Raw genomic sequence first — 60,948 nt, 5'->3', positions numbered from 1 at the left:
GATGACCCCAGTACCTCAGTTGAAAATGCAGAAATCACTGGTCTTCTGTGTCGCACATGCTGGGAGTTGGAGACTGGAGCTGTTCCTATTCGGCCATCTTGCTCCGCCCCCATGAATCATTTATTCAAACATAAAAAGCTATATAATTTTGGCAGTTTCATTTTTTGAGAGTAAAAACTACAAAATTGAACAGCGAGGAGGAAAAAAATTCTGATAATCTGATTTAACATTAGTCCTTTAAAAATCACTGTAACAAGTTTAAATATAAGTGCTTTATTTTTATGTTCACAAAACTAATTATAATACACCACAATGAATTTTGTTACAGTTTTATGTGTGTGTGATAGAGGGTATACATCTCCATCTACTACCTAATTTGTCTGTTCAAAACAGTTCTTTTTCTTTTTTTTTTTTTTTTTTGAGACAGGGTCTCACTCTCTTGCCCAGGCTATAGCATAAGGGCACCATCACAGCTCACTGCAGCCTCAACCTCCTGGGCTCAACTGATCCTCCTGTCTCAGCCTTCAAGTAGCTTGGTCTACAGGCACACATGCACTATCATACCCCACTATTTTTTTGATCTTGTAGAGACAGGACCTTACCCTGTTGCCCAGGCTGGTCTCAAACTCCTAGCTTCAAGCAATACTCCCACCTCGGCCTCCCAAAGTGCTAAGATTATAGGCATAAGCCACTGCACCCAGCCCAAAAGAGTTATTTTAGATCACCATTAAATTGTAGTGGTCTTTCCCATCAAACATAAGAGGCTTGTAACCCTGTGGTGAACATAGAAGGCATTGATTTCAGGGAAATTAGCATAAAATAATGTAATTCATACCCTTTGGTAGCTAAAAACATTAAAGTGCTTGACAGATGGACTCTACACTGATGTCCAGAGAGAGGATTTATAACCCATGTAAGTACCAACAAAAATACTTAAAAATTAGAGTAAGACTTGCATTGTTAAAATTTATAGATTTGGATTGTTGAGGCTTAAATACTGCATAGTTCTATATTCACTATGTCATAATTTGCATTGCTGCTGCATCAGAGGAGCTTAAAAATATTTCTACTTTCTATGGCAAAATAAATTTAGAGAGCATGATTCCACTAATTTCTACATTTAATAAGTTTTCTTAACTTGTTAAAGGAATGTTAGCAAGTCAACATTCCTTCCCATCTCATATTACCAACTCACTCCCAGCACCCAGTTTAATGATATGTTTTGGTAAGTGCTTAATAGATGATTCATCTCTAAAGATGAGTAGTGTTCATCAGCTGTATCATATCATAAAAAGCACAAAAAGTCAGCTGAACTAGCTTTTCGGCATCAGTCTCGGGACAGGATTTCCAGGCTGAACAGGCCACAACAAACCTGTGAAGCATAAATAATGATTAATGATTACACAAAAGGCTCCAAATAGTGATGGTGAATACAACCAGGACTTTATTTCATCTGGATATTCATACATGAAATGTGAAGTCTTGCTGACATTAGGTAAATGTAACCTGACACAACTGAAGGTAAAGCCATATCTGTAGATAATGCTAAGGAACACCTCATTCATTAGATGACTAGAGCCTAGGGACAAAGGGGAACAAATTAGCTAGAGACCTAGAGTGCTCTGAAGCTAGGTCTTACTACGTTTAAAACAGAACAAAAAACCTCCTTCCTAGAAAATCCTTCCTAAAGTGCTACTGGAATGAGTTGGAATATAAATTCATGCTACAGTTTTTAATGAAATTTAAACTGTTTTTAAAGAGTATAGTACTTGAAGAAAGTTTGAAAAAAAACGGGAGAGAAGAATAATAGGTGAGAAAGGCTATTTCTAGAAAAGTCAAAAAGAGAAATTCTTGGGATCAAGTCATGCCTTCTACCATCTTTCTCGAGATACTCCTAATAGGAAATCCCAGATCTGGGAAGTGAGAAAAGTGGCCCTGGGAAGCTGAAATAAATAGGAGAGAAGCCTGACTTAGAGCTAGTCTTCCATTTTACAGAGAGAAGTTTCCATAGCAAAATATGAATTAGGCTAAAAATTAAAATGTGCAATGTAATGCTTCTGGAAAACTACGCAATTTTCACATCACTTAAAAAAAGAGTAAATTATGTCTTCAACATGTGCTTTAAATTAAACAAAAAGAAATAAAAATAAGAACATGCTGTGGCCCAGTATATAATTATGAAACCACTGTCTGAGTGGATTGTATTTGCAGAAAGATAATACAGAAACCTTTAGGAAGTCCTGCCTTGTTTTCACTTAGTGATTCATGGTCAAGAATCATTCTCCAGCTACACTGAGCATGGAATTCCCAGATATTTAGCAGCATCTAAACATGTTTCTCTCCACAGATGAACTGTTCTTATTCAAGTGTCAATTTTTTAAAACAATTTCAGTTATCTTTCTAAATTATAAAGAAGAGCCTTTCCTACATGTACAGACAATTCATGAAAGGAACACAATGCCAAAAACAATAAAAAAAGTTTTACTTCATAGGTAAACAAATAATTTATGTTATTTTTTGCCTATCAAATGGGTAAAGACTTTCTTTTGAGAAAGACTCTCGCTCTGTTGCCCAGGCTAGAGTGCAGTGGCATGATCTCAGCTCACTGCAACCTCCATCTCCCAGTGTGAAGCAATTCTTGTACCTCAGGTTCCCAAGTAACTTGGACTACAGTTGTGTGCCACCACACCAGCTAATTTTTGTATTTTTAGTAGAGATGGAGTTTCACCACGTTGGCCAGACTGGTCTTGAACTCCTGGCCTCAAGTGATCCACCCACCTTGGCCTCCCAAAGTGCTGGGATTACAGGCATGAGCCACCATGCCTAGCCTAAAGAATTTTTATAATAACTAGAGTTGGCAATGGTGTGATGAAATGAGAAAGGATACATTTATAACCTTATACATTATTTGTAATGATGGAAAAACAAAATAGTAGAGAAGCAGTTAGATAAATCATAGGAATCCTAAGACTGGAAATTATATAATCATCAAAATATCGCAAAGCATACTTAAAGGCATTGCAAACTGCTTGAAATAATAAGAACGAAATTCATAAAAAAGGACACAAATATTTACAGTGTAAATATACAATCTACATACATTATAGGTTGTGAGCATCACATAATATAGTCTTATGCCATGTAATGGAAATGTAGATAACTTTGTTCTTATGTATTTTTTATATTTAACTTTTTTTTTTTTTTTTTTTTACAATCAGTATGTAATACATTTAAAATGCAATGGTCTTATCTTGGGATAGAAGAGATAAAAGGAGAGGCAGGGGAGGCAGGCACACTCAGTGTAACTTTATGTAAATACATTGTAATTTCTATCTTTTTGCTTTTTCATTTTTCTGAAAATGTTTCTATATTGTACCAACCCTTGCCCTACTTGCTTTAGTTTCAATGTTCCTATCATAGAAGGGTCCAGTGCATGTCATAAAAGCCATCAAAAACAGTCTTGAATAATCAGAACGCTTCTGTGAGATTATTTAACAACAGTTCTGGCACTGCTTCTACTATGTCTTCCTCCTCGTCATTTGGCTCTGGTTCAGAAGCACTCATCTCCTTCAAGTCACCTTCTGTTAATTCCTGTGGTGTGGTGACTAATAGTGCTTGATTTTTAAAAATTTTTAATAGAGATGAGGTCTTACTATATTGCTCAGGATGGTCTCAAACTCCTGGTCTCAAGCAATCTTCCCACCTTGGCCTTCCAAACTGCTGGAAATATAGGCATGAGCCACCAAACCTGGCCCAACATCCACACCTTGAAACCCTTCACCTTCCTCCGCCTTTTTTTTTTTTGGCCATATCCACAATCTGTTACATGATTTCCTAGACTGACTCTGTCGTAAATCCTGTGAAATCATGTACATCTGGACATAGTTTTCTCTAGCAGAAATTTATTGTTTTGGGCTTGATTGCTTTCATTACTTCTTCTATAACAACACTGGCATCTTCAGTGGTGTAATCCTTCCAGACTTTCATGATGCTCTCTTCCATTGGGGTAAAAGACAATCCTTGGTGACCATCCTTTCTATTAAGTCCTGCATGTAATGAGCCTAATAGGTCCTTATGACCCCCGATCTAGAGCCTGAATTAGAGACATTTCTGGGGGCAAGTAGACCAAAGACTTTGACACCTTGGGTGTTTAAATCATGGGCGTTCTGGGTGGCCAGGGTCACTGTCCAAAGTCAAAACAACTTTAAAAGGCAGTCCCTGGCCGGGCGTGGTGGCTCACACCTATAATCCCAGCACTTTGGGAGGCCGAGGCGGGTGGATCACGAGGTCAGGAGATCGAGACCATCCTAACACGGTGAAACCCCATCTCTACTAAAAATACAAAAAAATTAGCCGGGCGTGGTGGCGGGCGCCTGTAGTCCCAGCTACTCGGGAGGCTTAGGCAGGAGAACAGCGTGAACCCAGGAGGAGGAGCTTGCAGTGAGCTGAGATCGCGCCACTTCACTCCAGCCTGGGGGCCAGGGCAAGACTCCATCTCAAAAAAAAAAAAAACAAACACGCAGTCCCTTACTGACTAGGTACTTCCTGCCTTCAGTGACAAAGCATCAAAGAAACCAATCCAGAAAAAAAGGTTATCATTGTCCAGGCCTTCTTGTAAACTAGCAGCTGATGTTTATCTTTTCCCTTCAAGGCTCAAAGTTAACAGCTTTACAGACAAAGGCAGTCCTGATCATAAACCCTACTGCATTTGCACAAAACAGTAGTGTTGGCCTATCCCTTTCTGCCTTAAAGCCTGATGCTTGCTTCTTGTGATGGTTAATACTGAGTGTCAACTTGATTTGATTGAAAGATGCAAAGTATTGATCCTGGGTGTGTCTGAGACAGTGTTGTCAAAGGAGATTAACATTTGAGTCAGTGGGCTGGGAAAGGCAGACCCACCCCTAGTCTGGGAGGACATCATCTAATCAGCTGCCAGCGCAGCCAGAATATAAAGCAGGCAGAAAAACGTGAAAAGACTAGACTGGCTTAGCCTCCCAGCCTACATCTTTCTCCTGTGCTAGATGCTTCCTGCCCTTGAACATTAACTCTAACTTCTCCAGCTGTGGGACTCAGACTGACTTCCTTGCTCCTCAGCTTGCAGCTGGCCTATTGTAGGACCTTGTGATCATGTGAGTTAATGCTTCTTATATACTTCTTATATATATCCTATTAGTTCTGTCCCTGTAGAGAACCCTGACTAATATACTTCTCTTCTTTATGAACAAATGTCCTTCATGGCATTTTTTTTTTTCCAGAATAGGGCACATTTGTCTGCATTAAAAACCTGTTCAGGGCCGGGCGCGGTGGCTCAAGCCTGTAATCCCAGCACTTTGGGAGGCCGAGACGGGCGGATCACAAGGTCAGGAGATCGAGACCATCCTGGCTAACACGGTGAAACCCTGTCTCTACTTAAAAATACAAAAAACTAGCCGGGCGACGAGGCGGGCGCCTGTAGTCCCAGCTACTTGGGAGGCTGAGGCAGGAGAATGGCATAAACCCGGGAGGCGGAGCTTGCAGTGAGCTGAGATCCGGCCACTGCACTCCAGCCTGGGTGGCAGAGCAAGACTCCGTCTCCAAAAAAAAAAAAAAAAAAAAAAAAAAAAACTGTTCAGGCAGATATCCTTTCTCCTCAGTGATTTTCTTAATGGTGTCTGGGAACTTGTCTGCTGCCTCTACTTCTCCTGTTATCTTGACATTTTTAAAGCCAAACCTCTTTCTAAAATTATCAAACTATCCTTTGCTGGCTTCTCCAGCTTTAGGTCCTTCACCTTCCTTTAAAGTTGTCATATAGTAACTTTGCTTTTTCTAGAATCATAGTAGAGTCCATAGGTATGGCTTTTTATAGCAATCCTGTACCCACAAAAAAGCTGCATTTTTAATTGGAGATCAAAAAGTCTTTTGCAAAAAGGGCAAAGTTTTAATGCCTGCTGGTGTAGCTGCAGCAACAGCTTCACAAATTTCCTTTTTTTTTTTAATGGTATTCATACTAGATTTATTTATGTTGAAATGATGGGCAAATGCAGCTACAGATCTCAATCTATCATACTTATCAAGCAATCAGCTCTTTATTGTAATGTCATGACTTTTCTCTGCTTCTTGGGAGCACTTCCAGTATTACTAGAAGCACTAGATATGGGTCCCATGGTATTATTCAATGTTTATAATACTGTACTACCCACAATGAAAAATATATGAGAATAGAACCACGAAAGATCACTTTTTGTGATCCACTAAAGAGACAAACTGCTTATGCAGAGATGATTAGCATTATATAACATCTTAAGGAGATACTTGCAATTCTTTAGCTTACCACAATAGCAACATGAGGTGACTACAAAATTATTATAGCAGTGCAGTACATACCACAATTAATTTTATGCAATTATGACTGAAAACTGCATCTTTACATTTGTTTACATTTCTCTCGACTCCAAATGTCCCCACATAAAGTCTGTAAGGGCGTATGTTCATACATTTTGAAAAATTTTAACTTTTTATAGTAGATTTGTGTATATTTTATGGTAGTAAATGATGAAATAGATGAGTATCTGTATATATTTTATGCATGCATATTTTAGTTTTTTGATATTTCTAAGCTACACAGTTTTGAGTTTTTTTCAAATTGTCTCAATCTCTAAAAAATTTTCTCATTTATTTAAAATCTGCATATAAGTGTATCCATGCAGTTCAAACCCATGTTGTTCGAGGGTCAATTGTATGAGAAACTGAAATATGTCATGCATATTACCATTCCAATTTTTCACATTCTATCTGCAGTGCCTCCAAGCCTGCCCTCTCCTTATTCACATAGTGCTAAATGTAGCCACGTTAATTTTTACGAAGCCAACTATGCTTTGAAAGGTCCCCTGTAAAGAGACTGCCAGACTGTAAATAAGGACCTTACAAGCCTTGCTATCACTTTCATTTTATCTTGTTCTCCACCACTCTTTTTTATACTGGGTTTTGATCTTTTCATTCTCATTCTTTCCATAAACATAAGTCAAACTCCACACAGCCCAAATGAACTGCATCTGAATTGGTAAAACATGTTTTAAAAAGTATAATTTACCCAATCTCTTTTCTCTATCTCATTAATATTGTCTATGACTAAATGAACCACTATATATTTAAACATTTTATCTGAGCTTACTATAAAATACCTTGTACAAACCAAATATGTTCACGGGTATACTGATTTTGAGGATGATGATATGATTGCTGAATCGACCTGAAACAGTGTTCTGCATAAAAACACCTAAGGGACTGATCTGACAAGTGTCTCAAAAGCAGGACAGAGAAACATGAATATGCATTAAATGCCTAAGTAGAAAAAACAGATACTTATGTAGCAAGTGACAGATGGCAATACGAGAATCACAGTGTAGGAAAGGCATTTAAATAACAAAAGTAATACCTTTCTTACTCTATAGCACTGTACAAATAAAAAAGAGAAGCCTCACCTGTCATCTCTGATGTGGTAGAAAAATCCATAACCATTGTGTACCATGGGAACTACCACTCCCTGGACTCGTAAATAGCCAACCAGACTTGTTGAGAGAACAAAATTTCCACCTCCTCCGCTGTGTGGCACAATAAAAGGACATTTTACTAGGCCTACAGATGCTTATATTGTTTCTAAAAAGCATTTAACATATAAAAAAAAAGAAGCTAATTGATGAAGTTGTTAAACACTACACTATATTACCTTTTGGAAAAAAGTGGGTCCGTAAAGAGTTCTGGAACAGGAAGACCTTCCTCTTTCGCTATGAGTAAGAGACCTAAAAGGTGACGATCAAATCCTGCAATGAAATCCCAAATCTAAAGTTAGAAAAAAATTTTTCACCATGAGAGATTTTTAAGTCAGAAAAATTTTAACATAAGTACCTTTTCCAGCTGAACAATCTTTCATCATTTTATTATGCTTTGCAAAAGCTTGTAACATCTTTTGCTGCCGCTCATGAAGCTGTATTAAAAATCGAGAGACACTTCAATAACACACTGTGCAAAACCCAAATAGAAAAAAATCCTAAGCTCATTGTAATTAGGATTTGGGTAATTTGGGAGAGGAAAGAAGATTTCTAGGAAGATCTATAATACATACTGCTATATCTTTCCCTCAGTTATTCTATCGCCTATTCTTCCCTGTATGTCCTGCTTCTTATTTCTTTCCTGGAATAGGAAACTATGAACTTGTGGGCAGCACTGAAGTGACATTAACAAGTCACTTGTTATAAAGTGTGTAACATATACACTATAAAGATATAAAGATAGAAGCAAGATTTCAAAAATGAAAGCATAACTAAACAAATGACAATAAAACAGTTCTATAAAATTAAGATACAGGCACTCATATATAACCACATCTAGCAAAACTAAAGAAACAAATATAATACTAAAATAACAGCGAGAAGGAAATTTGCTGTTGTCTAAATGCTTCAAAAAAAGAGTATGAAACAAAGCATACAATTGTCCTGGTTCCAGTATATGAAACAAGAATCTGTGATTTCAAAAACATTCAACCACATCAAGAAAACCTTCCTTTTAATGGCACCCTGGAACTTCTGCACTTTATTAGTGTTGTTCTAAAGGTAGATAAGAAGTCCTGAAATACCTAAAGTACTGAAGACCCTTTGCCTAGAAATTAACACAAATGGGGTCCTTTTCCTGTCTTCCCTGTTTCTTAGTCTTTCCAAGAAGTACACACTTAACTGGTGAATGAACAAATGCTTTAAAAACCTCAAAAAAGATGTCTCAAAGTATTCTAATGATCCAGGAAAACTGAAGCAAAGAAGTTAGTTACTCAAAGACCACAGTTCCTTTAGAACAATTAAACAAATCTTGTGAGTTTTTTCTTTTCCAATACTCACACTGACGGAAGGATCCTGCATGGACTGGCACCACCTGACTGCTTCAACTGTGCATGATCGCATAGTCTCTGTACGGCCATGATAAAAACATCTTGTCATAGCTGTTTCGTAGCAACAACCAGGGCTACAAGAAAAAATTAAAAGAGTGTATCATACGAAATACAATGTTCTAATATCATTACAGATATAGTTGCCTAATAAAGCTAGCTTTGTTCAGAGAGTAAGCCCTTTAACACAGATAGGTTGGAGATTTTCAATAAAAAAGAGCCTATTTTCAATACCAAAGAGCAAAAAGTACTCTGATAATGTGGGCTGTTTCAAAGGCATGGCTGCTGTCAGGTATACATTATAGCCTCTAAGATGGCCCCCTGTCATTCCTGCCTCCTGCTATTTATGCTCTGCTGTAACCCCTCACTTTTGAGCGCAGGCTAGACAGTGATTTGCATCTAATGGAAAGAGTACAGCACAAGAGATGGGATATCACATCTGAAATTAGGTTACAAAGAGAGCTCTCTCTTGTTCTCTTATTTCTCATCTGAAGAAAGTCAGCTGCCATGCTGAGGGCTGCCCGATGGAGAGCCCTAGTGGCAGAAAACTGAGGACGGCCCTCTGGACAACAGCTAGGGAGGAACCAAATCCTATTAGTTCCCGTGGGTGAGGTGAGAAGTGGACCTACCCTCAGGAGAGCAGATGACAACAGCCTTGGCTGATACTGACTATAACCTCATGAAAAACCTTAATTAAGTCAGAGGTACTCAACTAAGCTGCATCACAAAAAAATGACCCACAACATTGTGATATGAAATTACTGATCCATAAAATACGCGATATAAAAAATGTATGTGTTTTTTATTATATTTGATTATTATATATTATATATAAGATCATATATAATCATATATATGATTATTATACATTATAATAAGTCTGGTAATTTATTATACAGAAATAGGTAATACAGAGTCCTTGACCTTTAGTGCCTCCATATAGAACACGAAGGACTAGAATAAAGTAGAAGTATAATTTAAGAAGTTCCCCAAAGTGATACCTGTTTTCCTGGGTTGGAGAATGATATAGCAATTTTAGGTATAAAACTCTCTTACTTTTTTGTTGGTTAGAATTTGGAGTCAAAGAGATCAAATAAAGTGAGAGTGAAAAGTCTCTGATGTGGGTACTAAGAGGACTCAAACAGTTTTCAAGCCTCTTCTGTTCAGTGTTTCTGTCTCTGGAGTGAAATGGTATCCCTTCAAAGTGTGAAGAGAAAATGTGAATAATATTTTTAAATAGCACTAAAATAACATTCTTTCAGGAAAACAAATTAAAAATAAACGCAGTAAAAATGAGTAACAAAATATTACCACTGTAATCTCAAATGAAATAATGCATCTTAGCAATGATCTTCAATGACTACTAAAATGTTAGGTAAAAAAATTCAGGGAGCAAACTTTTTATAATAGATGCTGGCTGACAAGTAAACACACTCTCAATCTTAAACTATGGAGTAGAAAACAAAGAGCATTAACTATTTATTATTGTAAAACATAACCAAAATAAGAACTGATGCTTATTATCAATCCTCTAGCTCTAACTACCAGTTTACAAGACATACAGGAGACTGAGCAACATGTTAAATATCAACATGGGACTACAATCAGGAAAATTCAGAAAACTCTACAAGATAAATGACCCAGTTTCTTCATCAAATCAAATACAATAAGAGAAAGGTAGGAAAAAGATTCCCATATTTAAAAAAGACTTAAGAGGCGTATCAATCGAATGCAATGTGTAAAATTTATTTGGAACCTCATTTGAACATATCTTCTGTATAAAAAAAATACTACGCGAAATTTCCAATGCCAGCTATGATGAGCTAGTTTGCAGCTAGCCAGTCTTAATGCTAGGAACAACAACAAAAACTGGATTTAAAAAACATCTATTTGAAGGCTTTGCAGAATTTTTTTTTATTATACTTTTAAGTTCTGGGATATATGTGCAGAACGTGCAGGTTCATTACATAGGTATACATGTGCCATGGTGGTTTGCTGCACCCATCAACCCATCATCTACATTAGGCATTTCTCCTAATGCCATCCCTCCCCTAGGTCCCCACCCCATGACAGCCCCCAGTGTGTGATGTTCCCCTTCCTATGTCCATGTATTCTCATTGTTCAGCTCCCACTTATGAGTGAGAACATGCGGTGTTTGGTTTTCTGTTCCTGTGTTAGTTTGTTAAGAATGATGGTTTCCAGCTTCATCCATGTCCCTGCAAAGGACATGAACTCATCCTCTTTTATGCTGCATAGTATTCCATGGTGTATATGTGCCACATTTTCTTTATCTAGTCTATCATTGATGGGCACTTGAGTTGGTTCCAAGTCTTTGCTGTTGTGAAAAGTGCTGCAATATACATATGTGTGCATGTATCTTTATAGTAGAATGATTTATAATCCTTTGGGTATACACTGGGATTGCTGGATCAAATGATATTTCTGGTTCCAGATCCTTGAGGAATCACCACACTGTCTTCCACAACGGTTGAACTAATTTACGCTCCCACCAACAGTGTAAAAGTATTCCTATTTCGCCACATGCTCTCCAGCATCTGTTGTTTCCTGACTTTTTAATGGTCGACATTCTAACTGGCATGAGACGGTATCTCATTGTGATTTTGATTTGCATTTCTCTAATGACCAATGATGATCAGCTTTTTTTCATATGTTTGTTGGCTACATAAATGTCTTCTTTTGAGAAGTGTCTGTTCCTATCTTTCACCCACTTTTTGGTAGGGTTGTTTTTTTCTTGTAAATTTGTTTAAGTTCCTTGTAGATTCTGGATATTAGCCCTTTGTCAGGTGGTTAGATTGCAAAATTTTTCTCCCATTCTGTAGGTTGCCTGTTCACTCTGATGGTAGTTTCATTTGTTGTGCAGAAGCTCTTTAGTTTAATTAGACCCCATTTGTCAATTTTGGCCTTTGTTGCCATTGATTTTGGTGTTCTAGTCATGAAGTCTTTGCCCATGCCTATGTCCTGAATGGTATTGCCTAGGTTTTCTTATAGAGTTTTTATGGGTTTAGGTCTTACATTTAAGTGTTTAATCCATCTTGAGTTAATTTTTGTATAAGGTGTAAGGAAGGGGTCCAGTTTCAGTTTTCTGCAATGGATAGCCAGTTTTCCCAACACCATTTATTAAATAGGAAATTCTTTCCCCATTGTTTGTTTTTCTCAGGTTTGTTACAGATCAGATGGTTGTACATGTGTGGCATTATTTCTGAGGCCTCTATTCCGTTCCATTGGTCTATATATCTGTGTTGGTACCAGTACCATGCTGTTTTGGTTACTGTAGCCTTGTAGTATAGTTTGAAGTCAGGCAGCATGATGCCTCCAGCTTTTTTCTTTTTGCTTAGGATTATTTTGGCTATACAGACTCTTTTTTGGTTCTGTATGAAATTTAAAGTAGTTTTTATTTTAATTCTGTGAAGAAAGTCAGTGGTAGATTGATGGAGATAGCATTGAATCTATAAATTACTTTGGGCAACTGTTAAAGCAGCCAGAATATGAGGGCCAAGATCTGGAGAGAAGAGCAGCTCTTTGAAGTGAGGTACTTGGAGTCTTGGCTCCAGGCCCACTTGTCTGTGTAGTCTTGGAGGAAGTCCCATCTGTTTAGGGACCTGGAAGATATCACACCTTCCTGCTCCCCAGGAATAGACCCACCAAAACTGTGCATTTGACTGTGGACACAGAAGCAGCCCTTTAACCCAGCTCCAGTCCTACTCAATGGTGGTCCTAGAGACAGTCCCATCTGTCCAGGGATCAGGCAGGAGCCATGCCAACCTGTATTCTCATAACAGCCTGCTGACTATCTAATACATAAGCAGTCCCATGACCTGGCTGCAGCCCCACTCAACTGTAGCTCTGGAGGCAGTCCTGTCCACCCAGGGACCAGGCAGAAGAAAGTCCTTACCTGCTGAAACAAGTCCATAAAAACTGGAAGTGATTTATTTAAATGCATAGACATCAACACAAGACTACAAGGATAGGCAAGCCTGACTCCACTGAAGAAAACTAATAAAGAAATCAAAATGGCATACTAAAAAATTCAATAAAAAGAGTAGTAATAGAGTAATTAAGGAACAAAAACAATATAAGACCTAAATAAAACATATAACTAAAGTTGTATGTTTTATTATCAGTCATATGTTTTATTATCTTCTTTATCAGTAATTATTTCAAATGTAAATAATTTCAAATGTAACTCTCCAATCAAAGAAAGAGATTGGTAGACTGGACTGAAAAAATCTGAAAAAACATGATCCATCTACAGGCATACCTCACAGATATGGCAGGCTCAGTTCCAGACCATCACAGTAAAGTGAATATTGCAATAAAAAGAGTAACACAAATTTTTTGGTTTCCCAGTATATACAAAAGTTGTATTTACATGATACTGTAGTCTATCAAGTGTAAAATTCAATATGTATAAAAGCCTATTGGTTCTGCTTTTCTGAAGAACTCCAATACAGATCCTTATCTTATACTATATACAAAAATTAACTCAAAAATGGGTCAAAGACCTAAAGTAATAGCTAAAATTATAAAAATATTAGAGGAAAACACAGGGAAAAGACTTCATGATACTGAATTTGGCAATGCTTTCCTGTGTATGACACCAAAAGCACAAGCAACAATAGAAAAAAATAGATGAACTTCATAAAAACTTAAAACTTTGTACATCAAAGGATACTATTATGACAGGAAAAAAGACAACCAGCTACAAGGAGGAGCTGGTACCATTCCTTCTGAAATTATTCCAATCAATAGAAAAAGAGAGAATCCTCCCTCACTGATTTTATGAGGCCAACATCATCCTGATACCAAAGCCTGACAGAGACACAACAAAAAAAGAGAATTTTAGACCAATATCCCTGATGAACATTGATGCAAAAATCCTCAATAAAATACTGGCAAACCGGATTCAGCAGCACATCAAAAAGCTTATCCACCATGATCAAGTGGGCTTCATCCCTGGGATGCAAGGCTGGTTCAACATATGCAAATCAATAAACGTAATCCAGCATATAAACAGAACCAGAGACAAAAACCACATGATTATCTCAATAGATGCAGAAAAGGCCTCTGATAAAATTCAACAGCGCTTCATGCTAAAAACTCTCAATAAATTTGGTATTGATGGAACATAGCTCAAAATAATAAGAGCTATTTATGACAAACCCACAGCCAATATCATACTGAATGGGCAAAAACTGGAATCATTCCCTTTGAAAACGGGCACAAGACAGGGATGCCCTCTCTCACCACTCCTACTCAATATAGTGTTGGAAGTTCTGGCCAGGGCAATCAGGCAGGAGAAAGAAATAAAGGGTATTCAATTAGGAAAAAATAAGTCAAATTGTCCCTGTTTGCAGATGACATGATTGTATATTTAGAAAACCCAATCGTCTCAGCTCAAAGTCTCCTTAAGCTGATAAGCAACTTCAGCAAAGTCTCAGGATACAAAATCAATGTGCAAAAATCACAAGCATTCTTATACACCAATAACAGACAAACAGAGAGCCAAATCATAAGTGAACTCCCATTCACAATTGCTTCAGATAGAATAAAATATCTAGGAATCCAACTTACAAGTGATGTGAAGGACCTCTTCAAGGAGAACTACAAACCACTGTTCAATGAAACAAAAGAGGACACAAACAAATGGAAGAGCATTCCATGCTTATGGATAGGAAGAATCAATATCATGAAAATGGCCATACTGCCCAAGGTAATTTATAGATTCAATGCCATCCCCATTAAGCTACCAATGACTTTCTTCACAGAATTGGAAAAAACGGCTTTAAAGTTCATATGGAACCGAAAAAAAAAAAAAAGCCTGCATAACCAAGACAATCCTAAGCCAAAAGAAAAAAGCTGGAGGCATCATGCTACCTGACTTCAAACTATACTACAAGGCTACAGTAACCAAAACAGCATGGTACTGGTACCAAAACAGAGATATAGACCAATGGAACAGAACAGAGCCCCCAGAAATAATACCACACATCTACAACCATCTGATCTTTGACCAACCTCACAAAAACAAGAAATGAGGAAAGGATTCCCTATTTAATAAATGGTGCTGGGAAAACTGGCTAGCCATAGGTAGAAAGCTGAAACTGGATCCCTTCTTTAGACCTTATAAAAAAATTAATTCAAGATGGATTAGAGACTTAAATGTTAGACCTAAAACCATAAAAACCCTAGAAGATAACCTAGGCAATACCATTCAGGACATAGGCATGGGCAAGGACTTCATGTCTAAAACACCAAAAGCAATGACAACAAAAGCCAGCATTGACAAATGGGATCTAATTAAACTAAAGAGCTTCTGCACAGCAAAAGAAACTACCATCTGAGTGAACAGGCAACCTACAGAATGGGAGAAAATTTTTGCAATCTGCTCATCTGACAAAGGGCTAATATCCAGAACCTACAAAGAACTCAAACAAATTTACAAGAAAAAAACAAACAACCCCATCAAAGAATGGGTGAAGGATATGAACAGACACTTCTCAAAAGAAGACATTTCAAGCCTGTAATCCCAGCACTTTGGGAGGCCGAGACGGGCGGATCACGAGGTTAGGAGTTCGAGACCATCCTGGCTAACACGGTGAAACCCCGTCTCCACTAAAAAATACAAAAAAAAAAAAAAAAAAAAAGAAGACATTTACGCAGCCAACGGACACATGAAAAAATGCTCATCATCACTTGCCATCAAAGAAATGCAAATCAAAACCACAATGAGATACCATCTCACACCAGTTAGAATGGTGATCATTAAAAAGTCAGGAAACAACAGGTGCTGGAGAGGATGTGGAGAAATAGGAATACTTTTATACTTTGGTGGGACTGTAAACTACTTCAACCATTGTGGAAGATAGTGTGGCGATTCCTCAAGGATCTAGAACTAGAAATACTATTTGACCCTGCGATCCCATTACTGGGTATATACCCAAAGGATTATAAATCATGCTGCTATAAAGACACATGCACACATATGTTTACTGCAGCACTATTCACAATAGCAAAGACTTGGAACCAACCCAAATGTCCATCAATGACAGACTGGTTTAAGAAAATATGGTACACATATACCATGGAATACTATGCAGCCATAAAAAAGGATGAGTTCATGTCCTTTGTAGGGATATGGATGCAGCTGGAAACCATCATTTTCAGCAAACTATCACAAGAACAGAAAACCAAACACCGCATGTTCTCACTCATAGAAGGGAACTGAACAATGAGAACACTTGGACATAGGAAGGGGAACATCACACACTGGGGCCTGTCGTGGAGTGTGGGGAGGGGAGAGGAAATAGCATTAGGAGATATATGTAATGTAAATGACAAGTTAATGGGTGCAGCACACCAATATGGCACACGTATACATATGTAACAAACCTGCATGTTGTGCACATGTAACCTAGAACTTAAAGTATAATTAAAAAAAAAAAGAAGACAACTCGCACAATGGGTGAAAATATTTGCAAGTCATATATGTGATGAGGGTTTCATATCTAGAAAATATAAAGAACTTCTACAATTCTCAAACAGAAAGAGAAACAACCCAATTAACAAACATGTGAAAGACTTGAATAGACATTTTGTCAAAGAAGATAAATAAATGACCAATGAAAAAGCATGAAAAGATACTCAACATCATAAGTCGTTACAGAATTATAAATCAAAACCACAAGGAGTTATGCCACTTCACAAATGACTAGGAGAGTTATAATTTTTTTTGAATGGGAAAATAAGTGTTGGCAAGGACATTGAAATGTACAATGTTACAGCTACCATGGAAAAGATTTTGCAGTTCCTCAGTTTCTCAAAAAGTTAAAGAATTATCATACAAACCAGCAATTCCACTCCTCAAAAGACTTGAAAATGGGGACTGAAACAGATACTTGCATATAAATGATCATAGCAGCATTATTCACAATAACCCAAAGGTGGAAACAACATAAGTATCTATCAACAAATGAATGGATAAACAAAATGTGGTATACATCCAATAATGGAATGTTATTCGGCCATAAATAGGAATGATGTTTTGATTCTACAACATGGATGAACCTTGAGAATATTATCATAGGTGAAATAAACCAGACACAAAAGGATAAACTGTAAGATTCCACTTATTCGAAACAAAAGGATAAACTGTAAGATTCCACTTATTCGAAATATCTAGATCAGGCAAATTCATAGAGACAAAGAGATGAGAGGTAACCAGGAATTGAGGAATGGGAAAGTTACTGCTTACGGGGCACAGGGTTTCTGTTTGTGGTGATGAAAAATTTTGAAAATAGTGGTGAAAGCTATAAAACATTATGAATGCAATTAATGCCACTGTATTATATACTTAAAAATGTTTAAAATGGCAAATTTTGTTATATATATTTTATCACATTAAAAATTAATTGTTTAACAAATAAAGGGGATTGTGTTTATAACACATGTAGAAGTACAATGTATGACAGCAGCACAAACAATGGGAGAAGGAAATGGAGGCATTCTATTTTAAGGTTCTTACATCATACTTAAAATGGAAAATATTATTTGACTGTGTAGAGTATGATTTTTAAAAAAGTATTTTGTAAACCCTAGTGCAACAACAGTTGATCTGTGAACAACGAAGGTTAAACTGTGTGGGTCCACTTAAATGGGAATTTTCTTCCACTGCTGCTACCCCTGAGACAGCAAGATCAAACCCTCATCTTCCTACTCCTCCTCTGCCTAACTCAAGGTGAAGATGAGGCTACAGACCTTTATGATGAGCCACTTAATGAACAGTAAATATATTTTCTCCTCCTTATGATTTTCTTTTTCTTTTTTCTTTTTTTTGAGACAAACTCTTCCTCTGTTGCCCAGGCTAAAGTGCAGTGGCATGATCTCGGCTCACTACAACATCTACCTCCTGGGTTCAAACAATTCTCCTGTCTCGGCCTCCCGAGTAGCTGGAATTACAGGTATGTACCACAATACTCAAATTTTTGTATTTTCCATAGAGATGGGGTTTTACCATGTTGGCCAGGCTAGTCTCAAACTCCTGACCTCAAGTGATATGCCTGCCTCAGCCTCCCAAAGTGCTGGGATTACACAGGTGTCAGCCACCACGCCCAGCCTCCTCATGATTTTCTTAACAAAATTTTCCTTTCTCTAGTTTACTTTTTTGTAAGAATACAATATATAATACATACAAAATGTGTGTTAATTGTTTATGTTATTGGTCAATAGTAGGCTATTAGTAATTTTGGGGGAGTCAAAATTCACACTTGGACTTTCTAATGCACTGGCAGCTTGGGGACCCCTAACCTCCATGATGTTGAAGGGTCAATTCTACAAAAAAAAAGAAGTATAGCTGATGTTGGAAATAAAATGAAGCAATTTTTTTAAAGCTCTAAAAATTCAAAAGAGAAAGAAAAAAGAACAGATGGGATAACTAGAAAATAAAGAGCAAGATGGTAGACTTAAACACAAATTTAGATAATTATACTGAATTTAATGATATAAATAACATATTTAAAGACAGATATTCTCAGACTTGATAAAAAAGCAAAACTGAGAGGAGTCATGTTACCACAATGGCAGAGTAGAAGCAATCTGGCTTCACTCTTCCCCACAGAAAACCAAAACAACTATCCAGTACCAATTACCCTCACGAACATCCCAGAAACCAAAACGGAGGCTGTGATGATCCCAGGGGGCCAGAGAGAAGCAAAAAACTTCAAGCAGAAGCTTAGAGAAGTAGACTACTCCATCCACAACACCCCGCCCTCAAGGTGCCGGGCCGCATGTGGAAAAACTCCCATGGACTCACAACACTACACTGAAAGAAGTCAGATAAAGGCAGACAGACACCTTTATCTCCATGTTGGGTTCCTTCACAGAAAAATCATTCCTGCTTCAACCTAAGGGAAGCATCTTTGCCTACAGGGTAAAAAAATCCTAAAGGCAGCCAAAGACAATGGGTAGAGACGGGGTTAGCAATCCCCAATGAACAAAACTCAGTGATCACTCTTCATCTCAGCCAAAAAAGACACCAAATCAGAGAGGTTGTTCAACAGTATCATGGTTTGGAAGCATGCTCCATGAGTCCATGAGGCTATGAAGCCCTAGCCAGCCTTCCCATGCCACCAGGGTATCCTTTTGTTGTAGACACTCCCAGTCCACAACAGTAAGCATTCTGAACTTTTACAAGAGCTGCAAAAGTTAATTTTTTGACAAGATAAACAATATTGACAAACCTGTAGGTAGAATAAAGAAAAAAGAAAAGACTCAAATAATTAATTCAGAGATGAAATGAGATATGGTAACCAATACCACAGAAATATAAAGGATCATTAGACACTGTTATGAATAACTATATACCAACAAATTGGAAAACCTAGAAGGAATGGATAAATTCCTGGACACATACAACCTAAGATTGAAACATAAACACATAGAAAACCTAAACAGACCAATAACAAGTAATGTGATTGAAGCAATAAAAAGTCTCTCATCAAGAAAAAGCTTAGGACCTGATGGCTTCACTGCTGAATTCTAATAAACATTTAAAAAAAGAACTAATACCAATTATACTCAAACTATTCCAAAAACGTGAAGAGGACAGAATATTTTCAATCTCATCCTATGAAGACAGCATTATCCTAATACCAAAACCAGAAAAGGACACAACTAAAGAAGTAAACTACAGAGCAGTATCCCTCCCAGATGAACACAGATGCAGAAATCCTCAACAAAACACTAGCAAACTGAACTTAATAGCACATTAAAAAGATCATTCACAATGATTAGGTGGGATTCAGATGGTTCAACATATGCAAATTAATAAGCATGATACATCACATCAACAGAATAAAGGACAAAAACCATATAATCATTTCAATAGATGCTGAAAAAGCATTTGATAAAATTAAACATACCTTCATGATAAAAAAATTTTCAACAAACTCAGTAAAGAAGAAATATACATCAAAACAATAAAAGCCACATATGACAAATCCAGAGCTAACGTCATACTGAACATGGAAAAACTGCAAGACTTTCCTCTAAGATCTAGAACATGACAAAGATGCCTACTTGCACCACTTTTATGCAACATAGTGTTGGGAGTGCTACCCAAAGCAATTAGAAAAGAGAATGAAATAAAGAGCACTCAAATTACAAAGGAAAAAGTCAAATTGTCCTGTCTGCAGATGACATGATCTAATACTTAAGACACCAACAAGCAGCCATTAGACTGATAAACAAATTCAGTAAAGTTGCAAGATATAAAATCAACATATTAAAATCAGTAGCATTTCTATACGCCAAAAGCAAACAATCTGAAAAGCAAATTAGGAAAGCAATCCCATTTACAACAGCTACAAAGAATATAAAACACCTAGGAATCAACTGAACCAAAAAAGTAAAAAAAAATATACAAGGAAAACTATAAGACATCGATGAAAGAGGGGGGGCACCAAAAAATGGAAAGATAGCCCATGTTCATTACTTAGAAGAATATTGTTAAAATGTCCATCCTACCCAAAGCAATCTACAGATTCAATGCAATTCCTATCAAAATACCAATGATAGTCTTCACAAAAATAGGGGAAAAAAATCCAAAAATTCATATGGAACCACAAAAGACCCAGAATAGCTAATGTAATCTCAGGAAAAAAAAAAAAAAAGCTTGAGGCATCGTATTACCTAACTTCAAAATATACCACAAAAATATAGTAAACAAAACAGCATGTTACTGGCATAAAAACAGACATACAGACCAATGGAACAGAATAGAGAACCCAGAAATAAATCCAAGTATTTACAGGCATCTCCTTTTCAGCAAAGGCACATTAGGTAAAGGACAGGCTCTTCAATAAATGGCTCTGTGAAATCTGGATATCCATATGCAGAAGAAAGAAACTAGACCACTCTCTCTCACCAGGTACAAAATTCAAATCGAAATGGATTAAAGCTTAAATATAAGACCTGAAACTATAAAACTACTAAAAGAAAACATTGGGGAAGCTCTCTAAGACACTGAACTGGGTAAATATTTCTTGAGTAATACCCTACAAGCATGGAAGCTAAAGCACAAATGGACAAATGGGATCATATGAAGTTAAAAAGCTTTTGCACTGCAGAGGAAACAATCAGCAAAATGAAGAGGCAACCCACAAAATGGGAGAAAATATCTGCAAACTATCCATCTCATAAGAAATTAATAATCAGAATATATAAGGAACTTTTATCTGACTTAAAATGGACAAATAATCTTTTGTTGTTATTGTTGTTAGACAGTGTCTTGTTCTGTCACCCAGGCTGAAGTTGCTGTGGTACGATCTCAGCTCACTGTAACCTCCGCCTCCCAGGTTCAATGGATTCTCGTGCCTCAGCCTCCAGAGTAGCTGGAGTTACAGACATGTGCCCCCACATCAGGCTAATTTTTGCATTTTTAGCAGAGACAGGGTTTCGCTATGTTGGCCAGGCTGGTCTCAAACTCCTGACCTCAGGTGATCTGCCCACCTCGGCCTCCCAAATAGCTGGGATTACAGGTGTGAGTCACTGCACCTGGTGACAAATGATCTTAATAGACATTTCTCAAAAGAAGACATACAAACAGCCAACAAGTATATGAAAAATGCTCAACATCACTAATCATCAGGGAAATGCAAATTAAAACTACAATGAGACATCACCTCACCCCAGTTAAAAATGACTTTTATCAAAAAGATAGGCAATAACAGATGCTAGCAAGGATGTGGAGAAAAGGGAACCCTCATACACTATTGGTGGAAAGTAAATTAGTACAGCCACTATGGCGCACAGTCTGAAAGTGCCTCACAAAACTAAAAAAATAGAACTACTCTACAATCTGATGATCCCACTGCTAGGTATATATCCAAGAGAAAGGAAATCAATATATCAAAGAGATATCTGCACTCCAAATGTTTATTGCAGCACTATTTACAATAGTCAAGATATAGAATCAACCTAAGTGTTCATCAATAGATGTATGGATAAATAAAATGTGGGCCGGGAGTGGTGGCTCACACCTCTAATCCCAGCACTTTGGGAGGCTGAGGCACGCAGATCACCTGAGCTCAGGAGTTCGAGACCAGCCTGGCCAACATGGCGAAACTCCATCTCTACTAAAACTATAAAAATTAGCCAGGCATGGTGATGGGCACCTGTAATCCCAGCTACTCAGGCAGGGAGAACTGCTTGAGCCCAGGAGGCGGAGGTTGCAGTAAACCAAGACCATGCCACTGCACTCCAGCCTGGGCAACAGAGCAAGACTCTGACTCAAAAAAAAAAAAAAAAAAAAAGAAAATGTGAGAGAGAGAGAGAGAGAGATATATATATATATACACACACAATGAAATATTACTCAGCCAAAATTTAAAAAAAGAATGAAATCTCTTTATTTGCAGCAACATGGGTAAGGCCGGATGACTTTTTGTTAAGTGAAATAAGCCAGAAATACAAAGACAAATATTGCAGGTTCTCACCTATATATAGGAGTTTAAAAAATTGATCTCATGGAGGTAGACAGTAAAATGGTGGTTAACAGAGATTGGGATGAATGTGGGGAGAGGAGAATGAAGAAAAGCTAGCTAATGGGTATAATGGTACAGTTAGATGGAATAACTTCTAGTGTTCGATAGCACAGTAGGTTGACTATAGTTAACAATAATTTGTTGTATATTTCAAAATACCTAGGAGAGAAGACTTGGAACATTCCCTACACAAAGACATAATAAATGGTTGAGGCAGTGGATATTCCAATTACCGTGATTTGACCATTACACATTTTATGCATGTATCAAAAAAAATCACATGTACCTGATAAGTATGTTCAATTATAACTTATTTATCAATGAAAAAGCAAGACTGAGGGACTTCCACTTCCTCTTAGGATGTATTAAGTCACAACATTAATGTCGCATCTAAGAATGAGTAAAGGCTGGATAATTTATAAAATCACAACTTTTCATGAACCCATCAGAAAACTGACGTTGCAAGAAAACCAAGCGATCTGAATGCCAAAGAATGACCAATCCTCTTTCAGATGAGAATAGACACTTCAAAAGTCATCAAGTGGATACTGTGATAAAGTAACAAGGAAAAACTGTGAAACCACCACAGATCAGAAATCTAATAATCTACTGATAGAAGTACAAATAGGACACAGTACCAGCTGGGAAAAAAGTGAGCAAAAAACACTGAGGAGTTAGGATGAAGCAGCTACAAAAAAAGATATACCCTTGGACTTCAAGACTGTGAAAATAGAAACTGAATGGTCCTTACTGTCCATGAAGTCTGTAATAGGCCAGCTGAAGTGCAAGCTGAATAAATGTATCCGGGTGAAGCATCTTGTTCTTGGTTAGCTTTTTGCCGAAAGATGTAAAGGCATAAGCCGCAATCTGTAGATCAGATGCCTAACAAGAAGAATTAAATGAGAACAGTGAAAAATCATCTAAGGAGAATACACCAAAGAGACCCAAATTATCACCTGCATTAAAGTAATCACCAGACATAAAGAATTAAAGGTGTTAAAGGCATAATTTTAAAATGTTTTGTGCAGACATGCTTGGATGACAGCCAAATTTTTACATATGGTTGTTAAAAGAAAAAATCATGATTATTTAAGAGAAAAGTGAAAAATATACCTCCTTGAGATACTGAGCTTTAGCTTGGCTGATGTCATTTAATACTTTCTCATCCACAGTGAAAATAAGCTCTTCTGGAAGTGGTATATCTCGTACCTTCTCTGAACCCTGAAAATAGGAACAACTTAAAATATTTTATCTTTAAAATTATTAGGAGAAAAAAGCTGAAATACTCATTCAAACATACCTTCCATCTTCCTTCATTCTGAAAAATTTTCTCATCCACATAATAACTGATGTCCACCATAACCATTGCATCAAAAGGGGCATGCTAAAATGAGAACACACAAGATTTCTGAATATTTTATGTCAACTTAAAATTTGACCCAATATTTTATTTTCACTTTGTGTCTATTCTTAACAGATAATAAAGCATACAGTCTTCAAATGCCTCACCTACTGATGATAAGATATAGGATTCCCTATGGTTCAGTAACTGCTGTATTTTATTTTTTGGAAAAAAAAATTGTTTAAATTTGGAAGCACCTAGTAGGGCTCCTGGTGGGGCTTGGGGTGATGAGGGTGTACAGTGTATAAAGTAACTAATAAACAATCTAGATAAACTAATTGCTATTTTTACTAGAAGTCAAAGCAAGTGTATATACGTAATACGAAGATGTTCTGGAATGGTAAGAACGGGGTGGAAAAGCAGATGGGGATGGCAGCCTATCTGAAAGCATTTGGGATGGGCATGAACTTCTTTAGGTAAGGACCTAGGCCACTTAGTGAATATTAGAAAGCATAACCATTTTGTGTTTTTTATATATATGAGGGTCCTGATGTGGTAATTCTCAGTTTAAGAAATGTGGGAAAGATAGGCTGGCTGTTACAAGGGTGTTTCAGGTTTGCCAGGTATATTTAGAGAAAGAAATTGCAGTTAGTGAATTTTCCCATCATTTATTTTGAAGAACAAAGTTTTTGCCCGCATTTTCCCCATGTTCCTCAGATGAGAGTTACATCAGATGGTTCCTTGTGACTGTCACCACTTTATATTAGACACAGATATCATTCATGATCTGAACATGACACTGAGAGCTTGAGAGGGAAAGAAGGGAAGTCTCAAGATATGGGCCCAGTTTCAGAGGAGTAATTAGGTGTCTTAAATGTCACCCTAACACTATAGTTCTGTAGCCTGTATCATGGCCCAGTGGAGCCTATAAACACAATTTATTGTTACCAGGCAACAACTACATCAGGAAAGGCTTTTGAGGGAGGTCAGTATAAGATGCCTGAGCAGTTTATCTGCCAGCAACAGCACACATGACAAGACTCACAGGTCACCGACAAACCCATTTTCTAACAGTATCTCACAACTGTGTGGTACTTTACAATTTTACAAAGAATTTTCAGATATTATCACATATACTGTTTCATTTAAGACAAACAGTATCAGTTTCCAACTATTTTACTGGAGCCAGTAGGAAATAGCAAGAATGAAGGATGTCTCTTTGAGTTATAATTCTAAGCACCCATCTCCTAATGGAAACCTAATAATCTCAAAAAAGTTAGAAAATATACAAAATTCCAATGCTATCCTGATGCTTTATTTGTTCACATAATTTTTGCCTTTCATTTCTTGCACTTACACAGAGGCAATATGTGTTGACAAAGTGTTTAAGAATGTAGGCTTTGGTTCTGAATTCAAACTACTTCCTAGTTGTGCAATAGTGTGAAAGTTACTTTGCTTTCTAATTAAACTGCCTCATTTCTCAGTAGAGATAATGCATACATACATACAGATGCTGTGAAAAATGATTTTTATACCACTTATACCGTACTTACTAAGGATCTGGCTCACAGCAATAATTAGTAACTACTATTATTATTAACTAAAGTTTTTACATGCTTCCTGTGCACCCTCTGCAAAGCCTTACAATAAAGCCTACAATATAGAGAAGACAACATAGTTGACTTCAGGATTATAAAATATGAGGGAAATGGAATTAATATAATCACAAAAGAACATATTCAAACAATTATAATTATGGAACAGCAACATGGCTTGAGGGTAAAATAGCTTTATTTTACAGTACATATACTTCTTTTCTTTTTTTTTTTTTTTTTTGAGATAGGGTCTTATTCTGTTGCCTGGGTGGGAGTGCAGTGGTACAACCATGGCTCACTGCAACCTGGACCTCCTAGGCTTAAGTGATCCTCCCACCTCAGCTTCCCAAGTAGTTGGGAGTATAGGTATGCATTACCATGCCCAGCTCATTTTTTATTTTCTGTAGACATGGGGGTCTCACTATGTTGCCCAAGCTGGTGTTGAACTGCTGGAATCAAATCCTCCCACCTTGGTCTCCCAAAGTGCTGGGATTATAGGCATAAGCTCCCATGTCTGGCCTACAGCATATGTATTTCACTAATGATGATTTACAAAGGTTAAACTGCACTATCTATAATCATCTTAGGTTAGAAGGGAAACCTCCATGGAATTTAACGCAAATTATCAGGTGGAGATAATCAGATAAATTTTATAAATATATGCATGTTAATGCACACACATAAAACATGTCCACACACTATAAAAAAGCACCTCAGTTGTGCTGAGAGATATGCTCATTATGAGCCCAGTATTCTTTATTCAGAGACAGACAATATTATCAAAATTATTTTCATCCTGAATTTGTGTGAACAGCAGGATACCAGTGCTATTAGTAAAAATCAGTTTAGCAAAAGGTGTTTTTTGGTGGGCTTGGGAATGAGGGACGGAAAGCAAGATGAGTTACTCTTGATGAGATTGATTTACTCTTATGTAACAATATAACATCCAATTTGAACAATTTAACATATAATGAAACACAACTCTCAAATGAGAATAATAGGTAAAAGCTAGAAAAGTATAGCTGCGAGTTACATATATAACAATAGGTCAATCAAACTATTTAAATCAGGGAAGAAAGTGGTCAGAGGGGGAAAAGAGTGATGAGTATTAAGGTCAGTTTCAGAATCAGTAGATAGGAAAATACTGTTAAGAGGAAAGAGGCAGCGTCAAAATACATATGAAGAGGGTAACCAACTGCAGCAGACAGGTCAAAGAGAAATCAAGGGAAGAAGCCAGGGGGCAGTTAACCACCTTACAAAGGGTAGTTTGCAAGGAATGGTAAGGTCATAAACCAGACTGAGGAAGGTCAAGGAGAATCAAATGAGGAGCTGAAGAGACGAAAACTGAGGCAATTAACAAGAACTATTCTGTCAACAGTAGACTCAAAGGAAGAGTAAAGAGAACATCTTCAAAATGACTCGTGGCACCTTTTCACTGTAGCTCTGATGAGATACTCCAACAGACATTCACTTTCAGTACCTATTAACCAATCCACCTTGTTCTGAAATAACAGCTACTTTATTGTTCTTTAGGCAACCAAGCACCACTTTGTAATGGTTTGAATGAGACTGATTCTACCCACTAGATTCCAAGGTTGGGCATGTGACCCAGGCCAAGCTCATCCAACCACCTGATTCCCCAGGATGGGGACATGAATCACACAGGCCAATCACAACTGATGAGGATTATTTCAGGAACTTTGCCGGAACCATTGGAAACAAAGAAGCTGACAATTTCCTTCGGGAGTCAATAAGTTATGAAGAAAGCTATGAAGACATGAGACTGTTGGTACAACAATCACATTGGGCAGTCTATCTAAATATGAAGTCAAACAAAGGAAAGCAGCACTAAAAAATGGGAAGAGATTTCCAATGAAAGCATTTGAACACTGAAGTCAGCTTTACCCAAATTTAGCTACATCCCTTGCCAACAAATATCTTCTTAAGTTAATGCCAGTTTGATTTAGGTTTCTATCACCTAAACCTGAATACGGATTAATACAACTACTGAACCCTATTTTTTTCTTTTTTCTTTTTTTTTTTGAGACAGAGTCTCAGTCTGTTGCCCAGGCTGAAGTGCACTGACCCAATCACCGCTCACTGCACCCTCAACCTCCCAGGTTCAAGCGATCCTCCTACCTCAGCCTCCCAAGTAGCTGGGACCACAGGCGCACAACACTATGTGAGGCTAATTTTTGTATTTTTTGTAGAGATGGGGTTTCATGCCATTGCCCAGGCCAGTCTCCATCTCCTGGGCTCAAGTGATTCACCTGCCTTGGCCTCCCAAAGTGCTGGGATTACAGGTATAAGCCATCAGGCCCAGCCCTAAACTCCTTTATAAAAAATTTTCTTGGTTCATAGACCTCCTGAATGCCTATCAGACAGTTAGTAGACAGAGCTAGTAAAGACATCCATGGGAGGGGGACAGAGGAGAAACAAGAAAAGTTTTGTTTTTTTTTTTTTTTTTGAAAATGGTCAAAAATGGTAGTAACTGCCATTTTAATATCCACAGCCTAAATAGTGTTCCAAAGATCATGTGTCATTTTAGGAAAATAGTTACCTAGTTACTAGGTGAATCTTAAACTCCATAAATATATCCAAATGCATTGCTCTGTGCATAGAACACATATATAATGCCATATAATACCTTCTGAAATAGGTATTCTCAGCAAGCAGATAATACTGGGTTTTAAGAGCTTACACTACATAAATACTATATGCAAATTCCATTTTGCAGATACAGTACTAACAAACTGTTGGCCTTACTACAGAAGAAAATAACTTGTCCTATACTCTACTTTCACTGAGAATTCATAACTAAACTTTTCACCAAAGTGCCATAAAACTAAATTAGTATTCACTTATACTGTTCCCCAGCACAAGTATTTATGGTTTATTGCCATTAATTTAACCTAAAAGATCAAAAGAGAAAAAAAATTTCAGTAGTTTACTTACATCACAATTACAGCCAAATACTCCATTAGAAAAGGAAATCAAGTTATAGGATTTGTCACCCCAGCGTACTGTTGGATCTCCAATAAGGATGGCTGCAAGAATCTAAAATAAATTTGATTTTTCCAAATTAAAAGGGTTTAATATTGGTTTGTAAGAATTCACATCTTAAACACATATATCATCTCACCATTCCTCTTCAGGTCAACCAAATTTAATAAAATGATAATATAGTTATACTCGAGAGAGTAATTCTGGCCCTGACTTTAGGGGGTTCTCAAAATCTCAAATCAAGAAAATCCTATCGGAAAAGAAAATGCTGGTACAATATTCATGAATGTTTACGGAACATAGAATTGAGAGAAGGCTTTGTAACTTGAATAGGATAAAAGATCTTAATAAAAGTTTAGTCATTAAAGTCTAGTTAGGAGGAAAGATTTTAAGAATTCATTTCCTACTAAATCTGTTTTTCAAACTGTATACTTTGGCCTACTAATGGATCATGAAATCAATTCAGTGCATCACAATCAATATTCCTTATAAAAAAGGAGAATAAAATAGACTGTAAATATCAGTGTACCTCATAGATAATAAAAGTAGTTAGTGGTCTGTGAAACTCCTATTTTATATATGTGTTTGCATGCATACACACATGTATATACAGTGGGCTGCAATCTAAATGTATTTGTAACTAAAAATTGTGGTCAAAAAAGTCTCAACAACACTGCATTAAAATACGTTCTTCCTTAAAAAGAAGTCTGGTGATTCTCCAAAAACAAAAACAACAACAACAACAAAAAACCTCTTTCCTTGCTACAAGGTTTTTCAATCCTTGATATTCTTTTCCTATTATTTAATACCAATTAATGCATTATAAAATAATTTAAGTATTTTCAAAAGACTATGAGATTTCTAATACAATTACTATCTTTTATTATTTCCTGGGAAACTGAAATGTCACCCTGGGAGTGGCAGGGGAGCATAAAATAAGGCCATATTTACCCTTAACATCACTGACGTCGATGTGTTCAGTAATTAACCAAATGACAAAATAAATGACTTAAAAGGGTGACATAATTCTTAGGAGAGACACTCCCAACTATGGTGTCAAGATACACTAGTGCAGGTTATGATTAGGTTCTCATTTCACCTTTGGCAAGAAAAGTTCATTAACCTAGAGGTCCGTGTGAAACAGAAGATAGTTAAGTACCTCAGAATAATCCTCTGGTGTTACATGTGGACTGTCATCCTCCATGGAATATACCAGTAAACTACTCTGAATTTTTTCTAACAAGGCCAAGTTCTCTGCATCAAGACCAATCAGATACTCTCGTGCCTAAAGGGCAAGGAGATGATGATCAAATATTACAACTGAAATACAATACATCAAAAGAGCTTGTTAGAGAAAAGCTTCGTTAAGAAAAGTGTAAATCAGAACCTTAGCCCATCGAGTTCGCTCCTCACTAGTTAATGCTGCAATCCCAGGTCCATCAGGTTCACTATGGCACTTCTTGTGGATATATGTCAGTTGTCTTATGGAAGATGAAAAGAAGATTCAAAAACAGTACAAGCAGAAAGTAACTACTTTGGCCTTTAAAAGGTCATAACATTGATCAATATTTAAATGTTTGGATATATTACCCAAAGAAACCACTTATGATGCCAATAGATTTCCCACAGCACATATTTTTAAGTGGTTGTGTTCTATTAACACCCAAAGCATATTTGACAATAATTTAATTTCAGTAAATAAATTTAGTTATTGGCTAAATTTAGTTTGGCTGATATATACTTTTTAAATGTGCATGCACTTCTAGGTTACAAGTAAATATCCTTTTTACTGTAAATATCCTGACAATGGAGAACTTGAAAAATATCCTGGTAATCAATTTCACAAATATCATGTACATCTTATCCAACTAAAAACTATGTGCATATATATTTAACCAGAGGACTTACTGTATACTCAATTAATACCTGTGTTTTACCAAAAAAAAAAATAGAAATACCATGTAATCAGTTTTAAGTATTTTCATATGTGGCAATTTGTTACTTCTAATAATTATATTTTTAAAGAATCTATTAGCTAAGGATAAACTACTTCCCCTCCATAGTATTTTATGCTCCCAGATTGATGAGTTTCATGTATCTTTAAACATATAGCAGATAAATAACTGGGTTCTCCCATAAAGAAATTTTCATCAGTCAAAAATCCACAGAGCTTTAATTTAGCTCTACTTCTTCATGGCACATGTTAAGAAATTACTTCAATTTAAAAGCTTTCAAGGTTTTCTCAGGAAGTGAGCTAATGTAGCTTAATAAATGGTCAAAAACCACCACTAGTAGCCATCAGTTCTGACTTCATCATTCAAAACCGGAATTCATCATTTATCTACTGATTGGCTTACTCTCCTCTGTTTGTTCATCATATCTGTAACACTGATAAAGAAATAATTCTCTTGCTGAAAAACTCCCCCCTTTTCATTTGCAAGTTAATGGTGTCCTGAGGAACAGAATAAGGGTTTCTTCACCAATCTGCATCTATAGCGAGAGCAACTTGCCCTGCCTCCCTTCCTGCTTACTTGTCTTTAGTAACTACTGATTTTGCTCCAATTATAAATAAACTTTTGCAGTTTGTGGTTACTAGCATAAACTCTGAATTTCTAAATAAAATCAACCTGTTTCTCTCCATATGGTACTTGTTGCTACCTTTCCGTTATCAACTACCTCAAAGCACCAGTTTTGACTATGAAACTTTTTCTTCCTCCCTGAAATGATCATTTTCATGTTCGTTTTACAAGGTGGTCATTATTACGGAGAAATTACAAAGGAAAGTGTGTTAAACCTGAAATGACATTTTAAGTTTGATAATAAAAGGTCACATAACTGCCTAAATCATCACCATTAAGAGATGCAGATTTGGTAACAAGATAATCCCTCTTTTCCTTTAACTTGGCTAACTATGCAACTGTTTTTCAGCTACACATCTAATTTTTTATATTTCAAAGCACAAAGATTTGTATTAAAAATATCTGCATTACAGAATCATATATTTTTAAAAATATTCTATACTCCACACAATCTGGCTTTTTCTTCATCGCTTTCCATTCACTCTTTAATTTACTGTCCTCGATTTTTGTTCTCCAGTGATCATCTTGAAACTGCTCTTCTGAAAGTCACCAATAATGTCTATTAAGGAAACCTAGTAGCTTTATCTAAGTCTAGTTTTCCTCATTATAGAATTTTGACACTCAGGAATGAATGTTAAAATTATCTTCTTACTTGAGTTTTTCACACGGTCCCATTGTGGTCTCCGTATCTCACTGAAGTCTTTTTCACTGACCATTTGTTCTCCTTACACTGCTGAATGTGTCCTTTCCCAAATTTCTGTCACTGGCCTTTCCAAGCTCCTCTTGTAAGTTTCTCCCTCGGTAATCTCATCTACTTCTTTAATAGTTTCAATTATCACTTTCATGTAAGAGGCAACCAACTCTCTAACTTCAACACCATTTTCTCTCTCAATCTCTGTTACCAAAGTTCCAAAGTTCCAAAAGCTTGTTGGATATCTCTACTTCAATTCCTGCCAACATTTCCAATGAAATGTACATTTAAACATTATCTCCCCCCTTTCCCACAATTTTTTTTAAAAGATCTTAAAAAACAATGTATGTATAAATCTTCATGTCCTCAGATTAGGCAATGGTTTCTCATATACAATACCAGAAGCACATGTAACAACAACAAAAAAGATAAAATTGGATTTTGTCAAAATGAAAAATATTGTGCATCAAAAGAGGCCATCAAAAAAGTGAAAAGCCAAGCCTAGGAGATATAATTTGCTAAATTATATATCTGTAAAAAGACTTATATTTAAAGAACTATTACAATTCAATAATAAAAAGACAACCTCATTTAAAAATTGGCCAAGTAACTGATTAGACATCTCTCGAAGGAAGACATGTACAAATGGCCAAAAGGTATGTGAAAAAATCTTCAACATCATTATCAAATATAAACTACAACGAGATCCCACTTTACCCTTACTAGCATGGCTACAATAAAAAAGGCAGACAATAAGTATTGGTGAAGATGTGGAGAAACTGGAACCCTAATATACTGCGCCATTTTGAAAAACTCTCTGGTAGTTTCTCAATAGTTAAACATAGAATTACCACATGACCTGGCAATTCTACTCCTAAAATATACCCAAGAGAAATGAAAACATACATTTACATGAAAACCTGTATACAATAGTCAAGGAAGCATTATGAATAATTTACTATTTGTCTATTATTCATAATAGACAAAAAGTAGAAACAACTCAAATGTCCATCAACTGATTAACAGTTAATAAAATGTGGCATATCTGTAAAACAGAATGTTATTCAGCAATAAAAAGGAATAAAGCATTCATACATGCTAAAACATGGATGAACCTTGAAAAAATTATGCTAAGTGAAAGAAGCTACACACAAAAGGCTACATGTTGTAAGATGCCATTCCTATATTAATGAAATGTATAAAAGAGGCGCATTTATAGAGGCAGAAAGTAGACTGGTGGTTGTCAGAACTTTTGGGGTTTTTTTAAGGCAAAAAAAGAAATCTAGATGTTTATGTAAAATTTCGTGATTTTTAAATAGTGATTCAAATTCTGCTATCCAAGCAAAATAGGTCACAGGCTGAATGTAGCCCATGAAGCACATGTGTTCAATTTCTGGAAGAGTGGCTTTGAATAATCCAATTATAAGCCTGATCTAATAATTATATGTCAAATTTAAAGCACACTAACTAAAACATGTAATGGGAAGACATACAAATATTATCCAAGATATAAAAGCAAATGATTAAAAAGATAAATCTGCCTAAATCAAAATTAAGATTGGACAATTTCCAAAATTTGCTTCAAGTTAACTGGAAGAAAATGTTTGCAACACACATAATCTATAATGGATTAATGTGGAGACCATATAAATAATTGCTATAAATCAATAAGAATAAAGTAAAATAGCCAATAGAAAAATAGGCCAAAGTAACTCACAGAAAACACAAATAAGTGGCCTATAAAACATACAAAAATGCTCAACCTCACTTGTAATGAGGGATATGCAAATTCAAACAACAATGAAAACCATTTTTCACCTGTCAGTTCACTAGATATAGCTTTTTTTTTTTTTTTTTTTTTTTTTTGAGACAGGGTCTTGGTCTGTCACCCAAGGCTGGAGTGCAGTGGCATGATCACAGCTCACTGTAGCCTCAACCTCCTGGGCTCAAGTGATCCTCCCACCCCAGTCTTCCAAGTAGCTGGAAGCACTCCCAAGTAGCACTATCATGTCCAGCTAATTTTTAAACTTTTTGTAGAGACAGGGTCCCCTTGTGTTGCCCAGGCTGGTATTCAACTCCTGACCTTATATCATCCTCCAGCCTCAGTCTCCCAAAATGTTGCAATTACAGGCATGAGCCACTATGTCCCCCCGCCACCAGATATGTTTTAAGTTTAATAGTACCATGTCAACAATGATTAGAAGTGGGTGTCCTCACATAAAATACTGGCAGAAAAAACAATGCCACTGTGGATGACAATTTGACTTATTCAAAAATTTTACATGTATACATCAGATGATGTGAAAATTTCACTTCTAATATCAAACCGTAGATATTTTATCCAAATACACAAAGAGGCATGTTTGAACATGTTGATTATTTGTTATAGCAACAAATGGAAACAACTTTAATGTCATATCATAGAGAAATGGTCACATCAACTATAATATATCCATTTGATGGAATTATATGTAATAGTTTAAAAGAATAAGGTAGATGTATTTGTACCAATAGAAAATATTACATTTATTGTTGATTAAAAGAAGCTAGTGAGAAAAATAACACTATTTTTTAAACGTGCAACTACCCCTGTGCCTCATGTCAAACACAAAAATCAATTAACTCCAGGAAGTCTATAAATACAAATGTTAAAAGGCAAAACAAAATTCTAGAACATAAGAAATTATCTTCTTGGCAATGAGTTAGGGAAAAATTTTTTAAAACAGAACACAAAATGTATCATCTGTATGGTAAAGATTAAAAGATTAATAAACTGGACTACATTCAATTAAGAACTTCTGTTTACCAGGAAGATGTGTTTAATAGAACAAAAGATTAGTTATCAACATCTTCTATTCTGTGTATTGCAACACACACGACCAAGTAAGAACTCTTACCCAGAATGTATAAAGAACTCCTACAACACTCACACACTAGTAGACATAACTGCTTTGGAAAACTGGCATTATCTATTGAAGCTGAACATACACACACCCTATGACTTGGCAAATTCTCTCCTGGGTGTGTTCCAGACAGAAATACATGCACGTGTACACCAAAAGACTTACACAAGGATTTTCACAGTAGCCTTTTAAAAATAATAATGTAAACTGTAAACAACCTAAATGACTGCCCCTGGGAAGGAGTGAAAGTATGGAAGAGGGATGAGGGGAATCTTCTGGAATATTAGAAATGTTCTAATTTTTGACCTGGGTGCAGGTTACATGAGTATTTAGCTGTACATTTCTGTGTGCAGTTTTGTACATGTTTGCAATATTTATTAAAAATAATTTGAGTTATAAATACATATATATACCCAACAATTAGAAAACAATTAGAGCAACTGGTCATCTGTTAATAATATTAAAATACTGTTTATTTGGCTGGGTGTGGTGGCTCACGCCTGTAATCTCAACACTTTGGGAGGCCCAGGTGGGTGGATCACTACATCAGGAGATCGAGACCATCCTGGCTAACACGGTGAAACCCTGCCTCTACCAAAAATACAAAATATTAGCCAGGCATGGTGGCGGGCGCCTGTAGTCCCAGCTACTCGGGAGGCTGAGGCAAGAGAATGGGGTGAACCTGGGAGGTAGAGCTTGCAGTGAGCCGAGATCGCGCCACTGTACTCCAGCCTGGGCGATAAGCAAGACTCTATCTCAAAAATAATAATAATAATAATCCATGGGAAAGTAAGGGAAAGGGCAAAAGAGGTATAGTTGAAACAGCACTGACTATGAGTTTATAACTGTTGATGCTAGGAGTTGGTAACTGTTGAAGTTAGGAGATGTGTATACAGGAGTTATCATTATATAATTCCCTATATATTTTGAAATTTTCCATAATATACTTTAAAACATATACATAGCAAATGTATACTATATGTATTTTTAAAGCTAGATATGCATGTAAATTCGTTGCAACGGGTACGGAAAGATGGAACACACTAAACTAGTAACAGTGATTAATTCTGAGGCAGGGAATGGAATTGGTAATATATGTAATGTTTTTCTTTTCTCCAAGTGAACATATTTATGTATGTCTAGTAAAATTTAAAAATAATTTAAATTAAAAGTACAAACAGACTTTTTTTTAAAAAAAGCATGTATAAAATTCTTATTTTTCAGCTTACTATCACCTTGAAAGGCAATTCTAAACATGTATATTTTAATTCAAGCAACACCATAAGACCTAATGAGATTCAAGAAAGTAGTCTGAAAACCTGAGAAGCTCTGGCGGGGTGACCAAACATCCTTCATGTATTACATCAAAGACAAAAGCTCGGCCTCGACACAGCACTACAATGTGGTTTGGGGAACGCCCTTCACTCTCTGGAAACAGAAACAGAAAACACAAGACTCAAATCTAAGGCTAAACAGGAGTAAAGATGCATATATCCAATAGAAGAAAAGTAGGCATTCTTCCAATATTTTAATCATACAGTCATCAAATACATCACATAACAAAAACAATGTATTAGTGGAATTGCAGTTACTATGATATAAATACATACTCCTGACACTTATTCCATGTGAGACATCTAGAAATCCATGAGTTTCAAATACCCTGAAAACCACATAAATCCCAAACTACTACAGATCTTTCTAGATTTATTTAGAAACAGAAATGGGAAGGGGAGAAGGAGACCAGTGGAATCTTGGAGGAGAGCCATTTGAATTAACAGGTTTCTCTTTTGGATTATTTTAATGTTAATTACTCATCAGGTAATTTAATTACAGCAATATCTAGCTATGATAACTCAATAAAATAATTTTCAGTAGAAAAGGATACAGTATGCCTGAGTGGCAAAGGAAAAGAATTTTGTCCAGTCTGGTAACACCTGGTAAGCCACTGACAATGGATTATCTCTAATTTCTTTGGCACACCTTAACTCCCCAAGTACTGTTTGTTTGCTGTAAACCTCAGACTATTGTTATATAGCCCCATCTTTAGGTACTTGTCCTTTTGCCAAGGATCTTCTTATATGATCCCTGCCCCACCTTCTAAGAAAAGAAAACGGTAAAAGAGGAAGAAAGAGAAGACATACACTGCTGCTTGAAGGAAATATACTGGTGGGTATTATTTATGGGTCAGTATCAAGTGCTTTACATACATTATCTCATGAAATATTTTCATCAACTATGAGGAAGAACAGTCTCCTGATAATATTACTCTTTTTTCTCTTATACCTATTTCCTCAAGACCTAGAGGGTGAGGTATGTATTTTCCTTGTTCCTCATGGCTACCTCTAAACCATTTCTTCTTTCTTCCCCTTCAAAAACCTCCAGACCCTTTTATCTCGACTACCACTACTCTTTTATTGCTGTCATCTCCTGACCACACCCCTTTCAAAGTTTAGGGCTGGGAAAGAAAAAAGAAAATAAACCTGATGCCAAATTAATCAATAAATGGTTGGAAAGGGTGAGGGTGGCAGAAGGGTGCTACTTCAGGATAAATCTGGGGGATATTTGAGCAGAAAACCAAATGAAGTGAGAAAAGTATGCCACGGAAATACCCGCAGAAGAGTGTTTCAGGCAGAGGAAACAGCAAGCATAAAGGCATTAGAATAAACATGAGTTGATCTGCTTAAAGGAAAATAAGGTCAGTGCAGCTGTGGCACAGAGAAAAGGGTAGAGTGGTAGATAAGGTTGAGACCCGATTATACTGGCCTCAGAAAGTGGTTTCCAGTATGATGGGAAGGAAATCAATGGACGGTTTTTAAGCAGGGGAGTGATAATATGATCTAACTAAAAAGATCACTCTGGCTGCTACATGGAGAACAGATTATAAGGGTGAAGAGAAGGTATGGCAAATTAGGAAGTGACTAAAGTGGTCCAGGTGAGAACAACCTACGAGAGACGGGATGGTGGCTTCGAATGGGGCCTGATACTTGAAGGAGACAAGAGGTGAATTGTTTTCCTTTTAAGATGGAAGATATTACAGATTGGAACAATCAAGTAAAGAAAGAAAACTGATAAGCGACAGGGAGAGAGGATAATGCAAAAGCAAGGTCCCTGACTAGGCAAGAGGAACCGGGACACAGCACAGATATAGAAGAGTTGTCCTGGCCGGGCGCGGTGGCTCAAGCCTGTAATCCCAGCACTTTGGGAGGCCGAGACGGGTGGATCACGAGGTCAGGAGATCGAGACCATCCTGGCTAACACGGTGAAACCCCGTCTCTACTAAAAATACAAAAAAATCTAGCCGGGCGAGGTGGCGGGCGCCTGTAGTCCCAGCTACTCGGGAGGCTGAGGCAGGAGAATGGCGTAAACCTGGGAGGCAGAGCTTGCAGTGAGCTGAGATCTGGCCACTGCACTCCAGTCCGGGCGACAGAGCGAGACTCCACCTCAAAAAAAAAAAAAAAAAAAAAAAAAAGAAGAGTTGTCCTTAGGAGTCAGAGGAGTTAATCTATTTTTCAAAAAGAAAAGTTTATGAATTTGCAGTAACATATTACAAGGGGGTAGGGAATGGGCAAGTATTTGAGTTAGTATATTTACACTGGTTGCAAAAACAAGTTACTACTGACTTAGTAGCTTAAAACAACACAAATTTATTATCTTACAGGTCTAAGGACCAGAAATCTGAAATGTGGCTTACTGGGCTAAAATGAAGGTGCTGTCAGGGCTGTGTTCCTTCTAGAGGCTCTAGAAGAAAATTGGTTTCCTTCCTTTCTCCAGCTTTTAGAGGCTATCCACATTCCTTGGGCTCATGAACCCCTTCTTCCATCTTCAAAGCCATGAAGGGAAGATCATAATCTTCTCATATTGCCATCTCTTTGGTTCTCTCCTCTGCCTCCCTCTTCCATGAATAAGGACCCCTGTGATTATACACTTTGGACACATGTGAATAATCCAGGATAATGTCCCCATTTCAAGGCCGACTGACTAGCAACCTGAATTCCTCTTTACCATGTAACCTAACATATTAACAATTTCAGGAATTTGAAAGTAGACATCTATGGGGGACCATTATTCTGCCCAGCACTGGAAGGCTGGTAAATGTCATGATGGGAAGATTGCTCATATTTCTTGAGAAGAAGAAGAGTTTGTTAGCTAAAAAGAAGGAGGGAGAAAGGCATAAAACAGTTTTCTCTGGAAGAGAAAGAATAAGCTAACCAAGGAAGATAGCACAGTAGTGCTGGAGGCCAACTTGAGATTTAACTGAGATCATTAAGTGAGGTGTTGCGGTTTTCTCTGGCCAAGTAAATTGCTAGAGTAGGTATCTTTGATATGTCGAGAAAAGACAAACTAAATTTTAAACGATGTTTAGGTTTTACCACATTAGTACTGAGGAGGGGTGACAAAGATTCGAATGTGTATGCCTGGGAGTAATGATGGTGAAGAACCAGAAAGAAGCGAAGACTTGGGGAAGTAGGAATGGAGCTGTGACGAGCAGTAGCATCATTAAACTGTAAATCACAACGTGGACAAAGGAACAGCTGAGTTGGAGTAATGAAAGATGTAGTTTCCTAGAGCTATAAACTGAAGGAAATGAGAGCCTATGGATCATCTACAATTGAAAGCTAAAATCATCAAGAATGTGACTGAGATAGTAATGGAAAGAAAGACAGGCACTGGAGCTAAAGCAATCAATAGATGAAGGGGAACGGGCAGGAGGTAAGTCACTGCAACAAGGTAGTGGTGATATAACCTGAAGGCATTTTTTTCCCCAAAAAGGCTAAAATTGTTAAGGAAGAAGGGAAAACAGAAAGGGCAAAGGGAAACAAAAAGGATACCAACACCTCCCACAGGCCCTGTAGTGCTATGTAAAAGAAAAAGAAAAATCCCCCTTGAGAGGGTACAGGGGAAGTAGTAAGCTTAATGAATAATCAAGCTTTAGTAACATCTTTCAGAGAAAAAGTTGAGGATATAATGGATTTTGCTGATCATGAGCTCCAGAAAGTACAGCAGAAGGGTTTAGGGAAGTCGTGAGGGTATATCGGAGCAATGAGAAATTTGGATCAAATTAGACCATGCACAAATCCATGAATCCAGTTGACAAGGGATAACATGAACAGTCTGGGCTTTTTGTGTAAATGTGGCAAAGAGGGATGAAAAGTATGACTGAATTAGTCTCAATGGTCTCTTAGGGGGTAGGTAAAAACAAATAAATAAACAACAACAGGCTGGGTGCTGTGGCTCACATGTGTAATCCCAACACTTTGGGGGCTGAGGCGGGCAGATTGCTTGAGTTCAGGAATTCAAGACCAGCCTGGGCAACATGGCAAAACCCGGTCTCCACAAAAAATACAAAAATTAGCCAGGTGTGGTGGCATGTGCCTGGTCCCAGCTACGCAGGAGGCTGAAGTGGGAAGACTGCTAGAGCCCAGGAGGTTGAGGTTGCAGTGAGCCGTAATCGCACCACTGCATTCCACCCTGGGTGACAGACCAAAAAAAAAAAAAAAAGACAAGCAAAACACAAAAAACTAGTTCTAATTATAGCCTGCTTATTGAGACTAACCTCAGTGACTTAAATGCTGCCCATCCTATGAACTCATTTTTTCAATTTTCTCTCTTTTTTTTATTTTTTATTTTTTATTTTTTTGAGATGGAGTCTCACTCTGTTGCCCAGGCCAGAGTGCAGTGGCATGATCTCAGCTCACTGCAACCTCCCACTCATGAGCTCAAGCGAATCTCCTGCCTCAGGTTCTTGCATAGCTGGGACTACAGGTGCAAGCCACTGTGCCCAGCTAAATTTTCTGTATTTTTAGTAGAGATGGGGTTTCACCATGCTGGCCAGGCTGTTCTCAAACTCCTGACCTCAGGTTATCTGCCCCTCTAGGCCTCCCAAAGTGCTGGGACTACAGGCATGAGTCACCATGTCTGGCCCAATTTTCACTTTACTCAGGATAGATTCAATGGCCCCAAATTATTTCGCCATTGCAAAAAGCTTTAATCCTTCAGCCCCTCTTCCTTTGTACCTGCCCCTCCTGCCCCTCACTGATGCTGAAGAAAAAAACACAACACGTCATCTCAACTAACTTTAAATGCATGAACACACATCTCAAATGGGCACTCAGCAGTGTTCAGTAACTCCATTATTTCCACAGCATGTTTATTTTTCCCACTTTCCAAAAAGAATATTTCAAATCTCCTTTCTCTTCAAATCTTCCATCCCAGTTGATGACCTGTTTTTATTTCACTAAAAACATAAGCAATACAAAGTACCTCCTCATCTTCCTACAGCAAAACTGGCCAATCTGTTTGCTTCTAGATTCACATTTTCTGCATTCCCTCCTATTGCCTCTCTTCTTTGATCCTGTCAAAGACTAACCCTCCACCTTTCTGCTCCTGATCCTCTTACCTTTGACATTCTCAATGACTTTGGCTCCTTATCATCTCCCCTGAAAGATTATTTTTCCTCCTCTCCTGTATCAATGCCTATGATGTAATATCACAATCTTAAACAAATTATTTTTGATCTCCCAGTGCACATCAAAACTTTTCTTCCAAGCATTATTTCCAAATGTTACCACTACTTCATCAATCTGCTTTTGTCTCTTCCAGCTGGGCTTCCCTCTTCAACTTTCACTAAAACTGCATTTTAAATGCAAACCAAACACCTTATCTTGGTTTATAAAGTACCATATGATCTACTTTCTAGTCACCTTTCCAATCTGCCCCTCCATCTCCCTCCTGTGTACCCTGCTCCATCCATACTGCCCTTTGAATCTGCCAAGTTTATTCCTGCCCAGGGCATTCTGCCCTTAACACACACAAAAAATAACAACAACAACAAAAGTGAACTAAACAAAAGAAAGTCAAAAAACTCTGCAGGTTCATCTTATCATTCAGATCCTTGGAGAGGCCTTCCCTGACTATCTAATACGAAACAGCCATGTAGTTACTTATCTTATTTGAACACTCTGTATACTATTTGCCATGAATTCTTATTTTTTTTCATGTCTACCTCATACTTTATCCCTATCTCTACATGTCTTCACAGGTAAGCCCCAAAATATAATAACCATGTCAGCTTCAACCAACATGTCAAGAGATGCATTATTAATGAATCCCCATTTTACAAACTATAACTCAAAAGAGTCACCTTATCTAAGGATATACCTACTAAGTGATAAAGACAATTCAAAACTAGGTCTATTGATATTAGTTCTTAACTGGTATGCATATTTTCTTTTTTTGCTATTACTCTTCTTACATTGATTTTACCTTGTTCATCTTTTACATTAAACTTCAGACCATGAATAACTCAGTTTCCCTAGTCCTTTAATTGTTTCACTGGTAACATCAAGGTAAATATATGTGGGCTTGAGGACATTAAATATCTCAAGCATGTAAACAAGTTTACAAAGAAGAGTTGAATTCCACATGCAAGTAAGCTCATATCCCTCATACTATGAGCATGATTGGCTATAAATATTTTACTTTTAAATAACATTTTATGTAAGAAAAAATCCATTCATAATTATACTCTTCAGTAAGTGTAAACTGTGAAAAAAACAGTTACCACAGCAGATTTTCCACTTCAAGATAAGCTAGGACACCAAGGAGAAACTGCCATTAAACTGCCAGTTTAAAAAAAAATTGGTGAGTCAATCTGAACTCATGTGTCTCTAAGAAGAGTGACTCCAAGCCAGCCAGGCATGGTGGCCCATGCCTGTAATCTCAGCACTTCTGGAGGCTGAGGCAGACAGACTGCTTGAGCCCAGGAGTTTGAGACCAGCCTGGCATCATGGTGAAACTCCGTCTCTACAAAAAATACACAATTAGCCAGGTGTGGCAGTGCCTGCTTATAGTCCCAGCCACTCGTGAGACTGAGGCAAGAGGACCACTTATGTCCAAGAGGTGGAGGTTGCAGTGAGCTGAGATCGCAATCTGGGCAACAGAGTGAGACCCTGTCTCAAAAAAAATGAAAAAATAAAAAAAAGGAAGAGTGACTCCAGGCTTTTACCTCATATAAGGTGGAGGGACAAGCAGACTCACAGGGAGACTGTGGCATGATGAGCACATATAAGCAAACACTTAAAAAGACAATTCAGGTAATAAAAAATGATGGTAAAAAGAGAAGCATCCAGATCATATGTTTCAGGATTTTCTTAATACTCTGATTCTACTCTTTAACTAAACTTTAAACTTTCAAATGATGGAATATAAGCATCGGGTTTGTGTTGAACCATGTAAGACACATTTAGAAAATCCATTGCCATAAATCACATCTGAACTAATCAGAATGATTCAAATATAAGGCTCACAGAAAACCTTTCTTTGTCAAAGTCCCAACAGTAATATTCTTCAAAAGTGTATGTTCCATCACATCATAGTAGGCTACCCAAATTCCGGTGCCTCTACTAAAAAAGATACCTGAATTATTACTTACCGGTCCTAAAATAATTCATAATTGAGTCTCTAGTAATTCCTGGAACCTTGCAGGTAGAAAATAGCATTCGGAATTGATTCATATCTAGAGGAGTATTTCCAACTTTATGAACAGGCACTTTTTCTCTATTAAAAAAAAAAAAAAGATTTTGACCAAGAAGTCATTATAAAATTTAAAAACCAGCCACAACTGAAGTATTCATCCCCAAATAAGTAAATTAAGCTTCTCAACATTTTGCTACCTGAGACTTCAGGTAAGCCTGTTACTAAATTCACACGTGTGCTTACTTTCTTAATAGCTGCCAGTAGTTCAAGTTATGCCAAAGAATTATACTTCCTCTTTCCAACTGAGTCCCTTCCTTTGGTGGCCAGTAGTGTTCAAAATGAGCTGCAGGACCCGCAAAGTTGACATTCAATTGTGATGGTATACGAACATCCAGATAGGCAACATTCAGCCACCACTCTTCCAGCTAAAAGAAATTGAGAACATCATCTTAATGTTCTTCATAATACATGAATGTGTCACTACTGGGAATTTTAAAAGCAAGCTACATTTGTCTTTAATTATTCTTCAACATTTAAAAACATGTTTTTTGGCTGGGTAAGGTGACTCACACCTATAATCCCAGCACTTTGGGAGGCCAAGGCAACATAGAGAGACCCTGTCTCTACAAAAAAAAAAATTTTAATTAGCTGGGCCTGCATGTAGTCTTAGCTACTCAAGAGGCTGAGGCAGGAGGATCACCTGAGCCCAGGAGTTCAAGGGCGCAGTGAGCTATGATTGTACCACTGCACTCCAGCCTTGGTAACAGAGAAAGACCCTGTCTCAAAAATAAATAAATAAAAACATGTTTTCTTGCTTTAAATCATCATACATATTGAGAAATGTTATTGTGATAAATTTCTTTTCAGCAGGGAGCTATAGGATCTTAGGTATTATTTGGTTTAACTACACTATCAAAAACAAGTAGCAAGAAAGCACCAAAAGATACCTTCAGACATATCATTGTATTGTAGTCACAAGTATGCAACAAAGTACATAGGTGTTTCTTCAGAGTACTTGGGGCATAATAGATAATCAATAAATCCTTACCTAATCATAACAGTTATTAAGGTATTAACAATTTTCCTTTTCCAAACAGAAACTGAAATACTAAATCAGAAATATAAAAACTGGCTGGGCATAGTGGCTCACACCTGTAATTCCAGCACTTTGGGAGGCGGAGGCGGGCAGATCACTTGAGGCCAGGAATTTAAGACCAGCCTGGCCAACATGGCAAAACCCCATCTCTACAAAAAATACAAAAATCAGCTGGGTGTGGTGGTGTGCACCTGTAATTACAGCTACATAGGAGGCTGAGGCGCGAGAATAGCTTGAACCCGGGAGGCAGAGGTTGCAGTGAGCCGAGATTGCACCACTGCACTTAAGCCTGGGCAACAAAGCGAGACTCTGTCTCCAAAAAATAAATACGTGAAAGAAATAAAAGTTTTCAGTAGGCTTCAAAGTAATTTAGATTTTTCACAAACACTGTTTTCTATGTATCTCTCTTTCACAATATGCAATTGAATTCTATGCATAAGTAAGTACATCTTATCAAATTACCTAGAGTATTTTTTGAAGAAAGTGATGTTATAAACTATAATTAGTAATTCAGAAAGAGACATAAACAAAAAAGACACAGATAAAACAACAACTTCTTTACCTTTGCCCCACTTTAATTAAAATAACTCAAGGCTCAAAATTGAGAACAAAGGAATCAGGAAGTGTGAAATTTTATTATTCCATCACAGATATCAATGGTTCATCAAAAAAAAAAATCAGCTTGCTTTTTATTTCTAAAACTAAATGATAGGTACAATAATTATTTCTAGACCAAGGCAATGCTTTTGAATTATAAAACCTTATCCTCTGATTCATAAAAGAGAATAACAGAAATGGTTCAGCTGAAGAAGTTAAAGAGTTTTGTGGAAAATTATTGAGACCTTCAATAAATATTATACTAGCTTCTTCCTCAATTTATCTAACTGAAATATACAATATACATAACCATTCTCCACTCTGATTTTTAATGATTCCCTTTCTCCATTGTACTGCTAAAATATTTCTATGCCACCTATGTGACATGTCCATTTTAGAATTTCAGATTTTTCCAGCTAGTCACCTGGACAAAATGTTTTTCTTAAGCATAGTCTACAGATCACCTGCAGCCAAACCACATGAAGTGATTGTTAAAATAAGAATCTCTGGGCCTCATTCCAGACATGTGAATCAGAATCACTTATCCCAGCAAATCTGCATTTTAACAAGTTCCTGAATCCACCCACTGAAAACTCCCAAAGTTAAGTGATTTATTCCTTCTTTTGGATTATGAAAATGACAATAATAAACTGTAAAAATTTTTACAGCAATAATTTAAAGATAAAAACTATGCACTTTTTATTTATCATTCTTTAAACATCATCAATTATTCAATTGTAACAACAAATACCCAATTTCTTTTTCCTTTTGCCCTTTCAAGCAATTTCTGGTGCAATTTTTCTCCAATCCCACTTTGAAATTTTTGAACTATTTCTTCAGTTTTCCTATATTCTTCTTCATTTGCAAATGGTTTCACTAGAAAGGAAAAATACGTATTAAGGTATTTAGACCAAGTACCACCAACTCACCTGTATTATTACTAACTTACACAAATCTTAAGACTTGGATATATAAAACACAATACTGTACTAAATATCAGAGCAGAACAATAAAATTAAGAGTTGACAACATGAAAGTGACGGAAAAGAAACAAATAAAAGATTTGGAAATCCCTGCTTGAGAGAGTGGGATTAGCAAGTTGGGAGGGAGCCAGGGAGATGGGGCAAAGGACTACATTTTTCATCACAAGCCTATTTACACTATCTGGCTTTTCAAACTGTGCAAAAATTAACATAAAGAGAGAAAAAAAACTTTGGATATTTTAAGGACATGGTTGACTCGAAAAACACGAGTTTGAACTGCACAGGTCCATTTATACCTAATAAAATGAGTGTGCTTGCCTCTCCTGTCCCTACTTCCACCTCCTCTACAACCTCTGAGACAACAAGACCAGTCCCTCCTCTTCCTCCACATACTCAACATGAAAACCATCAGAATGAAAACTTTTATGATGATCCACTTCCACTTAATAGATAATAAATATACTTTTCCTTATCGTTTTTAATAACATTTGCTTTAACTTAAATAACACAGAAAATAATACATATAACATAAAAATATCGGTTAATCAACTGTTTATGTTATTGGTAAGGCTTCTGGTCAATAGTAGGCTATTAGCAGTTCAGTACTTGAGGAGTCAAAAGTTGTACTTGGATTTTCTAATACACATGGGTCAGCACTGCCAGCCCTGCATTGTTCAAGAGTCACCTATACTTTATTACAAGTCTAGATGAAGTAGTAATTAAACCTTCAACTTCTAACAGTGTTGTTAAGGAAGCAGGAGCTTAGGAGAGCCAGAGTAATGCCATTTTAATTTCAGCTCCATCTGCAGACTAACAAGGCACAACTCCTTGCTGGTTGTGACCCACATTCAGAAAATATTTACAGTTGAGTGAACAGCCTATAGATATCTACAAGGACACACTCCTGAACAGCAGAAAGTCCAGGTGTCCCAATACCCACAACAATATATGTTTTCAAGATACTTACAGATATGCTTGGATGTATTCACACACTAAAATGTCAAGGATAGTTTTATTTAAATCAATAGAATAATAAATTGTGTCATGTTGTCTGCTCACCCTCATGTAGACGTAGCTTAGTTTAGTCTTTACATTGATAAGGGCTCTATATAAGAAAAACTTAAAATAAGTATAGTGCATTCCTTTGCTTGCCCTCTGAGGATACCCTCCTCTACAATGGAGTAGCTTTCAATAAGCTGTCTCTTCTCACTGCCCTCTGCAACTCACCTTGAATTCCTTCCCGCGTGAGATCCAAGCACCCTCTTAGGGTCTGGATCAAGACCCCTTATCTGGTAACATCTTCTGGTGACTACAAAGGGACATTAGGATGAGATCCCATGCTGAGGAAATTCAGCTGACACAGCACTAATTGGCCACCTCTGATAAGTGGGGTCTGTCTTGGCATCCTATCAAGGATAGTATTTCTAGCCCAATGGGGTTAGAGTCTGAAGGGTATAATATTTGGGTTAGAGTCCCAGACCAATGGGGTGAAAGTCCCTGGGGTATAATAAAAATTAAAGTAGCCTTGCAAGATGTATGCCAGTATATGCTTCGGACTAATCCACTTTGTCCCCTTTGCCAGATATGGGAAAGCTACAGTTCTCGTCATTTCCCAGACTGTTGCCTTTGCTTTACTGCAGCCTTACAGTGGCCCCTATGGCCAGCCCAGAGGTTTACTGCATTCACTTTCCACACTTGCCTTTTGTCCATCACCTTTTCATTTGCTTTGTCATGTCTCAGGATAGCATGGGAAACCTGAGGACTTACAAGGTTTGTTCTTGATATACATATTTTGAGACAGAGTCTCGCTCTGTCGCCCAGGCTGGAGTGCAATGGTGCAGTTTTGGCTCACAGCAACCTCTGCCTCCCAGATTCAGGCGATTCTCCTGCCTCAGCCTCCTAAGCAGCTAGAATTACAGGCGCCCACCACCATGCCCAGCTAATTTTTGTATTTTTAGTAGAGACGGGGTTTCACCATGTTGGCCAGGCTGGTCTCGAACTCCTGACCTCAGGTGATCTGCCTGCTTTGGCCTCCCAAAGTACTGGAATTACAGATGTTAGCAACTGTGTCCAGCCTGTTCTTGCTATATCTTAACCATTGCAGGACTTAGATGCTTTTACACCCCACGTTAAAACAGGCAGAAATCTTTATCTGCTTGCCCCTGTGGAAATCTTTATCTGCTTGCCCCTGTGGAGTCCCATTCTCTTGTCTGAAGTTTCAGCCTGTTGGCATTCAGATGGTTACTTTTGCCCTGCAGTTATGAAATTAAATAGAGTCTTCCAAAGCTCTCTATTTTTCTCTTCTTTTCTGCCTGATTTGAATCTGTTATTATTAGACTACTAGTATTGAAATAAAACTTGTTGTTTAGGTTACTTGGAGATTTTGTTTTTCTTGTACAGTTCAACCAGAACTGCAAAAGAAATGTACATGTTAGAAACTCATTTGAAACTGAAAAACAAAATGTGAAAAGGCAAAACAAACAAACAAAAACAAAAACAAAAAAACCTTCAAACTTCCATGAAGACTACTTTACCCAAAATTTTGATCTATGGCTTTCCTGGAGTGACTCACTGGATGTCTGGGTCATTTCCAATTAAGAAACGTTTATAATATGGGAAACATGTTTCTAAAATTTTGGCAGCTTGGGCAACATGGCGAATCCCCATCTCTATAAAAGATACAAAAATTAGCAGGGCATGGTGGCACCTGCCTGCAGTCCCAGCTACTCGGGAGGTTGAGGTTGGAGGATCACCTGAGCTGGGAGGTCAAGGCTGCAGTGACCCGTGACTGCACCACTGCACTCCAGCCTGAGTGACAGTGAGACCTCATCTCAGAAAAATAAAATAAAATAAAATTGTGGAATGATTTTATCTATAAAATGCTAACATCTGACAAACAATTCTAGGTTTCTTGCTTCCTAAGTTTTTGGATTCATGTATAGGTGAGTGCTCTTTGTTGTCTCTTCCTTTCCCTTTGTTGTCCCTTTTCCTTTTTGCAATATACTTTACAATATACTCAGCCTTCTAAGCCCCAGGAGACACAGGAATACTCATATTCCCCAGGTTGAGGTTAGAGGCCCCACCCAGAGTTGGATAACCTATTTGAGTCTCAGAGTCGTATTTGCCAGTACCTACTGCTTCTTAATCAGCTGTATATTTGCTGTCTGTGCCTCACTAGTGACAGATGTCACCCTGTGCTTGCATGCCCTGAAGTTTAAACCTATCACTTTTTCTGGTCTTGATGATTTTCATTCTCTGGGTTATTTAATTCAGCATCTCTCAACTGAGGGAAGCAAACATTCTCCCAGTTGAAAAATAATAATAATTTTATATAACTTAGAGCTAATTTAAAATTTACCTATGAAAGAAGGTAAAAAGGAACAAGTAGGGAGAGAGAAATGTGAAAAAAGTTGTGAATATAAAAATGTATTTTTGGCTGGGCCCAGTGGTTCATGTCTGTAATACCAGCATGTTGGGAGGCTAAGGCAGGTAGATCACTGCCTTAGAGCTGAGGCCAGGAGTTCAAGACCAGCCTGGGCAAGATGGCAAAGCTCCATTTCTACAAAAAATACAAAAATTAGCCTGGTGTGGTGGTACATGTCTATAATCCCACCTACTTGGGAGGCTGAGGTGGGAGGATCACTTGAGCCCGGAATGTCAAGGCTGCAATGAGCTGTGAATTTGCCACTGCACTCTAGCCTGGGCAAGAAAGCGAGGCCCTGTCTCAAAAAAAAAAAAAAAAAAAATGTGTTTTTGGTAAGAAAGATTATACAGAAGAGAATACTTTTGTATGAAAAAGAATCTTGTATGGTAAATTTTTGTCCTAAAGTAAAATGACTGATTATTCAGGAAAGAAAGAAGTTTAGAACAAGTCAGAAAGTCCAAGCATGTCATAGATGGTTTGTGTAAGTCATGATAAGATTTGTGAAGGGGAATTCATGAAAGGAATTTTGTATGTGATTAAATTGGTTACAGTGAAAAGAAAATCATTTATAAATGAGTCTTTCTAAATTTTGGTCCCTGATGTTAAAACAAGATTTTCTTAAAGTATTAATCTGCTCTTAATAATATTACAAGAAATTTTACTTTTATAAACTGTTTCTTTTAAAAAGTCTCAGAATCATATCCCAGAAGTTCAACTTTTACTGTGTCTCACTGCTTATTGCTTTTTTGAGGTCTGAGAGAATTCTTTCCTTCAGCTTTGTCATCAGCTTCTTTTTTCCTCCAGTTCTAATTTTACTGTTGTTATGACCTAATGCTAAAATATTTTATCTTGAAAGTCTAGAAAAGCAATGTTTACCTCTAGTATAACTTGATTCTGTACTTTTGGCTTTTAAAAATATATCTAAATTTTCAATGTAATCAAAAAACTAATGCTGTTCCTAAGAGTGAGGTAATCCTATGCTATACTCGTAACGTTGAACATACTCTTCCTGGGTCCAGTTAAATTCAAGCACTTTTTTCATCAGGTTTGATGTCCAGGTTATCTAAATGGGCTTTCCATAAGGAAAAGTAGTCACACTGCAGAATTTTTTTTTTTTGCCTTTTTGTTAACTGTCTTAAGAAACAAGATTTTATAATTTCTATGCTGTCTTTATTAGTTTTTTTGGTGCTAAAACAACTAAGATTTAAAAGGGTTAAGGTTTTTACATCATGTAGCCTTCCATATTGCTTCTAAAGCATTTTCATTATCACTTTGGCTAAATGAGTAACTATTATTTTACAATGACCTCTGCTTCTGTTTTGATCAAGTGTTTTCAGCTTTTTAACATGTTTAATAAACATCCTCAAAATCAAAATCCTAAATTAAGTCTCTGACTTAGTCTTATTGCTGGATTTATAAAAGCTATAAAAATTAATTACTACAAGACTGTAGAATCTTTTTACAGCTTTTAGTCAGACCATGAACTCCATTATCACCATAATATAGTTTGGATGTCCCCTCCAAATCTCATGTTGAGATGTAACAACCAGTGTTGGAGGTGGGGCCTGGTGGGACGTGGCTGGATCATGGGAGCAGAGCCCTCATGAATGGCTTGGGCTGTCTCCTTGGTGACAAGTGAGCCCTCAGTCTGACTTCACACAGTATCTGGTTGTTTAAAAGTGTGTGGCAACTCTTCGTCCCTGTCACTCTCTCTTTCTTGCTCCTGTTTTCACCATGTGAACTGCCTGTTCCTGCTTCACCTCCTGCCATGATTGTAAGGTTCCCAAGGACTTTCCAGAAGCAGATGCCAGCACTATGCTTCCTGTACACCCTGCAGAACTGAGAGCCAATTAAACCTCTTTTTTGAAAATAAATTACCCAGTCTCAGGTATTTCTTTATATCAATGCAAAAACGGCCTAACACATACTACTTCCAGCCTGATAATTACATATACTAGAAAAAAATCAGTTAAAGGGCCAAGTGTAGTGGCTCACACCTGTAATCCCAGCACTTTGGGAGGCAGGGGCAGGTGGATCACTTGAGGTCAGGAGTTTGAGACTAGCCTGGCCAACTTGGTAAAACCCCATCTCTACTAAAACTACAAAAAGTTAGCTGGGCATGGTGGTGCATGACTGTAATCCCAGCTACTCAGGATGCTAAGTTGGGAGAATTGCTTAAGCCCAGGGGTCGGAGGTTGCAGTGACCCAAGATTGCACCAATGCACTCCAGCCTGGGTGACAGAATGAGTCCATGTTTCAAAAAAAAATAAAAAGAAAAGAAAAAAAATCCGTTAAAGGACTCCCTCTAGTTCCTTAAAAGGGTCCTTATCAAGCACTATTAACTAATCCTTGTGCCTTAAAGTTACAGGGCTTTGACTCCTGGGTACATATAGCTCATCTAAAGAAGGTACTGACTCCTGCCAGTATCTGATAGCAAGCTGAAACTAATCAAAGCCTTGTCCTTAGACCTGGACAATCAAAGTAAACTGTTTTCATGAGACCTACAGACAGAGACATGGAGACAGACCTGTATTCAAAACATTAAAATTCATTTAATAATTTTGCCTATATCTGAATATAATTTTTCTATGCCTTGATATTAAATAATTTAAGTATTTGGCTACATATGGGCTTCCTTTCCTGTCATTCTCAAAACTAGGTGGGGCTTATGACATTTTTGTTTAAAACATTAATTCCTTATGTTTTGTTTTCCTCCATAATTTGAAACTATTTAGTCCTTCTAGGCCCAGAGACTACCACATGAGATTGTAAGGGCTTGTTGTGGGGAATAAAATCAATTCAGGCCCTCCAAATCAAGGTCAGGCAAACTGCCTCTAAAGCTGAGCAAAATGCTTGTATTTTATATGGCTAACTGCTACAAGTCAAGATTAAAATAGCTTAATGGATAGAATTTATAAATAAGTAAATTTTGTAACCCTGCCATTTGGCTTTTGGCTCTTATGTTGCTTAAAAGGGGTTTTAAGGTTAATCAGTGTCTGCCCACCTCCATTCCCATCTGGCCTAGAATGTTAATTGGCCATAAGTCTTTTGTTTAAGTCCCTTGGTCATAGAGGTCCCACCAAGAGACATGATGGACCCAGGGCAGGTAGCACACCACCCTGACATCGATATTGGACAAAGTAAGAGCTTGGCCATTGATGGCATACCTTGACAAAAAAAGGGGGGACTACAAACTAAAATAAGTAAATTTTTAAAAGTTCTAAGCCCTTTCCCAACAAAATGAACCCTCTTCTTGGCCAAAGGGCATCTAAAACACCTGAAAAACTAGTTCGGGCCATGAGGGGAAGCAGGGAGATTGGACATGCTTTGCTATATCTTTCCTCTTCTTGGAATTCAGTCATAACTGACTAGCTTAGCATTAAAATAGAAATCATAAGATTGACAAAACAGATTCTTTATGGCAATAAAATACCAAATTATAAATAGGATCTAAGATCACGTCAGGCAAGGCTTAAGTCTCCATCGCAGGGTTAAACAGTCATATGTTACATGCATGTTTGTTCAATATTCATGTATCAGAACCACATCCATAAATATTCATAACTCTGCTGTTCAACCAGGAGACTTAGTCATATTAAAGACTTAGAAAGAAGGACCTCTTACAGACAACTTTCTCCAAAGTGGAAAGGACCCTATCAAGTGCTTCTAAGTACCTCTAGTGGAGTTAAGTTTAAGGGAGTACACACTTGGGTATGTTCATCCAAAATTCAACGGGCCCCTCGTAAAGTCCCAGAGGCATTCAACGTGGTGACCACTGTTCCAGCATACTCTTGTGAGCCAATAAAGAATCCTGTGGCTTCTCTTCAAAAAAAGAATCCATCCAGTAGATAAGCACTACTCTCAAAATGAAATTACTGGTTTTAATATTAAATTTGATCTATTATAATATTGGAGCTAATTTGTTTACAGAATGGGCACAAACTATGGCCTCCCTTATAAACCAGAAAAACTGTTGGGTATGCAGTGAATTACCTCTTTCATCACCCTCAGGCTTACCTTGGCATATCAAATAGGCTAATTTAAGCCACCTCAATAAATGGTTTATAATAGATAAATACTTTCCTTTTCTAATGTATCAAAAAGACACCAGCCACTATCCTTCCTTTCCTCTACTGAAACAAACAAACAAACAAAAAACACCTTTTTCAATTATTCTGCAGACAACTAAATAACATCCCCATTTTAGGCTATACCATTTTTGATGGGTTTAGTTGATTAATGGCTACCCAAATTCAGGTGATAGGTAAAGCACTCTTATGTCTTGAGAGACATGACACCAGCCACTTCCAGGCTGAAACCTACAACGTGGGGTGGTTGCCACCCAACAATGCAATCAGACTCTGGTCTTAACTAATCAAATGTGGAGAGAATGGCAAAATAAATCTCTAAGATTGGGTGTCCATCCTTCTCCTTGGGGATGGTTATGGGCACACGGGTCTCACAATTGGCTATACCTATCTTACAACTGGACTGGACAACGTACTAGGGGTCACTACCTTCTATGACATATCATTATACATCTAAATTCCTTCCTCACCAACTGAAAACCAGTCAAGGCCCATCATAGATGATGACAAAACAGGCTTCTTTGTGGTTTTATCCTATGGCCATATTCTCTCCTCAAGCAGCAGTTATATATATTGAATCACAAATAAAGGCCCTAGCAAAAACATACTGGTGCAGCTTTCAATGACACTCATCAGGCTATCACCCTCCTGACAGAATAAACTTTCCAAATAAGACCAGTGGCCTTGCAAAACCATACGGCCTTATACATTTTTAAACTGCAGCCAAGGGAGGAACTTGTGCCTTGAACAAAACTGAATATTATATTATGTTCCTGATTACTTCCATAATCTATCCCAGGACATGAGTTCTCTGGAAACTTGTATTTTGGCAATGGATTCCCTGTCTCATGACCCTAAAACAGCAGGGTTTCATGAGCTCTCCAGCACTTGGAAAGCATTTCTTTTCAGTATGTTTGGTATTATAATATTCATTATTATTAGTTATTGTGCTTTTTATTTCTGTTGTGCTTATTGTATAGGGCTGCAAGATAAAATAGCTTAGCAGCTGTTTCACCTACCTATTTATTAACCTAGTATATTAACCTTCTAGAAACAACTGGGACATCATGCAAGCAAAGAGCTCCCTGACTCCCTGAAGAGGCTCACTGCACACTATTATGAGAAGACCCTGTTCCAACAATCAACATCCACTGCCTCCCAGACGGAGTTACAAAAGGACAACCTTCACCCTTTATCTCCCCTTAAGGTTAAGGGTTCTCTCATAAGTAGAGGGGGAAATCTTGGGGAAGCAGGAGCCCAGGAGAGCCAGAGTAACACCATTTTAAATTCAGCTCCATCTTGAGACTAGCAAGGCACCTTCCTTGTCAGTCATGACCCACTCATAAGATAGTTACAGTTGAGGAAACAGCCTAAAGATACTTACAATGACACACTCCTACAACAGTGGAAAGTCCAGATGTCTCAATACCCATAACAATGTATGTTTTCGAGATAATTAACATTATTCTTTGACATATTCATGCACTAAAATGTCAAGGATTGTTTTCTTTAAATCAATAGAATAATAAATTTTGTCATGCTGTCTGCTCAACCTCACATAGACACAGCTTAGTCTTTACATAGATTAGACCCCTATGTAAGAAAAACTTAAAGACTATCTGCTTGCTTTCTGAGGATGCCCTACTCTATAATGGAAAAGCTTTCAATAAACTTTCAATAAGCTTTCAATATACTAAAAGATTATTAACATACCTGATTCAAGGTATTTTTTTAATGATTCTTCGAGTGAAGGAACAGGCAGTGATGGAAGAGAATCCTGGTACTGAAATGTTTGTTCTTCAGTTGATTTAGCCAATTGATTTTCCATGATAAAATCACAGTAGGAAAACTAAAGAAAAGAGAGACAGCCCTCACAACTTCAATCTCATAGATAGTCTTATGTATCCTAGGTACAATTCACAATTCACTAAACCAGTATTTAGGGACTACAGCATATCTAGGACTTGGTACCAGTTATTATGAAATTTATAAATCTGTCAGATACAGAAAACCAACTTTAAAAGAATGTGTAGACTCAAAGTGCTATAAGTAAAGAGTGATCAATGAGACTGGTTACCATTTACTGAACTTAGTTACCATTTATTACCATTTATTAGTTACCATTTATTGAACACCTAGCATTTGCCAGGTACTCGTTTATGTTACAGAAAATATGTGTTAGCTCCCTAACTTTTACGTTATCTCTGAAAGGTGGCATTGTTTGCCATTTTACATATGAATATACCAAAACTCAGAAATGTAGTAACTTACGTAAGGTCAAACGCAAGACTCAAACCCAGATCTCTTAAGACTACAATCTTTCCCCTATACAAAACAACATGATAGAAAGTGAGGGAACATGCAGTAAATCTTAGTGGATAGATAATATTTGATGTATAGAAAAGGATTATGCATTGATACAGAAAACTTTGGGGCACAAAGTACAAAAAGGTGTGGAAGTGTCCAACTGTAGAATTAAAGATTATTATAGAATACATAAATCATATGACAAGCTGCTTTAATTGTACAGGTGGTATGAGGCCTACACAGAATGGTCTCAAGTGTTTCAAAGCAATCCTGAACATATTGACACATGTATTCATTGTTATCAAAGAAATCTAACCCAAAATGTGAATAAGGTGTACAAATGCTAAATAAAAAATGAGATTTATCAAAGCCTTTGTAAATTATCATATATTAATTATATGAAATAATGTAATATATTAAACATAATTATATATTAAAATAGCAACTGAGAAATCAAAGAATGTTAATATTGAATTCAAATTTCCTATTCTTCAAAAACTACTTTTTAAAACTGATAGCAACGCTAAACAAAATATTCCACTCATATAAGGTTACAGAATTGAACACTATCAAAAACATGGAGACAGCAGAGACTGTTTTCTGCTAATACCTTTTTTCCTCTGCTTTAACAGAATCCTGAGTTTCAGCCCTGCATACAGCCCCCAGTTACATCTTTCCCACCCTCTCCTGAAGCTCAGTGTGGCTTTGTGATGACTTTGTGTGTGTCACTTCCAGGTCACGCTCCCAAAAAGGAATAATGCATGTGTTCTCCCTGCACTTTCCCTCCTTTTCACTACCTGCTAGGTAGTGACGAACTAAACAGCACTGTGGCCCCATTTGTGGAAGTCATGTATGGAGGATGTCAGAATCTCCCTACTAGTCCTGGACTCCTACCTCTAGATGTATGGGGAAAAAAAAAAAAAAAAAACTTTTATTTTAGTCACACCATTGTATTTTGGGCTTTCTTTTGTAGGGAGAAGAGCTTAGCCTGTACCACTAACATAAAGAGATAATTTGAAAATGAGAAATAATAATTAACTCAAAGTTCTTTAGCTTCTTGCTGTCTACTGACTTTGGCTGCACACAATTTTGACCATCCATAAACATGGGTTTGGATCTAATGGAAATGTAGATCTGGATCCAAGTATAGACTCTGCCACTTTCTAGCCAAGTGCCCCTAGAGCAAGTAACTTTAAGTGAATTTCCTTATCTTAGAGTGGTTAATAATACAATTCAATAAAGTCAGAATTTGTTTTCAACGCCTGTGAAAGCACATTATAAAAACAAAATAATCCTGCCTGAAACCACCATATTGTGGTAGGCACAATTACTATGAATGACCCCCAAGATTCCAGCCCTGCTAATCCCCAGAACCTGCGAATATGGTGAGATCATTACTCCTGTGACTGTGATATTCTCTACAGAACTGACCTTAAAATAGGGAAATTATCCAAGTGGAACTAATCTAATCACTTGAGTCCATAAGAGCAGAGAGCTTTCTCTGGCCAGTGGCAGACAAGTAAGACTGCTTTAATGCTTGAGAAGGATTTGTGGTGTCTTTGAAGATGTAGATGGCCTTAAAGAACTGAAAGAGGGTCACGCTGACATACAGTAAGGATACGAGATGTCAGTGTGAATTTTGTCAACAACCTGAAATAGCCTAGAGGTGGATTCTCCCCTAGAGCCTCCAGAAAAGAACTCATATCTACAGAAACCTTTGCTTCTGTTTTGTGAAATTCTAAGCCAAGAACTCAGCTAAGCCCACCCAAACTTCACATCTACAGAAGCTATGAGATAATACATTTGTGTTGTTTTAATTGTTGCATTTGTGGTAATTGGTTAAGGCAACAATAGAAGACTAGTACACCCATACAGAGAAGATAAGCTATTCTGTTTACCTCTGTGCCACTTAATAGACTCTAGAAAACTGGAAGCAAGAGTATTAGTTTCATACCCACTACAGTGCTTAACCCACCAACCGGTACACATTAAAAATATAAATTATCGGATTCTTTCTTGAAGAGTTTTCTTGAATTCTCAACCACAAAGATTAAATTACACAATATAGTTCCAATAGCACTAAGAAAATGATTATGCTAGATTTAATTAGAATGGACTTTCTGGGGGCAATGAAATATGAATTCACAGAAAGTGGAAAAGAACCACGAACAATAAGTGAAGGAATTGTCACATACCAGTACACCAAGAAGATGAACTGCTTACGACTGTCAGGGGCCTGCTGCAACAATTGTTTTGGGATCACAGGGAACTAAACTAAGTTGGTGACTGTGGGAAGAAAGAAACAAGCTTAACAAACATTTAAGAGGGAAAAAGAAATGAACAAGCCAGTGAAAGAAGGTGGAATGCAGACAATCTAGGAGCTGGGAGTTCCCAAGACAAACTTTTTGTGAATCGCTGCAAACACACGCAAATAGTCCACCTGCTAGAGAGCAGGAGTAAATGATTATACAATTAATTAGGTTTCAGACAGTACACCTTCCATTAGACGGGTTCAAAGGGTAGAGGATACCTTTTCAGAGGCCGGGTAACAGGTTCGTCCAGAGTGTCAAACGGTGGAAGCAAGAGCAGAAGGCAATGAGAGCTCGGAGGCTCCTCCCACCAACCCAAGGGCAACTCTGCACTCCAGAGGCCAAGTGAGAGAAATCCAAGCACCACAACAGAGCAGCCCCGCGGCCCAACCTTGGGGGTACCCCTCAGACCCTAGCAGGCCGAGATGCCTGATGACACTACTCCCCCACCAAATCCAGGCACCTTTGCGGTTCTGCACGACTTAACTCTGTTCTGTACGACTTAACTTTCCCCCGCCCCTGAGTTGAAGGATTAGGGAAGGGAGGGAACGCTGCTTCAGAGGCCCTCTCCGTCCTCACCGTCGGCGCCTCGCCGCCTCTGCAGCTGCCTCAGCCTACCGCAGCGCCGGCTCGCTCCCCCTTGGGCCTCAAAGGTGCAGGAATTGGACCGAAAGCCGCTAGGGTACCGCCCCTCATTCGCCGGGGAACAGGATTGGACAGAAAGTCGCGAGGGTACCGCCCCGCACTTACCGGGGAACGGGATTGGACGGACAGCTGCAAGGGTCCCGCTCCGTGCCTGAGGTCGGGGGCGGGCCGGGCCTGCGCGGAAGGGGGACCCGACCCTGCCTCTAGTGGGCGTCTTGGGTCCCGGCTCTATTTTGGACTGCTGGCCTGGGAAAGGCTCCCCGAGTGCCAAATGAAAGGTCCTAACTCTGCGGGGCTGCAGCTTCCTGCATGATGCTGGGGAACTTGGCGCCTGACCCAGGATATAGAAGGCACTCTGGGCAGGCCGCGCTCCGCCCACGAAGGTACCCAACCTTCTGGGATAGATGCAGGAACTATGGATGGCTAGGATCCATTTTCACCCAACTTCTCGCCCCAGCTCTGGCTTACCACACGCTGCTCCCCATTCCCAGTGAGCCGCTTTTTACAGCACCAGGCAGACACTTACACAAGTGCTTTGTAAAGGAATCTTATTGTCCACCCCGTGTCTTGGCAAAAGAACAGTGATCACACGCATTCCTACTTGGGCTCTTTCCTTTCATCTTCGGTGGCAGAGTTTGCCCAACTCAGGTATGCCGCAGCACACTACATCATCTCGGTTCTCCTTGCCCTTCAGCAGCTCTTCCTTGCTACCCATGGTATTTGAATACCCCAGGGATGCTTACCCTGCAAGCTTAGGGGCCTATCCGATGTCTTTTACTGTTGTGCCAAGAAATGCAATCTTTAACCAGAGTGGAGCTACCCAAGTTCTAGAAGATCATAATGTGATTAACTAGTTTCACAGATTAATTCATTTTGCTTTTACCTTCTGAAATAAAATATACTGTTTCATTTTTAATTTTAAATACACTTTCATTTTTTTGTGGAAGGAAAGACCAAATGTTTACACTGACTCTGAACTAGTTATCAAACATAAAGATTTAGATTTCAAATTAACATGTCATGACAGGCCCCATTCCTTTGTCTGTCATTTCTAACTCCTTTAGCAGTAAAGTTTGACCTGAACGGAACTGAGGCTATGTGTAACTGAATGTTCATTTGGTGTAAATATTCATAAGTTTTCTACAGAAATACTGTGTTTGATTACAGTACAGCTTTGTGGAAGTGCTGCATAATATATGGCACACGTACTATTCTAAGAAAAGTTCTGAATTTTGAAACATATGTAGCCAAAAAGACTTTAAATAAAGGATGAGGAATTTGTAGTTGTAATTTCTGAAGGTGTGGTAAATAACTTTTTCTTTCATATATAAGTGCGATGCTCTGGATAATGTTAAAGTTTGCTTACAAGATAAAGTTCTTAAATTGAGTAACTAAAAACTACTCAGAAACCTTTGTTGTACTTTTTTTCTCCTTTTTAGTGAGTTTTGGCATCTCTTTAAAAGTTTATGCATGTTTAATGCCTGCTGGTGCATAGAATTTAGAAACATTTCGCTGCACTCTTTTTCCTACTCTTGTTGTTTATTTCAATGGAAACAAGATGTTTCTGTAAAGATTCCTGAATTCTTGGATAAACAAAATGTTATGGGAGTGAAAAAATGAATGGAACACAGATTTGAGTATGTAGAAAAAAAATTTTAAAATATGGTATACTGATAAGCATATGTACCCCAAATCACAAAAAAACAGGTATTTTAAAATAATTTATGTTTGGCTTCAAAATATGTGATATATATTTTAATGATAGATTCCAAATTATGTTGCATTCAGGTTAAATTTGAACAAGTTTGCATTTCTTAGAGTGGAATGGGAGATATTGACTGGTAAGGAAGATGTTTTAGACACTTGAAGTATTTCTGATAGTAAGAAGTTGTTCCAAGATTAAAAATTGACTATGAGTCGGCCGGACGCAGTGGCTCACGCCTGTAATCCCAGCACTTTGGGAGGCCGAGGTGGGCGGATCATGAGGTCAGAAGATCGAGACCATCCTGGCTAACATGGTGACACCCCCGTCTCTACTAAAAAAAATACAAAAAATTAGCCGGGCGCGGTGGCAGACGCCTGTAGTCCCACTCGGGAGGCTGAGGCAGGAGAATAGCGTGAACCCGGGAGGCGGAGCTTGAAGTGAACCGAGATGGCGCCACTGCACCTCCAGCCTGGGCGGCAGAGCGAGACTCCGTCTCAAAAACAAACAAAAAAAAACAAAACAAACAAACAAAAAAATTGACTATGAGTCAAAATAATTTTCTGGAGGAAAATTTGTAAGTAGTACAGTGGTGATAATTTTTTAAGTTACCATTAAAAAATATTTTATTTTTGTTCTTCTGTAGTTCTTACTCAGCATACCACAAATTGCAAAAGCCTTTATAGATAAGTCTAGATAAATTTCACCATTAAAAAGTATTAAAATGCTAGAC

At 37.6% G+C, this 60,948-nt stretch overlaps 1 protein-coding gene across 5 annotated transcripts; it reads right to left on the bottom strand.

The window, feature by feature from the left end:
• Nucleotides 1-257: 257 nt before the first annotated feature.
• On the bottom strand, nt 258-58,640 carry CROT (carnitine O-octanoyltransferase). Of its 5 annotated transcripts, none has more exons than XM_033192526.1 (18): nt 58,619-58,640; nt 57,755-57,845; nt 54,966-55,101; nt 45,509-45,633; nt 43,308-43,489; nt 43,021-43,145; nt 35,906-36,014; nt 29,801-29,894; nt 29,573-29,698; nt 28,366-28,467; nt 23,774-23,857; nt 23,587-23,694; nt 23,225-23,355; nt 8,868-8,991; nt 7,885-7,963; nt 7,706-7,799; nt 7,461-7,580; nt 258-1,372 (listed from the first exon to the last, which is right to left on the bottom strand). In XM_033192526.1, exons 3-18 carry the CDS (start codon nt 55,078-55,080, stop codon nt 1,252-1,254), a joined length of 1,839 nt encoding a protein of 612 aa, XP_033048417.1. In that variant the 5' UTR covers nt 55,081-55,101; nt 57,755-57,845; nt 58,619-58,640; the 3' UTR covers nt 258-1,251. The 5 variants fall into 5 exon arrangements, with proteins under 5 accessions (XP_033048417.1, XP_033048416.1, XP_033048415.1 ...); XM_033192525.1 differs by lacking the exon at nt 58,619-58,640 and adding an exon at nt 58,448-58,554; XM_033192524.1 differs by lacking the exon at nt 58,619-58,640 and adding an exon at nt 58,090-58,520.
• Nucleotides 58,641-60,948: the final 2,308 nt, after the last annotated feature.

Source organism: Trachypithecus francoisi, unplaced genomic scaffold, assembly GCF_009764315.1.
Source record: "Trachypithecus francoisi isolate TF-2019V2 unplaced genomic scaffold, Tfra_2.0 Lachesis_group4, whole genome shotgun sequence".
Taxonomy (NCBI): domain Eukaryota; kingdom Metazoa; phylum Chordata; class Mammalia; order Primates; family Cercopithecidae; genus Trachypithecus; species Trachypithecus francoisi.
This window is presented reverse-complemented; position numbering and strand designations above follow the sequence as displayed.

Coding starts and splice junctions, on each gene's coding strand:
- CROT (XM_033192526.1), bottom strand. CDS start 55,080: ATGGAAAATCAATTGGCTAAATCAACTGAAGAACAAACATTTCAGTAC. Junction 45,634..54,965: donor AAAAAAATACCTTGAATCAG/GTATGTTAATAA, acceptor TTTCCTTTCTAG/TGAAACCATTTGCAAATGAA. Junction 8,992..23,224: donor TATTACAGACTTCATGGACA/GTAAGGACCATT, acceptor TTTTTCTTGTAG/CCCTGGTTGTTGCTACGAAA.